At 39.1% G+C, this 68,680-nt stretch overlaps 1 protein-coding gene across 2 annotated transcripts; it reads right to left on the reverse strand.

Moving 5' to 3' along the window:
* Positions 1-3,127: 3,127 nt before the first annotated feature.
* SS18 (SS18 subunit of BAF chromatin remodeling complex) lies at positions 3,128-45,832 on the reverse strand. 2 transcript variants are annotated; one of them, XM_066562573.1, is made up of 11 exons: positions 45,682-45,832; positions 42,101-42,177; positions 40,768-40,852; positions 28,829-28,982; positions 22,258-22,479; positions 14,074-14,241; positions 13,250-13,354; positions 10,979-11,071; positions 10,144-10,266; positions 7,317-7,450; positions 3,128-5,197 (listed from the first exon to the last, which is right to left on the reverse strand). In XM_066562573.1, exons 1-11 carry the CDS (start codon positions 45,748-45,750, stop codon positions 5,171-5,173), a joined length of 1,257 nt encoding a protein of 418 aa, XP_066418670.1. In that variant the 5' UTR covers positions 45,751-45,832; the 3' UTR covers positions 3,128-5,170. The 2 variants fall into 2 exon arrangements, with proteins under 2 accessions (XP_066418670.1, XP_066418679.1); XM_066562582.1 differs by lacking the exon at positions 10,979-11,071.
* Between the last annotated feature and the right edge of the window lie 22,848 nt (positions 45,833-68,680).

Here is a 68,680-nt window from a genome sequence, read left to right on the forward strand (position 1 = left end):
TCCTGAAAAATTATGTCATGGGAAGCTTAAGAGAGTTCAGTGAAAGTACCCAGCCAGCATCTTGCAAGACTGAAATGTAAGTATTTCACTATTCACATTGTTTAGGAGATATATTTCACCATAGCAAAAAAATAGCTTTCTGAATAGAACATTGCTACTCCAGTTCAGCTCCAGTTTGATACTGCAACATACACCAAGTCTTCTGCTAGTGCTGCCTACTCCCAGGTTTTGCAGAGTGACATTCTAAATGTGACAATTGTAAAAAAAAATCAAAATATACTCCCAACATTTACTGTCAAGGCACCAACAAAGTTCTACACTCTGTAACATTGCTTATTGCGCAAAGCTGTGGAACATGAGGTTTTAACATTCTTTCAAATTAAGCTTTTTATCTGCCCTAATTTAATTGTTCATGTAAAATGAGGTTGCAGCAAAGTGGGGGTCAGGCTGCTCTCCAAATAACAGCTGGTAGGACAGGAGTCCTATTCTCCCCTCACCAACTTACCAAACTGCACATGGGGAAGTTTAGATTTGGTATTTGGAAAAAGCTTCTTTTCCAAAAGGGTTGTCAAGTGTTGGAACAGGCTGCCCAGTGCAGTGGTGGAGTTGGCATCCCTGGAGGTATTTAACAGATGTGGCACTTGGAGACATGGGCGCTGGTAGACTTGGCTCTGCTGGCCTAATGGTTGCACTCACTGGTCTTAAAGATCTTTTCCAACCTAACCAGTTTTACATTACTGTAAATGTAATTAATTTTTTAATCCTACTAAACCCATGGGATTGAGTCTGCAGTTCTGCATGCCATAAGAAGCATTCATCAATTTCAAAGGTGCTGCTTTTAATTTTGGTCATGTTGTCTGTATCCTTACAAAAATTACATCTGTTATTTACTGCTGGTTTACACATACTGACATTTGAAATAATCCCAAACACACTGTGTTTGTCCTTGGCCATTTGTTACCCACTTACCTTCCACCTGAGCTATCTTTTTGATGTGGAAGAGACAAGGTTGAACAATAATTCTGAACTGAAAAGAATTCTTATCAGTATTTAGAGTACTTTGTTAAGCATTCCACAGCACAACTTTTCGAGTATTTTGGTAGCCCTGTGACTCCTGACACCTAAATAGCTGGGTATGAGTAAAAAGGAATTATCTCACCCAGTACTGTATTTATAAACATCAGTGATTTCTTAAGTTCTGCTATATATGTCCCATTGCATTTCTAGTTTAAGTCCTGCATAATCTAAGTAGCACCACTTCCATCTCTTGTTGCTGTTGAAATACATATTCTTTTCTCCAATTTATTTTAAAGTGTTAATCAATGATCCCTAGAGAGCTCCAGAGTAACTTACTATCAACCTCTATTACTTGTGATACTCAGCATTTATTCCTATACCCCTTTTGCTGTCTTATCCCATTCCTAGTGCTTCACAGTCAACCTTACTCCATGCTTCATTTTTATGATAGCAGCTTCTCAGAGAACTTCAGCCATTGTGAACATAAAGATCAATTCCATCAGACTGTGCTATGAGTTGTTACTATAACTCTACCAGACTGAGGGTCAGCTTTTGTTGTTTTGAATATTTTTTTTAAATGAACATATTTAGCTTAGGTTGTTGGGGTTTTCTTACTTACTACTTCATCCAGGTATCTATTCATCTCAGAAGGTTTGTTTGGCTTCATTTCACAGGATTTCACTCTTATGCTTCTGTTTTATGATACAGCAATTGTTGTTCCTGTAGGGAAAGCCTGCTACTTTGTTTTTGAACTTCTTCAGGGCTTCTGGCAGAACTCCACCTAGACTTGCTGAAGTAACAGTTTCTCTTAATTTTGTAAATTTAAGTATTCTTTTTTGAAATTGAAAATCTGATTTTTTTTATCACATTGTAGGCTTTTAGCATCCTCTGTGGTGAAAACTGTAGAAATACAACGGTATTTTTCCACTGAGGTCCTTGCCCCTCTTTAATCAGGTGCATTTTCTCAAAAAATCTATTACTTTACACATTTTAGAGTAATTTAGGTATGAAAATGGAAGTGTCTTTTGTGAAATGATACATTTAGCCTGCCTACAAAGCAGCACATTTGCTTTCTTACGGCCAACATTGTGAAGTCAATTTCAACTGAAACAAGGAGCCAGCTTCTCCCTTCTGCAAGTCATTCACAGAGCAGAAAAGGAAATAAAACAGTCTGAATACTGAAAACATACAATGGCAAAATCATAACCCTATGATAAATAGAAGTCACTGAATGCATTAACCCCTCCTCTTTACTCTTTTACCATTTTTATCATTTCTGCTCATGTGTTTGATTTGCTATGTTAGTTGCCCTTATTTTCTATATTCTGACTGTAAAATGCCAGTTGCAACACCTTTTTTACTAGTTTCCTTTTGGCTGGATTTTATTTAATAAGGAAGACTTACTAAAATGAACTTTGTATCTTGCCATTTTCTCCTGGTCCTGTCATGCACTCCTTCTTTTGTTTAGGGAACACACGTTCCTTTCTAATATATAGTTTTAGAAAAACTTCTGCATGGAGATATCTCCTCTCAAGTTGTTCTTTTGGCATAGTATCAGAGGAATAAGGTAATTTTTGTCACCACCAATTAAAAAGTTTTACGAAACAGGACTGTTATAAAACAATTAAACCTTGCAAATGCAGTAGTCTCTAGGAGGGAAACCCTGGAGGAAATTCTGCTTATTAAAACTGCAATTTTAGTTTCCATTAAAAAGGAGAATAAGACAACAGAAGATGGGCTGGCAAGACAAATTATTTCTTAATGTCAGTTGAGCCTATTTCAAATGAGATAACATATCTACACCAGGTTGGGTTCAACACATTTTTGCCTCGTCAACTCATTTATCTAATTCAGTCATCTTGATTATAGCCTCATGGACCTTCATTTTCAGAGAAAGAATTTCTTAACAAACAACCTACACAACATGCTGATTACTGAACAGTTAATTCTAATTAACTTGGCTATGGCAAGAGAATTTTGATAAAGTCCTAGACTGCAAATAAGGTCTGGTTATTCTGGCCAAACATCTTTAAAATCAAAACCCACAGCAGAGTCTCCAGATGAGACATCAGAGTGATAGGGATCTAATTTAAAGAAACAAATGAGAAAATTAAAATCACAAATAATTTATTCTTCCGTTAGAATTGATGGAGTACAGTTTTAAATAGCAACGAAGTACACAGTGGTGGAAAATTGGCACAGAACCTGCAAGATTTTAATTCATAATAATGTTCCTCATGCCATATCTGTTCAAACCGTGATGTGTATTTTTTATTGACTTTAAGAAAACTGCTTTCCTTTTAAAAAGGATGCACAAATTGAAAATCTTGTCTTCCATATATAATGTCACACATACTATGAACACGAGTTGTTTTTTATCCCCCTGAACATTGATTGCAAACTGAAAAAACACAAAATATTTTACTCCTGGGTTAATTTTAGGTTTTATCATTTATAAAAGTTGCAAGGGATTCTTGAATGCATATATTTCTGCAGAATAGAATATCCATTTATTTATCTGATACACAGTTGTAGGGCAGTTTCAAAACCAATTTTTTGTGTGCTGTTGTTATTGATCAAGGTGCTGCCTCTCTCACATGCAACACTATAAACATTAATGCAGTTCCAAACAAAATTTGGCATTTCCCTCATCAACAGGTTTTGTACCTAATGTTATAAAACATCCCCTTGGTCTCATGTTAACCAATAAGAAAAATGGGCACAAACAAAAATGTCCCTTTTCTAAAGTTATTAACTCCCAGTTAGGAAAGCTCTCCTGGTTCCGGCCAGGACGGGGTTAATTTTTGCAGTAGCCAGGAGGGCACACCTCATTTTCAGGGGACCCTTCCAGGCAGTGTAGCATGGGGTGGAACCGGGCTCTGCATGGTGAGCAATCAACCACGTGTGAAGCCTTCACCTCCTTCTTGCACCCTCTGGCACTGGCATTGCTGCCATTACCTTCCTTTTGCTGTTTCCAGTAAATTGTTCTCTCAAACCCTGATCTTTCCCTTTTGTGCCTCTGATTCTCCTCTCCAGCCTGCCACAAAGGAAGGGGAGAGTGGGGAGCAAGCGAGCAGCGTGTGGCTTGGAGTGTGTCAGTGGGAAGACTAAAATTGGGGGACACCATTCCTAAACCATGACAAAAGTTTAGATAGGTTTTACAAAGTCCTCTAGGCTATTTTGATACATACAAATTATTCAACTAAAGGTTAAAATACACTTATACAATACAGTCCTGTTCTCCATATTCTTTTTCAAGTTCTTTGCATATTCAAGCCAAGTAAAATTAACACTTGTCATTTTCTTTGTTATTGCAATTATTAAGAAGGATTACAGCTTGCTTATGCAAAGCTCTGACAAAACACTCGAGAAATAAAACCCAAACATTTATCTTGTTACCCAAAAAATGTTGCAGAAAATTGTCAAACTATGTTAGAAACAATTTTTACAAAACCGCTTCACTCAGAAAAATTGGAAAGCTTAAAAATTTTATCTTTGCACAAGACTATATTACACTGTCCTTAATTATGTTCCCATTTAGATAACTGGGATTCTCAATCTTTGTACGTGAACCCATCAGTGACATAGAATGCTCTCCATCTTTTCACTGTTATCTTTATTGTACACCATTTCGAGACTAATACAATCAAGCATTTACCATGCCCTACCCATTTTAACAGTAGATTTGTTATCCTGCCCAGCGAGTAGTGTACTGTCTTGCATATTCATCACATGTAAAACATAATATACAAAATATTGCTGCTGTAAAAAGTGTGCATTTCCCCTTTCCCCCTACAAAAAAAATCTGTGGAAAAAATATTAAATTCCCATAACCTTCATAAACATACAAAGCTGTTTGCACCTCTCAGTCTGTAACAGTATATTTGACATACAGTTCTCAACTCACTGCAAATTGTTATGTCACAGATTTTCTGTCCAATATTGCCATCTAGAGTAGAGATGTGAAACTAGTTTCTGAGAATCTACAGTCTTTAACAATTAACCCATAAAGACTGTATAACCATAAAACAGCCACAAGATTTTTCCAAAATCTAGATGGAATGGGAGGTTCTCATCTTGGGAAGATGTCCACAGTGCTGAGGAGACAATATGGCTGCTAATAGATTTTGCCTACCGGAATGTGAGTACTTTTTCACTGTTGGTAATTTCCATATTGACCCTAAAAAAAATTCAAAATACATAATTAGACTACAAGACATATTTTCCTGCATTTAAAGCTGTAATTGGAAGACCATCCAAATAAACTGTGATATTAAAAGATGGAAACTAATACAAGTAAATGATATACTGATATGAGTAATAAGTTTCATCTCACTAAAAATACTTTGTGCTTTAATGTAGAAGTAAGACCAAAGACATGAATATAAGGCCAGGAGCCTAATTTGATCAAAAGAGTATACCTTTATATTCAATAGGCTGCTGTGAAATTAGCAGAACATCATTAAAAAAAAGAAAGATGGGGATTACTTCCCACCTAAACCTTGAAAATTATTTCAAAAAGTCAAGGTCACCGAAATTCAAAGTAATTTAGGAAAGTAACCATGACACAAAGGTACCTAAAATTATTAATCTATCAAGCATTACATGTATTTCAAAACCAAGGCACATCCTAAAGAACATGAACAACCAGTCTACATATCCTACAGAGGCAATTATTCCACAGATCTGATACACAGAATTACCACCCTTATTGATATTCTCTATTTCTTTTGACAGAATGTCATGTACTGCAGAGGTGGACAGAGGTGAAAGCATCAATGCTATAAGCTTACCATGATCCTTCACCACCACAGGGCTCAAGGCTTGCAGATAAAGTACTGTGCTAGGAAGTGAACATGCTCCAAACTGATCCTGCCACCGTTCCACGTAAAGTACTACCACAACAAGGTAGTGTTTTACATTTTAGTTTTATGTTGCAATGCCAGTTATGTTCCATTATAATATAACAATCAGTCACGAAGAAGAGGTTCACAACAGCTGCCAGATGAGAATTTAAGCAGCACAATTCCTATGGGAATGGCCAGTATGAAAGAGAGGTCTTCTATAACTGAGTTTCCCAGGGGAACTTACAAGTGCACAAACTGGAGGAGCACAGCCTATCAACAGAGAGGGTTATCCACCTCTACTGCAAGGAAAGCTGGAAAAAACTCGGCAAATTGTGATTAAGTTTCCTTGACCCTATACTGGCCACAAGTAAAGAATTCTCCTGTAGCTTATTGTTTTCAGAGGAAGCTACTGGTTCAGTGCATAAACATTTTATCTGTTAAATAATTAAAAGTAACTGCATCTCTAAACTACCACACAGAGAGTTTGGTCCTTCTACCTTGTCTTTTCTAATTTCTCTATAAAGAAAGCCAACTGTTCATCAAAACTGTGGGCAATTCTCACTTCCTCAGGGAAGTTTTTCTTGAAAATTCAATTGATCTTCTACTGACATAACAGGACTTTATTTAAACATTAGAACCTCAACTTTATCATTTAGTTAATATTATTTATACCAAGGAAAGTAATAAAGCATTTTAATGATGCTTCTGAATGATTAATAGTGAAAAGTTTGGATTTTTACAAGTTAGTACTTTTCACAGGAACTAAACCTGTTTCATCCTTTAATTTTAAGACAGCTTTTTTACATGAGCCCTTCACTACAACTCCAGCCTAAAGTTTTGGTGGTAATTGTTTGTTTGTTTTAATCTTGTCTTAGCAGTAATAGGAATGAAGCAGTTGATTTTCAGGTCACTTCTTTCCCATGTTCACTGCTCCCTTATACTGCTCAGAGAAAATCTGTGCAAAAACAAGTTCATGTCTCCCCATAAGCTCTGCAGCTGAAAGACCTCAGCTGCACGCCTCAGGTGCTTTTGCAACTGAAGAGGAAGATTATGATTAGGATTTGTGTTTGCGGAAAATAAATTCAACCATTTCTATTGCAAAGAAGTAATGAAAAATGATCCACCATGAGATTTAGAAACCTCATCTTTCATATTAGTCATTCACCATAAGGCTATGAAACACATCACCTTAACTTCTAACATCCAAAAACACTGCTGGGAAGGCCCCACTTTGCCAAATTGCATTAAAATTTAGCAAACTCAGGAGAGAATGACTAATCACAATTCCATACAAATGATTCTTGGTAACTCACCAAGAAATAAACTCCATGAGAATTGTATGTACATACCTGAAAGACCATGTCCTAAAATTCATTAGTTTAAGTGTCCAGAATCTAAGATTATCAAATGAGTGTGTAAGAATCACAACTTTCTCATCAAACAGAAGAATACCTGGTCATATCCGTAAGGCCTCTGCTGTGGTGGTTGTGGTGGCCCAGGCTGCGTGGGTCTGTATCCCCCATACTGTTGTCCTTGTCCCTGTGGATAATTGGGATACTGAGGCCCTGGACCACTCTGGGAAGGACCTGGAGATCATTAAATTAAAAATAAAAAAATAAAAAAAAAAAGTGCTTAAGATGTTGGAAAGAAGAGAACAGGGAAAACACTGAATTTTACAGCTAAAAAACCACTGAATTTTACAGCTAACCAGGACTAAGAAATACCACTACTATGCAATTAGGTCTTTTGAGTGTCCTACCTCCTTCCCCCTGGAAAGCACCTTGGCTGCCAGGGCCTGTGCTCCAACCACAGAAACATTTACTTTTATTTATATATTCATTATTTAATATCAATGCATGTAGTTCCACGTACAGGACAGAGAAGAACAAGGCAAGAAATGATAAACATGAGCCCTTTCCAGGTTTTAGGAAGGCAGTCTCCTGATGTAGGCTGCTTGAGTTCCAGAATTTTCTAATGCCAAGAGCAGCCAGATAACCAGCTATGTTTAGCATTTGGACTTTCTGAAGAGACCAGCAGTACTGTGCTGCCAGAAAGTGAAGTCCCACACCACAGCAGGCAATCATGGATGGGGTGTCAGGCAAGCAAGCTACACATGTATAAAATGTGAGATGTGACAAGCAGTAAAAGGTATTGTGAGATGGAAAAAAGCACCCTCTACTCCACACTCCTTTGGTAATACTGACTTTCCAGAAAAAGGTTAAGAAAAAACCCAAAACTTGGGTCTCCAGTCTTTTTTGTCTGTAAAAGAAGTAGTTCTTTTGCAAGTATAACTCTCTGTTACTATTCACAGGGATTTGGCCTGTCTACCACTGGAAGCTGCACGATACCACCATCAGGCATTGCAGCCATATTCCAAACAAAATTATCCCCATCCCCCCCAGCACTGGGAGAGATGTACTCTGTATTTCAGTGGCAACCCCTATGAATCCTCAGCAGTGGATCTGTTAGCTTTTTCAACAACACTCCTCAAAAACTGGGTCTCTATTTTTTAGAGCTGAAGATCTGCAGCTTTTCAGAAGGGCTTTTCTTTTAAACAAACCAACACTTTTGTTTCCTTCCCTTCAGAAGAAACAGGTATGTTTTTACCAACAGTGATTCAGTGCTAGAGAGGGCTAGTCTGAGCTACAGGCACTGGACATTAAGATGACATCAGCTGATAACTCCTTCAGTAATTCTGGATCTGTAAGACAGTGAAAAGATGACCGGGAGAAGAAAAGCTCCATAAGCTATTACCATTCTCCTCAGGCCTCAAATCCCCTTGAACTATGCAGTTTCACCTTTCCACAGTGAAACAAAACCTTAAAGATTGATAATAATGTCTTGAGATATTGATTTATTTCTGAAAATTAGAAAGCAATTAAATATTAAATTGAGCGAGAATACAACATCCTAAAAGTGCTGTGTTCATCTGATAAATGAACATGGGTTTATTTATTCATGGTAATTCTTTATAGCTGAATTCTAAATATTCATTGACAAATTTCACAGAAAAGAAATGGAACTTTGGTAACAATTCTGGCTAAAAACAAGAAACTGAAAAATATATTATTCTGTTTTACAAATTATATTGGGTAAGTGGCTCCAAAAGACTTCCTAATCCCTTTTTCTTCTAGTATTTCTGAATCTAAACTTTCTGAATAAATCAGATTTTATTTCTTTCCTTACAAAGTTCAGAGCAGTGATCAACATGACCTCTACTCTGACCTTTAGTCTATTCCTATATTATGTTTAGCAGAATGTAGGTACAAGTATTACTCCAGAACTATTAATTCATCCATAAACTCCAGGAGTAGAACTTGGTAAATCTCAGTGGATCCTCTTAAAGCTTAACTCTGTCTCAACATAACTGGATTTCACGTGAATCTGGCATTTATCTACATGGCAAACATATTACCCGTGCATTTCCTCACATACACACAATGTTGAAAGCTTTAGCATTTAAGCCTGCAAATGAGCTGAAAGCTAATATACATGGAATTTATGAAATTTCAGAGATTCCTTCTTCTGTCATAAATTTATGTATATTGCTTTACAGTATGAAAGCAAATAAAACTTTTTTGAGTTTCAGTATGCTCTTCTGACACGAAGTTTTTTAGAATCAATTCAACAAAATTACATTCTACTGCTTTAAGTTTCCTTTTTAGGTGGTTTTCCTTGAATCCAGGGACTTGTGGCAGAGGACTTCTCATTCCTGCCATGCACCAAAAGGTTTTGACTACTAGTGTGAATTTATAAGGCACAGTTGCTTTAAAGGTGTGCTGTCAATGCTTACAGTCATTTCTCTACTGATCAATACAAGAATTTGAAAATGATGGTTCATGTATGTGAACCATAAATATGTTCATGTATGTGTTGAATGAAGTTTTAAACCAGTTTTTAAAAGACTGTTTTAACTGGCAAATCCACAGATGAAAGTGGTTCTTTGTCCTCTTAGTAAGTATGTTCACCTAGAGAAGAGAGAAAAGAGCAGAATCTTTCTGGGTCCTTCTAAATTACAGACACCCATTGCAATGCTGTTTAGTCACTCTCACTTTTCTGTGCCACCACACTCTCCTAGACTGCCTAATCCTAAACAGATCTAAGTCCCAAAAGACACTGCCTTCTATGTTTTCTTGTCTCAGCCCAGTGAAATCGCAGGCACAGAGCTGTTCTGTCCAAGCCTGGCCTCTGGACACAGTCAAACAGGGATGGAGTAAGACACAACAAAGGTCTCTCTTAGTCCTTTCTGTGACAGCTGTCTGTGTCCTCAGGTTCTTACCATAACCCTGCTGTTGTCCTGGATAGCCTTGTTGGCCGGGATATTGCTGCTGCTGTGGTGGATAACCCTGCTGTTGGGGTGGTCCTTGATATGCATCTTGCTGCTGACCATATTGCGAGTTTCCTGTAAGATCATTGCAAGAAAGCAAAAACTCATAAAGATACCTATTTTTTTTTCCTTCTAAGATGCACAGCCAACAACACAAGAACAAAATGAAAATGCAATATTGATTTCAAAAACTGAACAAAACAAAGAAAACTCAAACCAAACAGAAGGAACTCGGCCAAACAAACTGCAGTTAAAGCCAATTTTGCAAAGTTGAACTGCAGCATTTTCAGCGTCTCTGCCAAACGAGCATTACATTTACTGGAACATCACAGTCATAAGATCATGACTATGCTAAATAAAATAAAAAAAAAAGACAAAATTAAGGACAGCTACAAGAGCACAGACTAGCTACACAAGATCAGCAAGCTGTTTCCTAACAGCACTATAATTATACAAAATGTACACACACAAAAAGATATATAACTGAACCAACAAATTTATGTTAAAATAAAAATTTCCATTGAGGTAAAAAAAAAAAAAATCTCTAGAGTGTTTTAGTCATTTTACTGTTGTTAGAATGGCAAATTGTGGTTATATATTTAAGGTGTTTGCAAGAAATTATTCTGAAGGCTCCAAGTTCCCTGCCATTTCCAAGACAGCCAGCAACTAGTATTCTACAAGAGCTTTGCATGGGTATAAGTTGTGTTGTGCAAGAATGTCTGTTCCCGTTGAGGGTGGGGGAGGAGAGGGAATGTCTGTGCGTATGTGTGTGAAGGTATATAGATACCTCCTTCGTAGTAATGTTGTGAGGAATCCTCATAAGGCCTATCGTAGCCTTGTTCAGGATACGACGGTTGCTGATAACCGTAATCATTATGACCTACATCAATTCGACAAGAGACAGGAAGAAACGTTAATGGCCTCTGAGTGAAAACCCTAAAAATATTTCATTTCTCAGAAAAATGAAAAAAAAAATTTCAACTGGATATACATGAAAAAGAATTTTCAATTGTATTAGCCAAAGACTTATTAATATGATTTCCTTTCATATTGAATTAACATGTGACAGGGGAAAAAAAAAGGCTTAATGCAGTAGTTCTAGAAACATCACAGTAAGGGATGGTCTTAACCTTCCAATAATCCTTGTTGGGGGAGTCGGAGGGGGGGCGAGTACTTCATCTTTCACTCAAAAAAAAAATGAAAGCATTTAGGCCTTTCACATGTAAATAACCTGAATTAAATTAGAATGAACAAAGAAAGCAATTATCATACTTTGTCTAACACCTGTTCTGCTGATCTCCAATTCAAAAGCATATGCTAAAAGCAGTGTGAAATATAACAAATAAAGCTCAATGAAGTTATGAACCATCATCTACATTAAATTCTGGTTTTGAATGACAGAAATACAACACTCTCAAGGTTTTCCCTACAAACAGAATTCCTACTTAAAATCTTAAGAAAACTTTTCCTCTTACATTTCAGTCCTGAGCAGATTCATTACAAACAAACCTTTCTACTCAGAGACTACAGGCATCTCTGATTAAGGAAGCAATACATGCAGTAAGCACCCCACCTGTTGTTTTTAGCACACATATATTTTCTTACAGATGATCAAAATATATCTTATTGCTAACTTGGTCAAGAATACATGCCAAAATTTTGTTTACATTTGAAATTAAATATTATAAATTTGGAATAAATTTTTTAGATACAAGTAAGGAAAGGAGGAAACAATTCTGAAACTCAGTGGTTTTGTCATCACGTCTGCAATACAGCACTGACTGAATCTTACATGCATACATAACCATTAAAACAAGTCTTAAAATATTCTACTTTTATTCTACATAAGAGTAATAATGAGGTAATGATAAAGATGACTCTTTAGAAGGAATAGATCCTAGAAGTCATCTGTGCTGTCACAAAGCTGTTGATGCTAACATCATACCGCCTTTACTAGAGTAAATTGCCTGTAACAATTTAGCGTTCACGTGTATACATAAATCTTCTAAAATGAAATCTGAATAATTACCAGTTAATGCAACTTGTAAAATAACACAAGTCTGCACACACACCTCCAGAAATTAACACATGTAAGCTTATACAGATAAGGCTTGATGTACCTTAAAATCAATTTGACGGAAATTGAATTCAAACAACTGACTTGCATCCCTTTATTTGCTATGAGCAGTTGCTTTGGCAATTACACAGCTTTGCTTTGCATATATTTTTTAAACATTAACATGTACCACATTTCTTGAGCTTCATAAGATACCATTAAGTTGCACACATGGTTATCACAGTAGTCAGGAGTTAGCATCTTTGTTCTCCCAGTCTCTGCTCAGCCTGAAAACAAGTTAATTTCAACTTTTCTAACTTATAACACAATCCAATAGTCTTCAGCACTCCATATTCCAAGAGGTAGGAGGACAGATTTATGAAATTCAAAGTTTCAGTCTTGTCTTGAAAGCACTGAGGGGACATCTAAAGAGGATTCACATTTTCAATATCCTCAGGGCAGGGACCACTTTATTCCTATATAAATGTTAAACTGAAGGCCCATACCATGTCAGCAATAACACATTTGTGCGACTTACATGAAAATGAAACACTAAGTTAAAAAAAGTAGAGTACTTACAGAAAAAACCCACATCTTTTTAGCAAGTTTTTTCAGTTCGGTAAAATTTTTAATAAAAGGATATCGCCCCCTCTCTTATTGATAATAAGGTTATGACTGTTTAAATTCATGTCAATCATATTAGATATGCTAAGGAACTCTCCATTCTTTGAGAGAAACAAATTATTTCCATTCTTTTGAAATAATAAAACTGTTTTTAAGAGTTTCAAATGGGAGTAATACAAATTACATGCTTTAAGTTGCAAATTTAACTAGTCACAGTAACTTAAACTGTAGTAACAATTCTGAATTTGGAAGGGTTTTTAAATGTGAGGTATGATATCCAATTACTATTCTTTCCTCATCCCCTAATTTTGGGCATAGGACTACATTAGTATTGGGCAGGTATAGAAAATGGGAAAGTTAACATTTATGAGAGATTACCATCAGGGTAATATTGCTGGTTCATGCCTTCTGGAGGACCTTGTCCACCATGACTGTATTGGTCCCCATAATAGTCTTCCTGGCCTGAGTACTGCTGTGGTGGGCCTGAAAAACCACAACCAGTCAATACGTAAATCACTTGTTTTGTCTGTTATAAAGCCTGCTAATTTCTGATTTTAGTATGAGAAATATTTCTCAAATGTATTCCCCACCCATATTGCTGCATTACAGACAACATATGTAATCTGGTTTAGTTAAAAAAATAAGTAAATGTATCTATATACATATACAAACACACAGTTGTTTGGCTGCACTAGACTGAGACTATATATATCAAACTTCAGTTTTGAGCTCATTTTAGGAATATGTGTATAACAGACTAGGGTGTTAAAAATAAAATTATTCCTTGTTGAAAAGGACTAAAAAGAAAAAAGATAACCAAAATCGTGGAACATTGTTCCTTTTTCGTAACTGAATGAATCCAGAACCAAGTAGGTATTCTGTTCCTTTTCTGTCCTATCATTTAAATATCAGAATATCAAATTCTGCATCAGCATATATCTGAGATGTCCAATTTCAGAATGTATAATCTCAGAAAGAACCAAAACAAAAAGAAAACAAACTTTTCTTCACATTTCATGGTGACAGCAGTAATCTCTTGCTGCAAGAACCACCCTTAAAATGGGTAACAAAAAGAGTGTGCAAACAAAGTCTGCCACACCAAATGACTTGACAGAAATTTGGATTAAGCAAGAAAGAGATGAAAAATGGTTTTAAACATGGTTATTTAAAATCAATGCAAAAATACTGAAGTGAATTCCTACCTTGCTGTGGTGGCCTGTATGGAGGAATCTGTCTCTGCCCCATCATGTGATTTCCTTGGTTAACTTGGCCCATCATTCCCATCGGTGGCTGCTGCCCCTGGTAATGCTGGCCACCTGCCTGTGGCATGTTGTATTGCTGGGAGGGAGGCTGCTGGTGCATCATTGGACCTGCAAAAGGAGAAGCAGCAAAAATGTCAAATAAACAAAAATTATTTGTGATTAAACCTTTCCAAAAGAACATGGAAAACCCAACCTTTAAAAATGGACTAAAAAAAGCTCTGTATATCCACTGCTCTGGTAAGGGTTTGTTGTTTCTGGACCTATGCAAATGTAGGTGAACAATTCAGCAGCCAAACTACAAAACAGAAATCAGCCTAAATAAGGTTGCTTTTTAGATTTTTCTTCAAAACCACAGATATTAGTTTACACCTACAAAAACATAACTGAAACACTTTCACGACTTTTTGTTATAAAAAAATCTTCAAAAATAGTGTAGGTGAAAACCTGATGGTGTAACCTTGGTAAGTCATAGAAAACTTATTTAACATTTGTGATCTCCTTGGAGCATAGTTTCAATACACATACATAGTTGCTGTTATATTCCACCAACAAACCACTAAGCTGTTATCACAAAATCAACACTTTTATTTAGCCTGAAAAGACAAACCAAATGAACCAGACAGGCAATTACACAACAGGCATATGCAGAAAGCCCACAGAACACAGGCTCTGCCTGACACTGAACAGTCCTAAACAATCTCTAACAAAAAATATCTTTCATATTTAGTTGCACCAAGTTCTATAAACCACAGGAAGAGACCAGGAGAGATAAGTACTGTCCATGTTTTATCAACTGACAAAATTTGATTAAGGCTGTACTTGGAGAAATGCAAATTTCAGTAATGAAAACAGACAGTTAAAGAGCACCCTACTGACACCACACAGCAATGAAAATGATGATTACACAATTTCATTATATGAGATTGCAGGTTAGACTGATACAACATTTAACAAAGAACAGCCTCTGTGCCTCCTCTGTAGTACCACTTCAGAAAAGAGTTATTCCGGTATCAAAAACATGAGGAGGAAAAAGTTGTGACAAGGAGCTAAACTTTTTTAAGCAACAGATTTTTGTAATATATTAATTTGAACCACTTCACACATACTGCCCAGTCTATAATGGTGAAACCCTAAGCTTTTCTGGCTTTTAAAAAAATAATTTATTTTATAAACTACAAAGATAACAAGAAACTAGCAGCCTTACTAAAAATTAAAACAAACCATGACATTAAACATCAAACTAGCAGAGCCACTCCTAAGTGCCATCCAGTGAGAAAATGGAAGATATTACCTTTTTTCTGTATGCTTAGATTTTTCCATTCCACTTAGTATTTTTGAAAAACTAGGTTCTGAAGCACAAGCAGAAAGTCCTGTGTGAAACTAGAGTACTGGAAAAATACCTAGATACACAGCCAAGCGACAATGGATTTTTACAGGCAAAGGAATATGTAGTCACTTATACACTGTCTATACAGATTTACAAGGGAAAGTTATGACAAATTAATTAATAGTATGAATTCCAAGTGCATAAGTTAAATCCCATAAAATCCCAGTGTGGGATCTCTCACTGAGAAGTAAAGTGGCCTAAGCTTCATTTTCCTCTAAAGATAAATATTGGCCACTCTTAAGAAGATCCAGTTATGCTTCTGTCCTTCAGTATGGCAAGTTTCTCTGTCCTGACTTTAAAGTAAGGGTTAAATTCAGATGTACTTATTTTAATTATTGGCAAAATACTCTTCCTTTTTTTGATCTTCTAAATGAGTAAGTAATTTAGATTATTCCATTTCACTGCTCCTCTGTTTGGAGGTACTGAGAAACATCAGGCAGTCTTGATAAAAAATAGAAACTTGTTGCCATAATATTCCTAGATCTCAAGAAAGCTTGTTAATTAACAATATTAATATTAGTCACAATACAATGTGATAAAATGTGTTGGGTCCCTATGGTGCAATGTAGAGATTTTCTGTTTGCTTTTTAAATTAGAACTTCATTAACGCTTTGTAGAGCCACAATGAGAATTCACTACCCCGTATTAGGCTGTGTGTTGTGTTCATAACAGACGGCCTGGCTTCCTTCCAGTTTGGTTCTTCTTATTAAAAAGATACCTAAAAGAACCACCATGGTCTCTACTGCCTCATGGAACATAACTATTTTATGCAGTGGTTTTGAGGGATGAGGGAACTTGGACTTTATTCTTCCATTTGAAAAATCTAGCCTAGGAGAAAGCTATGTTTATTCATTGTGTAACACTTAATATGACATAAAATCCCAAAACTTAATAAAACACTTAAGACTCTTAATTCATTATCTACTTGGATATGGACAAACTTGAGAAGTGGGCCCAAGAGAACCCCATGAAATTCAACAAGTCCAAGTGCAAGGTGCAGCACCTGAGTAGGGGCAAACCTAGATACGAGTACAGAGTAGGAAACTCACTGAGAGCAGCCCTGAGAAGAACGTGAGGATTTGTATTGATGAAAAGCTGGGTCTGATCTGGCAATCTGGGCCTGCAGCCCAAAGAAACACCTGTATCCTGGGTTGCATGAAAAAACATGGTCAGGTGGTCAAGCAAGGTGAACCTGCCCCTCTACTCTGCTCTGGTGAGATCCCACCCAGAGTGCTGTATCCAGCTTTAGGGGGTCCAGCACAGAAAGACCCAGAAAGACGTGTTGGACCGGGTCAAGAGGAAGGCCACAAGGATTATCAGAGGGATAGAGAAGGAAACGCTAAGGGAGCATGGAGCAGAGAAAGCTGCAGGGAGACCTCACTTTGGCCTTCCAGTATTTTAAGGGGGCTTTATCAAAGGGAAGGAGATGGACTTTTTATACAGGCAGACAGTGAAGGACAAGGGGCAATAGTTTTAAATTGAAAGAGGGTAGGTATAGCTGAGATATTAGGAGGAAATTCTTCAGTGTGAAGAGGCACTGGGACAGGTTGCCCAAAGAAGTTGTGAATGCCCATCCCTAGATGTATTCAAGTCACCAGGCTGGATGGGGCTCTGAGAAACCTAGGCTAGTTGTAGCACAGGCAGGGAGGCTGGAACTATGTGATCTTTCAGGTCCCTTACAACCCAAACCATTCAATGACTTTACGTTTTCCACTATTTGTGGCACAAATTTTTACAAGCACCCTAAAACAGAGCTTTTGAATTCCTGATCAGGCAACACCAAAAACAAAATGCAGCAGCCCTCACCAAAATTTTTTTTGGTGTTTTTCCACATGTTTAAAAAAAAAGCTTCTTTTTCAAATGACGGTTTTAAGCCTTGTGTGAGCTATCTTAGAAACTATAATGAGGGTCAATTTAACTTGACAAACATTACAATTCAGATGTGCTTAGTCAAATGAACCACCATCCTAAATTTAACACCAGGAGCAGTTTAAACATTATCTCAAAAGATTTTGAGGATACAAAACTTTTTGCTACTCCTAATGTATGATTCAGGCTGCAAATTAAAGACAGTAGACACTTCTCCACACTTTATTACTCCATGAATTTCTCATCCCAAACTGAACCACAATTTCAGGTATCATTTTAAAAAAACTGGAACACAAAATGTCAGAGAAAAAAATTCCTTAGTTACCAACACTGCCTTTCATGTTTTACTCCAGGGAAAGCAGATGAAAGCACAAGCTCTGTGGCAGCTGTTTATATCTTTTGTTTTTTCATGACAAAACCACAGTGTCTTCTACAGCTAGACATCCTACACAATGCAGCTATAGCATGATGGCATTTCAGAATGTGGAGGCAATTTTATTTCCCTCTAATACACTAGATTTCAAAAAAAAAAAGAGACTGCCCTGCTTTTTCCATAACATCTTGACTACTGTAAACAGTCAAGGTACTGAAACCTAACAGTCTCAGCTTACATGGGAGTGAACAGATGGGAAGACATTTACAGAAGGTAGTCAAACTCAGAAATCACTTTATCCTGATCTGCCATACCCTAAATATGTTTATATTTTAGCTAACATTGGATGTTCCTATCTTTATGTTCCTTTCTTTATGTGCACAACAAAACAACCAGAATCTGCATCTGTCTCATCTCTACTCTTTCCATAACTTCATATTTGCTTGTAAGTCAAAGAGCTCTGAAATTTTAATGGAATTTTTCCAAGGTTATAGAAATTTAACAATCATTAAAAAATTTCAGCACCAGATTTGACAACTCGTCTGCAAGTGACTGAGTCAACATGATCTTGTCCTGTAGAAGTCACCTGTAAACTTGTTCTCCTCCCTTACCACAGGAAATATATAATGCTCATTCAATAGAGACTGGGAATTTGACAACCTTGTGTCAAACTCTTCTAGCACAGGAATGGAATCCCAGCAAAGGGATCTGACAAATGAGAAACAGTCTCTGGACTGGCCATGCATAACAAACAGAGTTTCTGAGATGACCAAGCTACAATTCCTTGGTTCTTACTTATAAAGTATATTAATTCCACTACTAAATATTATTCCCTGAGTGTGAAAGATTTATTCAATATAAAAACAAGAATTTCCATGCAAGTTTCAGGTTTCAGAAAAATTATGCCTATATCTTCCCCCCTGAAAAGTCAAAAACTGGCAACACTTGACCTTTTTTTTCAAGCTAAGTAGTTTACCATACACAAGAAGAAATGCACCCATAAGAACATAGTTTCTTCAATATTCATTCAGTTCCTTCTGTTTCCTATCTTTTCCAAAAAGGTACCCAATATTCCTTGCAGATGTCCTGGGCTGCTATATTCACTTTTCAATGAAGAGTCACCTACAGAATCTTCCACTTAAAATATTTTGCTTTTTAAGTCCAAAATTACTAGAATTCCTCTTTTAAACTGGACTGACTATATAAAATCAATACCATGAAAACTTTGCTTCTCATTTAAGGTATTCCTGTGGATAGCATTTTATAACTAGTACAAAGCAGTAATGAGTACAGAGAGGTATACAGGAAGTGAATGCAGCAAACAGTTCTGTTACTATGCATTTTATTTCTTAATTAGCACTTTTTTCATTTTTTCTTGCTAACACCATCTGCCTCACAAGGTGTATATACAGCAAGATGTTCTGGTAGCAATTGCACATAAAGAGGTTATGCTCAAGCATAACCCAAGTGTTAGAGCAAGCCTTTCTGAGTGTTATGGTGGTTTTATCTATTATATAACAGTATGCTTCTTTTCCACTGGAAGCACTGGCTTCATTCAGTACACAGTAGGTATTACTCACTGAAAAACTATTTCAGTATTTTGTTTCTGTTCATGCGAGATGTGATGCCTAGTCAAAGACTGAAGACAGAATTATTAATTTATTCATAGGTTTTCTTATGGTACCCATAAGTAATTTGTCCAAATCTTCATAATGAATATACTTTGACAACTCTCCTGTGAAATCAGATGGTATTGGAATCTTACCATCAAATTCATTCCTCTATAGATGAGGAACCCACATAGGGAAAGATTAAAGCCAAAAACATCTACTAATTTTTAACAGCCAACTTGAGATGCTAAGATCTCATCTTGTGGAATATTTAGCATTATATTTAGCTAGTGCTGTTATTAACTGACAGATGTAGTAGGATCTCTCATTTTCAGTATGGATCAATCCTGTAAGACAAAGAAACAAAGCATACTTAGGGGCTCACAAATGTCTCCTGACCAACAACACTGATGTTCAGAAATTTTGGTTCACGCGTGTTTCTGAATTGTTGGACATATGACCAGTTAAGAAATCTCTGAGTCCCAATCTGTTTATTCCCCTTTTGTTAAACTGCACTGGGTGCATTTCCTAACAGCTCATTCTTGTTTCTTCACTTCGGAGAGAAGCCTGAAGTGGCCATGCTTGGCTGAGACATCTGTCAAGCCATAATGGGGCTTGGCTACCTACCTCTAAATTTCTCATGGTCTCACAGATTGCTGTCATTCTCTGCCCAGCTGCCTTGGAGTCACAAGACAGTGAAGATACAAAAATACTTCCTCTAATTTGTCATCAAACATCAATACACATGGAACAACTAAGAGTAGAAAATGGAGGAAATGTACTAAGCAGACCTGATTGGCAATCATCTTAGATCAAAATAACAAACATCCCCATCTTCAAACTTAAGACTTCCTCTCTCACAGGTAATTGGAACAATATTTTCATTTAACAGCAAATAACACTTTGTTTGCATAACAGACAAATTTCAAACCCTTGCTTTAAGGAAAGGGGCACGTGCACTCTATATATGAAGCGCTCTGTTTACTAATGTTTTTGTGAAACATTGAAACATTTTAAAGAATATTATTTTTTACCCCACTGGCCTCTCCTTCTGTGAAACCTCTGCAAAAAATAGAACCAGCCATGAAGCAAGACACTTGAAATGGAAAAGTCTCAGCCTAAAGGGTCAAAACTTGGAAGAATTAGAGTTACACAATGCAAAAGCTTGCTGTGGCCTTAATGGCATTGGTGCCATTGTTCTAAGTAAAGATTTTGCTCTTTGAACCTGTAATTTTGTTAATATTGTTTTTGTTAATTTTTGTTTTGTTCTTGAACCTATAATTTGGTTAATACTGTTTTATTCTCTATTCCCCAAAGTCACTTCAGTTCCACTATTTGTTCAGCACAGAAATCTTTTAAGTTTATTTCTGCTTAGTTTCTAATGACCAATTTTCAAAAACACAACAGGAGAATAAAGAGTAAAGAATCCTACTTTGAGACGGAATCATCTCCTAAATTTTACGCCAGTCACACAACAATGTTTCCTGCAGAGTGACTTACTAGATGGCTCCCTCACATACACTGCTACATAATTATTGCTAACTCTGCAACTAAAAAATCTGAATTGAAACAGACTTTTCCAAAGCATCTTACAACAAAATTACTACACTATGTATTGCCCAGAATACAGAGATAACTTCCCAGTTCAGAGAGACAGTCAAAAGTATTCCCACTTATGATTTCCCCGACTATGTACCTATCTTTTGTTTCTTCTATTATACACTTATTAAAATGCAAGTAACTATGTGGATGCTAAAGGCCTCAGATCTGGTAAGAAAAGGGCAGAAACAGCTTCTCTCATCATGACTTATTTTTAGTCTCTCATTAAGTTAGTCTTTTGTCTGTTTTGCAACTTTCTGTAACCAAATAATCAAACTGATCAGTATGACCTGGTCTGTCTGTACACCTCAGAACAGATGACATCTACACATAAAAAAGTGGAGCTTTGGTTTGTCATATGTCTTCTAGCAGGCGCTAGATCCAATGTACAGATGTACTTCTAGCATGTACAGATCCAATGCAGTAACAGACTTAACAGGTAAGCTGAAAATACTGATTGCTGACTTGTAAAGCACCTCTATAAGAATATGCAGTACATATGCAGCTTAGTAATTTGTTGTGCTGTGACTTTAATGCAATTTTTTAATTCCACAACATCCTTGCACTTCAACAAGGACATCAAAACACCATCAGTTTATACAATGGAAATACCTTAGATACAAAATTAGCTTTGATTTTTACTATATACACAAGGACATCTCATCAAAACAGTAGGGAGTACCAGGTTTGTTCCTGGAACTGAATTTTGCTTCTCTAAGACTAAACACACATTCCATGCTAAAAATGCTGAAAACAAAGACTAACTAGGTTAACAATCTGAGGGCTATCTGACTTTGATTTTTCCATTTAACCAAGAAACTTAAAAGTAGAAATGTATTTTATCAACCTGAATGACAATAACACTTTGCTAGAAGTGTAAAGTCTAAAAAAGAGAAACAGTAGCTCCAGCTTATAACTGCTGAAAGGAGATCCATTTCCAGATTCTCACATTATACCTGAAAACAGTTAAATGTCTGCAAATAAACAAAAAGTCACAGATATATGGGAGAAAAGAGGTGTAGAATCCACCAAACATGAGTACAGAATATTCACAGAGTATTCTGAGATGATCCTTCCACAAGGATCCTTGAGTCCACGTCTTAGGTAAATGGCCCATAGGGTGACTGAAGTCACAATTTTTGTTCTTTAGCACCATGCTCTAGGCAACTGAGCCAATCTCAGGGTACAAACACATTTAGAGAAGGAAATCTACAAGATAAGACCTTTAAAAAAATCTGCACCCAAGATATTTTCCTTTTACAGAAGCCAATAGATACCTCACTTACCTTGGTTTGGTTGCATATTCATGTTTGGTCTGGGCCCATAGTTGCCCATCGGCTGTCCCTGGCTCATTGTCATCTGATTCTGCACTGGCATGCTCTGTGACGATGGCACTGAGTGATTATAGCCACCCATGGACCCGTGGCTACTTGAAGGCATATTCATGGAACTGTTTGTCATATTGAGCTGGTTAGGTCCAGGCCCTTGCATAGGCATATGGTTGGGTCCTTCAGAAAGAAAAACAGGGAGAGAAGTTGTGCATTAAGCATCTTCAAAGCAGGTGCAAACAGTCATACTGAATTACAAAACTAAACAGAAGTAATTAAATACAATTACATGAAAATAATTTTAAAATACAGTTTGCATGTGATTTCCTCACTTTTAAAATAACAAAGTGAGCAACAAAGTTCATCTTTACTATGAAATACATTTTCTTTTGTTGAGTAACTGAAGCTACTGAAACAAAGGTGAATTACCATATAGCTTATCTTCTATCCGTATCATACACAAAACTAGTCTTTTTAGTACTTGCATAATACAGCCTGAATTTCATTCTGAATGGCAGAAGATCAGTGTAACAGAGAGGTTGAAACTTTATCAAACCTGTAATTGTTACAATGGATGTAACATTTCTGTGTATTCAAACAACTCATGCTAGACAATTTTTGAAACTATTATTATTATTATTTTTAAATGCAGGCAGGCAGTATTAACATTGACATGGTATAATTACATAGAACCATAGAAACATTTTGATTGGAAAAGACCACTAAGATCATCAAGTCCAACAACAAATTTAATACTGCCAAGTCCACCACAAAATGCTAACTTAGGCTAATTTTCATTCTAATGATTATACAGTCACCCATAGAAGAAAGAGAAGGTGACAAACACTCCATAGATCACTGATACAACAGCAAAGGCTTTTATGGAAAACCAGTGAGCCAAACTCATTCTACACAGGTGTTTTAATGCCCTTGTAGATAAAAATGTAACCAAAAGTTGCTCATGACAAGGAGACAACTCCTGAGTTTATCTCCCGAGATGGGAATGAGAACAAATCTTTTTGGTAAGACATCAAGACTTTTTTTTGGATACTTCAATCATGACTTTTATAAGAATGACATGTAAATGGAAAGCATTTAGTGACCTGCACTGGTAAACACATCACCTTTGCCGTGAATACGTAAAAGAACAACCTTGGAAATCAGAGAAAGGTGTGAAAAAAGGAACAAAGGAAAAATGTTACAGGCAATGTGCTGCATTCTTCTCTACTTGTAAATAAAGTGGAAAATTTCAACACAACAGAAAATTGATGCTTTTGATTTCTAACGGACCTAGCTAGCATTGCAGTGATTCAGACAGTATGAAACAATGTAGAATAAAAATGGCTGAAGAACTATTTAACATTTTTGATCATATACTATATAGTCAATATTCTGCAACTGTATTTGCAGATTACTAGGGTGGGCGATGATGACTGGAAGGACAGTCTCCAAATTATCAGTTCAACTTGTGAAGATGCAAAGGAAGAGCAAGTTGCTCCAACACCCATGAGCCAACAACATCTTTTCACCTTTTATTTCCCTTCCTCCTGACAATAGAGGATGAATTCAGATTATTCTCTGAATTCAATCTACTCTCAATAGGTACTTTAACAAGTACAACATTATAATACCATCTGGTCAGTTTATTCATTACTTTAGTGGAATAGGTGAACAGCTACTAGAACTAAAATTAGTAAGAAGTGGGACTGGATATAACTATGACAAGTAAAAAAGTAGATTAAATGCATGGATTATGCCCATGACAAGCACCACATGAAGACCTCATGAAAATATGTGGAACCAGAGGACATGACAGACCAGGTCAGCTGTAAACAAGGCAAATGCTGACACGTACAGATTTCAGCAAGAAGATGCTCCTGTTGCTTAACATGACACAGGTTTTTAGTTAAGCTAGAATAGTCTAAGAAGAGGAATCTAAAAGAAATTACACTATTAGAGTTGTAGGAAGGTACTGATTTGGTTACGTATTTCCCAGTGAAAATTAAAAAAACAAAAAAGAACCACACACACACCCCCTCTGCCTAAGCAGCTCCTAAGTCCTTGGCTAATGAAAAAAAATGCACTAATCTAGAGTAGAATGAAGGCAGAAATAAGGACACAGATAGCTGCACATAAGGTCACAGATACAATACTAACTGACTGAAACAAAAAGATGCGGAGGAAAAAGATAACAATAATAAGTGAACATGGTTACTAAAGCCAAAGTGAAGAAACAGAGAATAAGTTTTAAAATGTGTTTATCCTCTTGCCCTTAAGACACCTTACTGGAATAAACACAAACCTATTTTGTCAAGGGAAGTGTAAGAGCTGAAAAAGGCATCAAACATGCAGTTCACTGTTCCTGCAAAACAAGGTGAGCAGAGATTGCTGATATGTACAAAGGCAGGTCCACCCCAAATACAGAAAAAGTAATTCAGTGAAAAGGATTATGCCCACAAGAGTACTACAGATGCCTATGCTGCCCCTCTTCAATTCAACATTGCTTAATTCTGTAATAATGAGAACATGGAGACAGTTTAATTATGAAAAAGTGAGCTTGTCTCTAACCACGAGCTCAATCATGAATGTGCTCTGAGGTAAAGCTACAGTGAAGAAAAGCTTCCTACTGTAGTGCCAAGCAACTGTTGCAGAGCTGCTAGAAGACTATTTTCCTAAGTAAAGGATGGAATACACAGGGTTAGTGCCAGAAAGTTAGGGCCTGGGAGTGGCTTTGTTTCTTTCTGATTAAAGGAAGACATTGATAAACTTCAGAGAGTTAGGCAAGCACACAGGGGAGCAAGTTTTTAAAAACTGGTAATGTAAGCAGCAAAATGAGGAAGGCAAAAATCATCACAAGAGATAGCTTGAAAAAATAACACACCTTCTCTAAAAGGTTGGTAATATTCACGTATCAGCACTAAAACAGAAGAGAGCACTCATAAGAAAAAGCTGTCATATGAAATGCAAGGTACATGTATTTTCTGTGGTCAAAATCTAGGGGGTTTGTTAGTGAGAAGCTAGAAAACAAGAACAGAGATAAAGCTAAGACCATAGGATCAAAAACCTTGCAAATGAAAAACAATAAAAACACACTTTACATATAAGTTATTTTATAGTTTGTCAAAACACTTCATTGAGTTCTCTTGCATATAAGGACAAAACAATTGATTTTCTTTTTTACACGCATAAATGAAATAGGAAGAAGAGAATATGAATGAACTGAGAGTGAAATAATGAGGCATGAAGTATGTATCTCCACTTTAAAGTAATTGCTTTAAATGTTATACTTAGATATATACACTTATAATTAGATTTGTGTTACAATGAAGTTAGTAGAGTAACTATCTATCCTGAGTATAAACAGAAGTGCTTTTTCCTCTTAACCACCTATGCACACATCTTACCTCCAAGAAGCTGTAATCCAAACTAAATACATTGGAGACTACATTTGCAGGAAGGAAAGATTTTGAGAGAACTTGCTGGGAACACACAAACACCTGTGTTGTGGTTTAGAAATGCTATTCCCCAGTTTATGGTTTCCACTACAACACTCCAAACCACACACCACTTTGCTTGCTCCCCTGTATCCCCTTTCCTGTGCTGGGCTGGAGAGGTGAACAGGAGGCAAAAAAAGTAAAGATTACAAGTTGAGATAAGAAAAATTTACTGGAAACAGCAATGAAATCAGAAAAAGGACAGTAACAGCAACAGTATTAATAACAGTGTACAAGATGCAAAGGATTCACAGGCAATTGCTCACCACACGGAACCCTCAAAATATCCTGCAGGTCCTGACTATGCCTCCCCCTGGCTACTGCAAAATTTAACCCTCTTCTGGCTGGAACCAGGACCTGTTGTTCAGGAAGGTCACCTACCAGTGCCATGACAAAGGACAGAGACCCCCATAGCTAGTCTTACCTTTCAACTTTGTATATGTGAGAAAACAACCTCAAGAAATCAGGAAGACAACTTGCCCCCAACACATCCTATTTCATCATCTCCTTCCAAATTCAGACCACCCTTACTTTGCATCACATAAACTCAGCCAAATTAACTCTTCAAACAAAGATTTTTTCAGCTAAAACCCACAATCTGTCACAGGTACAAATAACACTCAAGTGTATCACCAGTTGAAAAAGGTTTGTCATGACTGTCTTCCCTGGCAAGAGGATACAGACACACATTTGTCAGGGGATGCAATTAAAGGCCCCAACAGCACTTCAGGTTCTGTATTAACCAGGACACAAGTACAAGAAAAATCATCCTTTGCCCTTCAGGCAATGGGACAGGTCAGTAGCAGAACTTTAAAATTACTCATGCCCTGATGATCACTAGGCAGTTCTTCTAATCCTCTCATCAACCATTCTCTTCTGGCCATACACAGATCTGTGGAAGCCCCTACTCAGGTAATACCTGAAATCCTTAGCTGGCATTTTTAAGAGCCTGCATTTTATTTTTTCCATGCTGGTCAACTGATGTCAGTCCTGGATTGTATTAGTTTAAGATTAGTGACTTTATTTCTTTTATACAGATAATCTCTACAGATATTTAAGATTCTGTATCTGGTTTTTAGTACAAATGTTTATGTAAGCTCAGAGTAAGTGCCCTAAAACCAGAAAGCAAATGTATACAACGTAGAAATTATTAGAAATACAAAGAGAAATACAGAGAAATTTCTCTGTGAAATACAGGAAGGCTCACAAGCAGGTAAACTAACACACACTTAAAAAGATATGTGTAATTCAGCTACACACTTACCAAGATGATTGTTTCCCTTTTTCCAACCTATGAAATTATTTTAGCAAGCCTTTCTGATATTAGAGATGCCCTCATCCTAAGCTGTTTATCTTCACATCCTCAGAGAAAACTTCAAACTGAGATGGAAAGAACAGACATTCAAGAAAGGGAATTTGTTGGAGGAAAGGCTAAATTAAAGCTTAGTTGGAAACTGTATTTAAGTATCTGTCTAGGTGAATACCAAAACAAAGCTATTTACCTTTCACATATTTTCCTAACAGCTCTTTTCTTATTCTATCTAATTACAAAATATGTATGTTTAAGGAGTGACTTTTCTCCCCCGTGGCTCTGCAGTGAAGTCATTATGCTCACGTTGTGACTTAGTAATCCTTCTCCTTGGAAAAGATCACTATAACAACAATAATATGATTACACTTGAGGGTCAAAGAGACTGATTTTTGAGAGGCAATGCTATTCTCCATGGGAACTGATGGATCTTACTTGGATAAAGGACACCATAATCAGAATATCTCTGCCCTACTTAGGGAGAAGCATATATTGCTCTTTACACTTCCAAATGCAGACCACGACTACTGGTGTATGATGAAACCAACTTCTCTAGATCTTTTATTGCACTTCTTACACACAGCCTCTGGAGGCTATTCAAGCTACTCTTTCAGAAAAGCCACCATTATATCACGTCCATTTTATCAAGATTTGCACAGAAATTAGAGACTACGGCAATTGTTGTATTTTTTACTTTGTATTAAGTTTGCATAGTTATTACTGTGTTTGCTGTCAGGACGGTTATCCTTGACACCAGTGAGAGATTAATTTTCAAAGATCCTTTGACAGTAGTTTCCTTTCTTGAAAGTATCAATACCTTGAGGAGCTTTTGTATGAAAAGTTCCTCCATAACAAAAAAAAGAAAAAAAAATGGAAGGGATCCTGAACAAAAGCAATCCTGGGAATGCAATTTTAAGCTGAAAGCCATTTCACATGAAATAGGCAGTATGATTTTACAAGTGGAAATTCAGGAAAATAGCCTCTATATAAAAAAGCATGCTCTTCCATTGCCTACTCCACTCTGATCTGACTGCTAAAGGGAATAGTTACCCTGAAGCCGGTATTGGTAGGTACAATGTGGAATTTTATCATCCTCCTTCTCTGCTTTGTTTCTGTCTTCCCAAGTACATTTCTTTTTATTACAAAACAGGAGGGCATAGAAACTGACTTAAAATTTACACCTAGAACAATAATCTGGAGGGCATTTCTTTACAAATCCCTTACGATTCAACACATCTTCAATAATAAAGAACACAGGAGATTAGTGGAAGCTGTATAAAAGCAACCTTTTTTTTTTTAAACATTTACCGAAATCAGAAACAGCTGCTTTCAGAAGTATCTATTTTATTATTATCTAATTATTTAGCTACAATGATTTCACATTATCTTTTTATGGAAGGATTTGTGTTCGCTCAGCCACAGGCCAATACCTTTCCCCAGTAAGCCCTCTAAAGCCAGCTGTACTGCATGGTTTCAAACAGACTAAATTTAGCCAGTTCTGTTCATCAGAGGAATGCTGTGTGTCAGCTACATCAAAGCCCAAGGGCAGCCTGATAAACACTGAATACAGGTCACGTAGCTCTGTAGCTAACAAACTCTAAGAGAGCTTGTACTCGGGGGCATTCAAAGCAGTTTTGTCATCAACAATCTAGTATCCCTTGAGCCCCCATGTCGTTTCAGTTGCCAGGCAACGCTGGTGTTAATGTCTTAGAGGAGAAAAACTTACCAGGCATCTGGCCGTTCATCTGGTTCTGCATGTGTGGTGCAGGAGGGCCCCCACCTACCATACCATCTGAAGGCATGTTGTGCGAGCGCGGGGGTGGGGGAGGGCCGCTCTGACTCATCCCGCCCGGACCCATAGGCATATTCTGTGTGGGTGGCTGAAAGGAGACAGTTTAGTCAAACACGGGGAGCACTTAGTCTGACAAATATATTATATGTACATATGGTACAGCACTTGCCTGTATTGTTCAACGGTGTATGAAAGAAAGCGCTGAAATGCATTTCTTTCTCTATCTGATATGTTTAACTCCTCCCAACATTAATTCTGGCAAAGCGTTTAACATTTTAATCAATTTTACATGAAGTATTACATGCAGACAACACCACAGCACCTTTGAGCGCCACTTCAAGATATAAAAAAAACCAAATCAATGCCTCATTAAAAAATTACATCTGAACAGTTTAAGACTGCTGGAGTCACTCCCTTACACTCACACACAAAAGCTTTAATTCAACAGAGAAATAAGTGTTCACTGTAATTCTCTCACATCAACTATTTGTTGCTGTTAACAGACCTTGCACTGGGACAAAACAGGTACAACATGAGATGAAAGCCTCTGAATGCTCACAGACCAGCAAAAAATTTGCACCTGGGTGTGGTAAAACACTAGCGATCTCTTCCCTGCTCTCCCCCAAAGTAATGAAGGCCTAGTTCATAATTCCATGCCAAACACCCCCTACAGACTGGAAGCACATTAGTGCTGGCCTCCAAAGGTCCAGAGACAGCTGCCTAGAAAGGATGTTTTTGGCAAATTTCCTAATGAAATTGTGAGGAAAATAACTGAATAACCTTGAGAGTTCAAAGAGGGAGAGCAAGAAAAACAATAAATACAAGAGGGAATTTACTGGTAGGTTCTACTCATAGCAATGTAAGGAGACAGAGAAACTGCTAGTAGCCAGCTTTGTTTTCCTACTAAAAACACCTGTGAGACTCTAAGATCCTTCTCACATACCTTAGCCAAGCACTTACAGGGGAGTAAAAATCATCTCAGTGAGAGCAAATTCCTGGCTCTCTGGCTTTTGAGGACTCTGTCTACAGGTTATAACTATTCATGAAAAACTGCCCCCATGAGACAACCACGTGTGCGTTTTTCAACATTTCTCTTCACAGACAGAACCAAGCAGGTGAACCCTAAGTTCCTCTCTAGCCCAGTCCCTGCCTATGCCTACACTATTCACCAGGTTCATAAAGACAAAACACAATACAATAGTAAAGAGCAAGGCTTTCCCAGTGAATGTATGCTGGAGATGGTAACAGCAGGGTAACACAGACACACACATATATTCACTTGCCAGGGGAGGGGACTGAATGGTAGTAATTTGTTGTCTCAACATTTCTTCAAATACCTCAAGCAGGTATTATTTTCCCTGCAGTACTTTAAAAAATTCTTCAGGAAATTAGTGAAAGCTTTTTTTTTCAGCAGGAAGAAGGAAGGAGATGAAGAAAAATATAAGCAAGTAGGCAACTTCTCTTACTAAATTCCTTTCATTCCTCCATGATGAAAAGAGTAACATTTTATAAGCAAAGTTCCTTCTTCAGCCTATAGCAGAAGCGACAGGAGGTGAAGAAGGTAAGAGTGAAAGGCAGCTCTACCCTCTGAACAATGTGACTGAAATGCTGCTCCACTCTGCTTGTTCTTCCTCCACTAGTGAGCAACCAAGGCAAGGCTGCTTCCCCTCAGTTAGAGTCTTCTGTCCCTTTACCTTCAAAACTCACTATTATCCTAATTTTGCATTTAAGAGAATCTTAACAGAAATTATCTAAAACTGATATACAAAGAAACAAACAAAAAAGAAAACATTTTTATTTAGAAAGTATGTTCAGGAATACTATCAAAACCAACACACTTGGTAACCTCCACATGAACAGTCAGTGCTCAGAGCCTGTCCCATGTCAGCCTCAGAGAAGGCCCATGCCAGCAAACTGAGAGCAAAGTCAAAAATCATCCAAGCTGAAATGTTTTTAGAATTAAAATTAACTTCTTCAATTCCAAGTATGAAACAAACATTAGAAACTCCAATGAAGTACTAAAGATCAGCTCATACCTAGGTTTTAGCTATCCTGCAGATCATATTGCACAAACACCGCATGTCCTTATATGTGGGAAGAGGGATGAAGAAAGCTCCAAGGATTGTTTTAACAAAACTATATATATTCCAACGCTGTTTAGACTGAAGTTTTCAAAACAACTATCCTTCAAGAAAAACACTGCAGTTATCAAAAAGACAGCATGAGAGAGTGTAGACATGCAAGGACAGGGAACAAAAAATTGTTAAGGACTTTAGATACAAAAACCTGCAAGAGACTTCACAAACCACGGGGAATTAAGTCAATTGAGGGAGCGACTAAAAACACTCAAAGAGGTACTACCAGAAAGTAATTCATCAAGAGGAGCTTCTGGATATGGAAACAGCCCAAAGACCTGTGTGAATCCATACAAGATTCTTGAAAATAATGCAAAAGAAAGGTCCATGATGCTAAGAAAAAAATTCAATCCTCCATTAAAAGAAACTACCCTATCAGATAAATAGAAGGTAGACAAACACTATACCTCTACTTATAAAAAAGTAGTAGGACCAATATAGTAAAGTCAAACCTTTCTAATTTACTAGAAATTTTTAAAGTATAAATTAAACCACCTAGCTGCATAATTAAAAGAAGTCTCTTAACACAAGTTTTTTGACAAAGCCTTTTGGAGCAATACATTGTCCAATGGCACTGATCAGAAACTGCCCAAAGGGAAGTTCAAAGAGTAAAGGAACACACAGAGCTCTCCTGAAAATATTTTAGTAAATGTCAACATATGAAGCTACTGTAACATTACTGAAAATGTGAAAGAAAGAATAAGCAGAAGGTGCCAAGTGATGTGGATAAATATATGACAACTACATGGAACTATAAACCACATTCTTCAGAAAGAGGAAGCTCCTATTGCCTTTGATCCAGAAAAAAAGAAACAAACAAAAAAGAATTTACCACAATCCAGAGTGTTCGGTGGGGAAAAAACATCCCAAACTGAAACAAAAAACCCAACAAAACAAACAAAAAAACTCAAAACCCCATAAAATCTATACATAATACCTGTGGTCACTTTCTGATTATCTTCAGTAATATCCAAAGTCAGGTAGAATACTAAAGAAAAAATGCTGATATTTTTGATACCATAATGCACATTCAATTTGGGCAAAATAATCTCAAAAAGATACTGTAAAGTAGCACGATTCTAAAGAGAGGCAATCAGTGGTTAAAAACTTTGACTGTTTACACCTGAAACAGGCAAAAAGAACAGATTTTATTTTTTTTTTGCATATAAAGGAATATAACTTAAGAGGATATGACAGAAAGACAATTTAATGTATGATACATACAAAAAGTAGATCATCCAATTTATAGTTTAACAAGAAAGAAAACCTCAGGAGATTAGTCAGTAAATTGACGAATAACATTAAACATACAAGACACGCCATAAATCACATAAATCTGAGGTATTCATCAACACAGTACACTAGAAGTATGTTTAAATAAGATTAAGAGATAATTACACATACATATATGCAATAGAAACAGTTATATAGGATATTTTAAAAGAGCATTACAAGCCTTTTTGTCAGATCATAAACCAATCACTACCTGATAGTAATTAAAATGAAATGTCTCCTGCAGATATAATTATTCCCCAGTGAAATTCCTCCAGAGTATTTTTCTAGTGGATCCAGACAGAAGAAAACAAGAAAAAATTGTTTTTAAATGGTAACTTCCCAATTTCTATTGGACTTGATCCAGACTTTTGGAGATAATAAACTTCTTTAAATTAACTTCAATTTAAAAATTCCACAAGAAAAAAGCCCCACTCAGCTACATAAACTAGATTATTTAACCTTTTTTGTTCCTTACAGAAGTTAAGAAAAGTGACTATCCCCAGGAACATGCACTAAATAAATTTTGCAATGAAAAATGATCACACAGTATTCAAAAGAAACAACCCACCCTGTGTGAAAGAAAAGCTATCCAAAATGAACCCTAGCCATTAAGCCTAGATACGAAGGGTTAAATGACATTGAAACACAGCTAGGTTAACAGAACCAAAGGAAAGGCTACTTCCCTCCTTTTGCTGGAAGTGTGACAAAAAGGAATGAAAATTAAAATCACTGCTGATTTTATTCTGATTATGTAGTAGAAAATGTTAAAATATTTTACTTCAGTAAAAAGTAAATTAAAGATTTAGAAAATGTTAGCTTCACTTGCTAAACACTAACTTTTGGCTTATTTCCCCAAACACACAGATTACACTTACAGCAGCTATGAGCATTTAAAATTTATCAGAGCATGAAAAAAAAAATAATTATAAGCTATTTAGTGAAACTCCAGAAATTTGAACTGGAAAAAGACTGAAACTGACCCAATAGTTGCAATTAAAAAAAGAGACATGAAAAAAAAAATAGATTTTAACTGACAAGGTCCAGCAAACAAAATCCTACTAAATCCAGAAGTTATTTAAAAGCATGCATTAAAGATGACAGCTACACTGCATTTTTAGAGGATTTTCTTGTAAATAATAAAATAGATCAAATATAAGATGCAACAATAAAATCACCTAGGGTGAAAATGTGTACCAGAAGATGGTAAGATTTTTCTTACCACCACCAGCAGGTTCAAAGCAGGTTCAAAGATTTGTTTAGGGAACATGTATTGTTATGAAAACTGAGGTGGAATATCAACTCAGTCAGCAAAAAAAAACCACAAAAAAAACCCACAAACAAACAAACAAACAAAAAACCACAAACAAACAAACAAACAAAAACCCCTCAGGAAATACTGTAAAGCACATTAAAACACAATATTGCTAATCAATACAACTAGCAATAGATACTTAAAGTACACTATCAAAAATACAATTTTCTTGAAATTCTCTCAGAATAACAATTAAAAGCTCCAGGAAATGCAAACATAAATAGCCTTCTTTTCTTTCCAAGAGAAGCCTTAACTCAGGATTTAATCAATCATCTTTGTTTTCAATTCTCAGACACCATTTTCTGCAAAGCAACACACCCTTTCCCAGGGGGTACTCTGCCCTGCTCATATCACATTGCTAATATCGCAGGACCTGTCCCAGTCTCAGAGAGCAGTACTCTGTTGATAGGTGGTGATGGCACCTGTGGAGTACTTACTGAGGTGTCAGACTGGGAAATAAGATTGTAAAGGAATATGCTTTTGAGATTTGAAAGAGCAGAGGTTTAATTGGGCTACAATTCTTCCTCTACAAGGTACAGGGTATTCTGGTACTGAGTGTCTTCAATGAAAAAATAAAGACCCCATATCAATTCTCAGCTAGTGAAATATTTGAGGATAGGGAGGATTTCGACAGGAAAAACATTTACAATCATGTCTAAATAGTGAAGTTAATTATAAATGTAATTTGTGCTCTCACTGTTGGATTATCAGGTGTGACTCAGAGTAAGGAATTTTAAATTTACAATGACAACCAGTTAATACATCTTGATCTACATCAGGATCTTCAAAAGTCAGAGAAATTCTGACTTAAACATTCTGTTTAAAGAGGAAATTGAAATCTTTAATTGTTTCAAATTGCATATGTCACTGCATAAAAATATTTCACTGTCCCAATATTCATTAACAACATTTTAACAAACAAAATTTAACCCTGAAATATCTGATGTCCTCTTAGCAATAGCTACTCTGACACTTATAAAAATAATCCTCCAAAAATTCTTTTGGAGGTTTTAGTAGAACTAAAAATTACTTAAATCAGAAATTTTAAAAACTGTATTAATTCATAAGGGTTTATTAAGAGTGACCATGCATCACTTAACTGTGGATGTTAACTCAGGGATCACTGAATTATAGAAACTAGACAGCTTCTGAGGTGCTCTATAACTCCCCCATAAAATGCAGTTCCTATCTGTCCTTAGCTTTGTGTTCCACAGCCCTGGTCTCTTTTGCTTTTAAGATGGTTTAATGTTTGGTCTGATACTTACAGGTTTTTGCTTGCATTTAGTAGTCTAAGAGAAAAAAATACGTAAAGCCTTTTAGCTAGAACAGACGTGGAAACTCACCTAAAGCAGAAAGAATCCAGCAGAACCCCAAATCACAGCAAGGCATTTGGGAAAGAGCAAAACCATACAGACTCTGCACCTATGTTACCAGACTACCTGGTACAGCTCTCAGGAAACAGCCTACAACTGAAAATGTATTTATTGTGCAGATAGTGCACTACAGAGAGGCAAATGACATTTGTGAGTATGAAAGAATTACACTTTAGAGCATACTCCTCATTCAAACTGCCAGTGATTTTTACTGATTTCTAAATCAGCCACAGAAGTTCAGAGGCAATAGAAATAGTTTTTTGTGTACAGTGCACTAGCTCCCCGTGTGGACACACCTGATTAACAATACATGCAAAGTAGCTTACAGAACTCAGAGCAATCCTGTTTAAAATGGCAGCTATTGGGCTCTGAATTCACTCCTAACAACAGAAATTCCAGTATTTATTTTTTTCTTAGTGTAGCTGCTGGGTTAAGAAGCTCCCACCAGTGACTCTTCATTTCCAACAGTACCCTTTCAGTTGTGCCAACACATCCGCCTTCTTCTCTTTTGTAACATCTTAAGAAATTATGGTTTTTTTCAAAACTATTTAACATTTAATCAGAGCAATTATTCTTCAAAATTCAAGCTCCAGGAATCACTAATAGCTCCCTTGCCTCTTGACAGGAAACATTCAACCTTGCTTTGGCTCTGTTCTCTATTAATTCAGTTTACAAATAGTTGAACTTCAACCGGGCATGGACTTGTGTTCTGAAAGGTTAATGCAAAATTATGCAGCATACTCCACATACTACAAACAGATTTTCTGCTATGCTACCTGTCCTGATTTCTGCTGGGATAGAGTTGATTTTCTTCCCAGTATCTGGTGCAGTGCTGGGTTTTGGATTCAGTAGAATAATATTGATAACACTGATGTTTTAGTTGCTAAGCAGTGCTTACTCTTAAATCAAAGATTTTTTGGTTTCCCAGGCTCTGCCTGGGAAAGGTGTGCAAGAAGCCAAGAGGGAGCATGGCCAGGACAGCAGACTCAAACTGGCCAAAGGGATAATCCACACCACAGAGCATCAGACTCAGACTGAGCACTGGTCTGTGGTTTTTACTGTCTCATTTTTAATTACAATTATAATATTATTGTAGTATTTTATTTCAATTATTAAACTGTTCTTATCTCAACAGAGAGGTTTCATCTTTTTTTCCTGATTCTCCTGCCCAGCCCACTGCAAGGGGAAGGAAGGTGTGTGGGATAACCAAGCAGCTGCATGGTACTTAGTTGCCAGCTGGGGTTAAACCACACCACCACCATAGCTATCAAACTTTACAGGCATTTGGTGCATAACTGGATAAGAATCTCATTAATTTAGGATTCCTCTCATCATCAGTAGTAAGAGTTTTACTTCACAGTTTTATTTTAAAGTGTGAAAAAAACTGAGCCATATTTTTATTCTCAGGATGCCACCTTGCTTTTTTCAAGAAGAGCCAAATCAAGGTAATTCAATTACCATATATTTTAGACAACTTTTGTGTTCAAAATAATGGCTACTAAAAAAAACAGAGTGCACAGCTCATTTCTTAAGACTCACATTTTTTTCTACAACACATTGCAAGTACATTAAAACCATAGATAGAACATCACCCCTTTGAAAAATAAAGTGTGTAAAATTATATGAGAGTTTTCATTGTTTGAGTGAAACCATACTTATATTAAAGATTCCTACTTAGCCTGCAGAGCTCCACAACTTAGAACCATTAAACATCATTACTAACACTTCATGAAAGCTTGTCTTCAAGTTAATTTTTGGAAGTATTTTATTATTTAGTGTATGGGCAGTGGTTGTCTTTGGTTTTTGATTTGGGAGATTTGTTTGTATGAGTTTGCTTTGCTGTGGTTTGGGTTTTTTCCTATCTCTTGAAGCAGTTGCTTTGGGAAGAGCCAGGATTTCAGTGCTTGTTGAGATTAGGTGTTTATAAAAAGCTATCATTATCTTCTAGAGAAGTATTTTATAACTAAAGTGACAAGGACTCCTCCCTAATCTGTGTGACAAGTTTGGGAACAGCACAAAGTAAGGGATTTCGCGAGTGCTACAAAAAGCTTAATTTTTGAAAGAAATAGCTCAAGAAAAAAAAGGTATTTCGGGTTTGTAATTAGAAAGTTTATTAATAACCTTTACAATATTATCCAATTTAGAAAAACTATTTAATGCAATATCCAGATTCTTCTGGGACTTGGACACAGTAAGTTTTCTTGGAAGTCATTACACATACAGACTGTAACTTAGTACTGGAAGAAACTGGCACTTCCAACATAAAACAAAGCTCTATGTTACACAAGTGAGTAATAATCAGGAGCACTTATTTTCAACACCCTGAAATATACACTGAAATCTCATATTCTGAATGCTGACAGAATGTAAGAAAAACTGAAAAAAATCACTGCCTATACTACAAAAAAAAAAAAAAAAACAAAAAACCACCCCCCACAAAACAAAACCCAAAAAACCAATAAAAACCCACACACCAGTGTTCCCAAATAATTCCTGTAGATCTCAATATGTGTCCATTATAAAATGGAGAGTTTCCCACTACATACCAAATAAAGTGATGGGCATGGGTTGTTTCCTTAAAAATATCTGGCAAAATGAAGACATATAAGAGAGGGAAGATGTCCAAATAGAAAAGCTGGGGTTTTTTTATTCAGTAGTCTTCAATGAGTTTTTAAGGGCACTAAAAACACTTCAGAAAACAAAAAAAATATAAGTCAAAGAGGATGCTTGTTCTGCAGTTTGAAATTTTATGTGTTTAGAAACAAACACACAATATCTCACCACCACTTCAATTGCATCTTTGCTCTCTACAGTTCAAGGACATCAATATCTTGCTGTAGGCCTCCCTCAAAAGCAGCACCAGTGAAAAATCACAAGAAAGCAAGTGTTATGTTCCTCATGGTGCAAAAGCCCTGTTTGGGAAGCTAGCTTATCTCATAAGGTGATGGTAAAGAGACTCTTGACTGTGATGCAAAAATACCTGCCACAACTTGGAAAGAGACAGCAAAATGTTGCATCAACTTAACACGTGAACTTAGTCACTGCTCTAATCCAGCTGGGAAGACACCACATAAGAGCCCTGCCCTTAATAACACTGCTGTTCACACAGCTGAGAAAAGACTGGTTCACTCAAGAACCTCACACTTTGTCTTTTAATGTGAAAGAAGGTGTCTTACCCAAAAGTAATAATTTAGTACTCTAGTAGGCATACAAGACCACAAGAGCTTTGTTATGACACCAGATTATCAAAGTTTTCCTGGCTCCCTTCACCCAGACTCTGCAGTGTTTGCTTCACCTGCTTCACCTTTCCACACTTCCAGGTCCCAGTTATATAAACATTTCTCTGCACAGCACTACTGGATCACTACACGTTTTGTTCTCTAAGGCAATACCAGAGTTTCAGAAACTACATCAGTCATTTCATTGGAACACTGAACTCTGAAAGGCAAGGGAAAAGGCACAAGAGCTGACTACAAGCATTTCTCCTAACAATATAAAGCATGAGTAATTTTTGCTCATATTAAAAATTTCAATGAAGGTGGTAACTTATGTCTTTTTTTCAGTGTGAATGATATCTGAAGAGAAGCATTCTCTTTCCAACCTTCCTTTAACATGTAACTATTACTTTTTATGAAATGCTTTAAAAGTTGTGAAATTTCTTGAGAGCTTATTTACCTGATTAGAACAATAACAGGATAAAACTTAAACAAAAAAGAAAATTTAGTCTGTCGGGGGGAACAATCTTCCAGAAATGAATAGATGAGACACAACCCAACTTCAGAAGGTATCCAAACTCAAGGTCTCCTAACTTCTGTGGAAAGAAACCGCAATAGCAGTAGCATAAAATTGATATATTTTAGTATTAAAAATAGTAGATGTCTACACACACACACTGTATCCTGCTCTGTATTTACTGTTGCCATCCACACCTCGAAGACTGATCAACTGCTGATACATAAGGCATGGTGAAGAGAATCATACTACCTCCAAGTCAGCATGAGCCTCATCAGCTCCTACATGGAAAGCCAGTGGAGGAAAAGACCCTGAAGTAGTTCATCTTGCATTGAAAAAAGGAAGAAAACATGGTATCTCACATGTGCCCAAATTCTGTTCGCTAAAATTTACTAGATATATACTAGCAAGACACAAAGAATTTAAAGAATATTTTCCCATAAATCCCAGCAAAAATAATCTTGTCTGATTATGCTACATTTTGGGACAATCTTCAAAGATCGTAGGTCAGAGCATCTACATTTAGGTAAGACTGATGATCGAAATTTCATTTAGTATTTTTGAAAGAAAACCCACAGAAACACAAGAACCTTTATTCCCTTCCTCACCTGTCCAAAAGAGACTTTCTCTACCCACTCAAACACACACACTATGCCATTTTTCTCAGTATCATGGAATATTCCTGTCATTGAAGATCAGAAACACACTTCTGTCCAGATCTGCAAAAGCCTTTCCCAGCCCTATCTTCATTTTCTTTTAGGAAGAGAATGTCATCACATTCAACTTTAACAACAGGGCTGTCCACCAGGGACTAGGATAAGGTCAAATTCATTTCCAGTTGTCATCAGAGGCAGGATATGAATTAAGCCTCCAAAAACATATTAGTTGAGGAACATACACAACCCTCTTAAAGGGTTCTTTCCCTCCCCTTCAGCTACAAGCATGGATTTATAAAAGAGAAACCTCTACAGGCACAACAGGTTGGACATAATAAAGCAGTGTTTCTATAGTCCTCTAGGTACCAACTTGAAAGGATGCTTCGCCACTAGCAATGATTGGAGAACACTTCTCCAGAGACCAAAGAAAAAGTAATTCAATTTCAGTTGGTGAAAACTAGTATCTAGGAATGGCTGTTTTATAGACATTCTTTTTAGCTTCATTTTGCAGAAATGAATCAAAACTATATTAATTCAAGAAAAGTCTTATTACTAAAAAACAAAGAACTTCCTTGTGTTACTCACAAATGAACTCCCCAAGCTTTCTGATTAGCACAAAAAGCAAACAGACAGCAAGCTATCTTTATGCTGCTGTTTCTTTTCTTACTGCTGTATAAACAATGAAAAAGGGGAAAAAATTAAGGCATCATGTAAAATACAGAGTTCAGGAATACAGATTCAGAAAAAATTCAGACTAAAAAAGATAGCAAGTAATATCCAAGACATGTAAAGTGATGCAGCGTTTCAAAGGCCTCTGCACCTTTACTTCTTTTGTATTATCATAATCCACCTTAAAACAAGGATGTTTTCCAATAAAGGAGAAAGGCAAAGAATTTGAGACTCATCTAGAAGGTAGAAAAGCAGAAAAAAATTTACCCAGCCTCATTCCACTGGGGCAAGAGAATGGATTATATTCCAGTGAAAAATAAAAAGACAAAAAATTCCATTCCCTCACCTTTCCCTAATCTAAGGGGAAAAAGAGTACTGCTGTAGGAGTTGACTAGGAACCATACCACTACAGGTCTCAGCTGAGGGGGAAAAACAAAAGAGGAAAAAAAAAACTCTGTCTTTGAAGTAGACCAGATATCTAATTCACAGTAAGAGTCTACATTTAAACAAGTCATATTTTAAGCAAACCTAAGCAGTGAGATTACTCCAAATACAGCATAAAGAGCATCATGTATTTACGGCACAGTAAATCAGAGGCCAAGTGTTTGGTCATTATCTCAAACATTTGTTTGGTTGGTTTTTGGTTTGGGTGGGTTTTTGTTTTTACCTTCAGGAATCCAAATGAAATATATTCCCTACTTTTACACTATTTAGTACTTACTGCTGGTAGCAGAGACTGCATGTTCTGGTTGGAGTCAGCTATAGTGGCTAGGTAAACCAAGTTTGTATGCAGCATCTGCTGGTATCTATCAAAATAAACAAAGCAAAACAAATCTTAATTCATAAATACAGTTAACATGAGAATTTAGAAAAGAAAAAAGAAAGCTACTTATGCAAAACAAGACTCAAGAGACTTACAAGAGTACCATTACTAGGGATCTTAAGCCTTTTCCCTCACACTTCTCTATTATCCGATCTTTCCCAATGTCTCCATCATATCTGTGTCTAACTGTACTACTGTCTTGCTATGAAAAAAATCTAAAGCTGGGCGACACTGTTCTCACTTACTTCACTTCCTGCCTTAAACTAAATCACCAGAATACATACAGGGAGTGTGTTTGTGTCTGGTGTAATTTCCATCACAAACGCTAGAGAAAGAGAGCTGTTTATTATGTCCCCATCTTCAAGATATCAGAGGTTTACATGACTACATTTCATCAGGACCATGAGATTTGGAAGTTTGCTATGGAATAATTTTTCCGCTAGAGAACCACAGTCCTGATTCTCAGTATTTAGCCCACAGTCACAAAAACAACCTTGAAAGCTGGAGCAGATGACAAGTACATAACTACAGGCTTGCAAACAAAAGTAGTCCCTTAAACCAAAAGCACCCATTGTTTATGATCCCACTCCTATTCCCGTATTACCAGTTCTCTTGGCAAGGGAGTAGGACATCCTATCTGTCCATATTTGTAGGATTACATGGGTGCCATCATCACCTCATGCCAGAAAAGAGTAATAGGAAAATAAATTTCCTTAACAATTCACTCCTTCTATAGTTCTCTCAGATTACTCTCCAAAGACCCCACTAGAGAGCAAATCTATGACAGATATTTTAGCAAGCCAAACTTCTCCAACAAGCCTGTTTGTTCTTGGGCATGTGAAAAGCAGGTAGTTTTCAAACATGCCATCAGGAAGCAGAAAGGTCCATTCTCCTACATGACTTTGAGAATTTTTCAAACAAAACTACCTCTTTCCAACAATGTAATTACAATACAGAAGAAAAAGATCTATGTTAGACAGTCCTTATTTTTATGAGCATCATCATCATGACATCAACTTGCAGTAGGCAAGTTGCAACATTTCAGTGACAGAAGTTATACTCATAGAGCAAATAAAACCCACCCACCCCCCACAAGAATTTCAAGTGTAGTATCTATAGCAATGCTTTTCTTCACAGCACAGCTGTCCTGTAAGGTAAGCTAAACAAATCAAGAATGATGGTCTAGATGGAAATTCACCCAGTCCACAGTAGGTATAGATTAAGGTCTTACTGAGAGCATTCAGAAGTCTTTCCCTTGTTCTGATAGTCCATTATACACTGGATCAGATGGTTGTTTTCATCCAACATCTGAAATAATAAAGAAAAAGTTTGAAGTAAATTCCATGTTCTTTTTTGGAAAGAAACTGAAGATAAGTTTAAGTCTTGAGTAATGCTCCTCTTCTTAGTTTTAAAAAACAACAAAAAATGTTGTTATCCATAAAGTTCTACTTCACCACTTATTTGCAGAACACTGGTTTGCTCCCATTTCCCCCCTCTGATCAGTTTTACAGGTTTTGGTTTAAGGATTTCACAGTACTACCATCAGAAGCCACATTTGTGAAGCATCCTGTTCAAAGACCTATGCTGATTCTGCACCAAGTTCTTAGAAAGTTTTAAGTTTTCTGCATTCCTTCGTTTGATTGTTAACAAGAAATTCACTTAAAAGTCTATGCCCCAAGCTCCTCTTCTCCTTCTAAAGCCTGCAACTGCTTATAAATTTAATTTTAAAAGACACTGAAATTGTTATTGGTGAAAACTGGGCTGACCAGATTTGTTCAAAGTAAATGCACTGGAAAGCCAGGCAATATTCACATGAAGCATCTCTAACTAAGCTGCATTTTATAAATATTTGGTATAATGGCACATTATGGTTTAGGAATGGTATTGCCCAATTTAGTATTCCCATTGAACACTCCAAACCACGCATCCTTCTCCCCTCTGGTAGGGTGGAGGGGAGAACTGGAGGTACAAAAGAATCACCAACTGAGATGGCAAAAATTTACTGGAAATACCACTGAGATAAGAAGCAAACAATAACAGCAAAACTACTACTAATAGAGGGTACAAGAAGGCAAATGATTCACATGCAAGTGCTCATCACACAGAGCCCCCAACAGTACCTGACAACACCACAATACGTGACCCCTTCCCCAAGCCTGGAAAATGGAGTGAGGTGCTACAGAATAACTTCCAGATCCATGCCATGAGCCTTCCTGGCTAGTGCAAGAATTAATCCTGTGGTGGCCAGAATCAGAACAAATGCACACAATAAATCTATCATACTTTAGCAGTGTCCATGAAAATGAACACCTGCTAATTAATTTTCTCACCAAAAAAGGATAGTTCTAAAAATCACGGGAAATGGCCAATTTCACAACTTTCTACAAAAAGTTCATGAAGTCAGAGTGTTCCAAGCTCTGTGAACAGGGAAAAAAAACACACAACCTGGTATCCTGGAGTGCATGTGGCCCACACTCATCTTTCTAGCTCATGCTCCGCACTCTGATCAGGCAAGATTCAGCAGAACCATGGCTAATGTGCGCCACCAGCCAAGTTATCCAAGTGAACTTACAGAAATGGAACATTTACTGCCAAATGCAAAATTTTGCATCAATTTACTCCTTTGCTTTCTCTCGCTGGAAAGCTGGTTTACATCCCTTTACCCAGCTGCTGAATTTCACAAAACAAGCAGAATCTTAAGACATCCCACAGATTTTCTCCTTCTTCCAAACGTGGTTGAAACTAGCCGTGACTAGAGTCATCCTTCCACAAGGAAGGGCCAACATCATTCCACAACCTTTATTTCCCTAACAAATTCTACAGGGAGGGAAAAAAAAAAAAAAAAAAAAAAGTAGTGACACTTTTTTCTGTACCTAATCCATCTCTACTATGAAAAAGAGTATGGAGTCAGAAACCTTATGCAGTTCATTCAGGACTTCTATCCAGTAAGAACAAGCCAGTCAGCCAAGTTTTCTCAATCTTTAAACAGTAATTCACCAGAATGGACTAGAAAAATCCCAGTGCAAGTATTTTGCCTGAAACTGCTGGATCTGGAAACACATGCATTAAGCACTAAACACAGACATAACTGCAGTATTTTCAGCTACTATGTGAACCTCGGAAAACAGGCAAAGTGACAACTGCACTCTCTGAAAAGGATCACAAACCCACTGCTACACTGACACATAGCACATGTACTTACTTCAAGTTTTACAAGAAACACAGTGGCCATTTTCATCAGAAAAAGGGGAAAAGGAGGTAATACCTTTGATACCAAAGTCTAATAGAGCACTTGCAAAGGAAGCTGTGAATCAAGGCTCTCCTCAGACTACCTCCCACAGTCCTGAGGGAAGCAGCAGATTCTTCAGGCTTAGCAGACAAGCAGACCTTCAAACTGCCCATTAGATGGTTGTACTCTTCACTATAGCCATGTAAGCTAGACCTCTTGGGGAGGAGAGGACCAGAGGGGGCAGGAATGCTAGGGCTAAGAGGAAAGGGAACAAGAAAGAATATAACTGTATCCTAGGAGGGGCTGCAGACAACTGTTTTTTACAAGTTTAACTGAGTGTTTGCTGATAGAAAATTGGATTAGTTATAAACACCTACCATTGAAAGAGAATTTAGTTTCCAGCTGGATGAAAATACCTTCAGGACTTCTGACAACTCAGGTACATTACAAAAATTCTTCAACTTTAACACTGGGGTTTTGCCAGCACACCACCATCGAACTAATGGTTTGACTACAGACCCAGGAGAACTTTATCTTCTGTATTCTCCATGGGCACCTCGGCATCCTGAAGTCTCTACTGACTACCCCTGTGCAGCTTCCCACCCAGTGGATATGTATTTTTCATCTACAGTTCCCAAGCACAGACTTCTCCTACAGTACCCTGGAGGTTCCCATTACAACTCTAGGTTCTTCTTTGAGGTCCGTATTGGGGCAACACCTGCATTGTAGAGGTTCTAATTCTTTACTAAATCAGAGGCTCTATTTACCTAAAGGACTCCTCCACATGAGGAGCTGGTAATAATCTGAAATCTGTTTGATCCACGGCCACCCACACCAATGATGGTACGAGTCTCAAGTTTCTAAATACCACACAGTTACCAATGAACTTGAACATGCTCCTCTGTTGCTGCTGTGCATTATTATTAATCCTGTATGTGCTTTTCTTTGATCGCTTTAGCGAGTTAACTTGCTCCCTCCCACACAAGCTTAGGTGGAGTCGTCCGGAGGCGCTGTCATTGGCTCCGAACGCGATAGCCTTCTTCAATCACACCTAAGGCTTACTGGGAGGCAGCCTTAACTACCAGGTCGACCAAGTTTGGGAACTGGAGCCGCCTCCTACCCCGCAGCGCCCCGGAGTCAGGCAGAGGGTCTGGAACACCCGGGCTGCGGTCCCGCTGTCAGAGCAGCCCCCCGCAGGAAGGACTTACTCCACTCCTCCACTTTCAGGCCGAGTCCTCCCGGCTTAATTCAGGCCCGCGGGGGCGATCGGGGCAGCCCGAGTGGAGGAAAAAAAAATGAGGGCTGGAGGCTCCCGGGGACATTGCCCGCCTCCGCCCGGCGCCTCCCGCCGGCCCCGGGACCCTCCAACAAGTGTCCAAGCGCAGGGAGAGGGGCAGCGCCCCGCCGGGGCCGAGCCCCGGGCACAGCGAGTGCGGCCCAGCCGCCTCCCTTCCCCGCCGGGGCCTTGGCGCTCCGGGCCTGAGCCGCTGCCGCCGCCGCCCCCGTTCCCCGCGCGGCAGGAAGCGGCAGCTGCAGCCCCCGGGGCCGCCCGGGCCGGGCCCTCCTCTTCGCGCCCTCCTCACCTTCTGGATGGCAGCCGGCGTGATCTCGCCCTTGCCCCGCTGCCTCGGGGCCGCGAACGCCACCGACATGTCTGGCGGGTGCCGGGAGCCTCCGCGTCCGCTCCCGCCCGTTCGCGCGCGCGCCCCGCGGACCCAGCAGCGGCGGCGATCCGGGAAGAACGCGGCGCGCTGGGGGGCGGGGGCGCGCGCCCGGTGGGACGGCCCATCCCCATCCCGCCGGGGGAAGGGGTTAAGGAGGACCGGCGGCTCCTCCCTGCTTTTCCCCCTGGCGAGGGGGCGCCTCGATGAGACCGTGGCCGCTCTGTACGGCCCGGCCAGAACACCTGGATCGAGAGGCGACCCTAAGCTGCTTCGAAAGTGATTCCCCCCACACAGCCTTGTCACGCGCCTTTCTTGTCTATCCCTTTCCCTCCGCCGCCTTGGTACGTTCCTGCCCGACGAGCCTCATAACAGGGAAGTGGTACGGTCGACTGGGAGGGGGGTGACGGTGCTGCGGCGCGCACGTTGCAGGGGACACGCTCGGGCTGTGCTGGGCGGCAGTCTCCACTCCCCCCTCTGCCCGGCGCCGCAGTTGGTTGCACCCGGGGAGCCCGCTCTGGCGGCAGCGCGGGGCGGGGCGGGACGGGACGTGCTGAAGGGAGAAACTTGGAGGTGGAGGGTACGTGGTCTGGATCGTCTCTCATGAGGAGAGACTGCGGAAACTGACCCTTTTAGTCTAAAGAATAGACGATTTTACATCTACACATCTCAGAGGAGGGGCCCAAGAGAGTGGTGCCCAGCGGCAGGACAAGGTGCAGTGGCCATAAACTAGAACACAAGAAGTTTCCACTTCGACATGAGGGAGGACTTTTTTACATGGAGGGTAGCAGAGCAGTGGAACAGGCTGCTCAGGGGCTTGGGACGGCTTTCCCCGGTGAGTTGGGCAGCTGCAGGTTCACTGCCCTTAGAGTGATACAGAGCAAGAAGATCGGCTGCAGCATTAAACAAAATTACAAACGCTGGAAGCCCTGAAACCAGCCTTGATTTGTTTCAGTGCAGCCACTGGAGGGAATCTCGGTGTCGCTGAAGTTTAAGACAGTCTAAGATAGTTTTTGGAAGAAATAAGAGTTGCAACAGGCAATCGGTACAGGGACATTGAAAGTCCCCAGCCAAAGCATTTTAAACCTTTTTCCTGGGCACATCCATTGCTCAGCCTGCGTGCATTCCCGTGCGACACTACAGGCTGTAGGTAGAGAATTTCTTGCATTTGGCTGCTCTTGCAGCTGGCCGAGGTGTGTGTGCTTCCGTGGCTGGCAGGACACTGACGGGATACCACAGCCACAAGACGTGAATCTTGATCCTTGTTTGCTCAGTTTCTCAGCAGTGCTGGTGGAAGGCCCTGGCTCTTCCCTCCACCCCTAGCCGGCCCTTTTGGTCACAGCACGCGTTTGTCAGTGGCACCCACGGCCATCCCATGGCTGTGCAGCTGCTTCCCAACTGGCATGCTCTCTCCTCACACTGGGTCTCGGCTGGCTCCTGTCCCCAGCCCCATGACGATTACTCGTGCTGCCTCTGCTGTCTGAGGATGTGCTGCGCCTGCCCCTTGCTTTTTCCCCTTGGCAGCCACTTCCCGGGCTCGAAACTGTTGTTGCGTTCCTACACCATCCCACTCCCCAAGGGCTCGCCACCTGGGCCTGATGCTCTGTGTTACCAGAATGACACTTCTTCTTCCCTGTCTCTTCAGATTATACAGGATCCAGAGTTGATGTGATGCTAATCTGGATTCCTTTTCTCCAGGAAAGCACTCTTCTCAGTGCTCGCTCTGTAGGTTGCGCTAAGATGGAGCAATGCCAGTGTGTCCATTACTTTGTGTTTCTAACCATTTCACTCATCACTGTGGTCCAGTTTTTGGATTATTTTGGTCCATTTTTTCTGTCTGCTACACACTTCACCATCATCATCATTGTCACTACTATAATACTTGTAGGAAACCAAAAATAAAAAAAGAAAATTTGAAGAAACCATATTTTTCTAAAGTTGATATGCTTCATGGTGATCTATGGTTATTATTACATGGTCTTGGAGTGAGCTCAGAGAGTAACTGTTCTAGTACCTGTGTGTTCAAATTGGTACTTTTTCAGTTACTACAAACAGCAGCAAAGAGCCCTATGAGTGAAGAATGCCATGGCTAAATCAGTGTAATCAGAACCAACCATCTCCCACCTAGTTAGTAATAGAATTATGAAGACTCTTTTTTAAGCATATACTTGTCCCTGGAGAACTGGTGAGGTGTCTGAAAGTGTCCCAAGGCTGCAGGCATAGCAAACATGTTCCCATGAAATACACTGAATGCTGGGAATGCCACAAAATGCTTTTATTTTTCCACAAGTGTGACGTCCAGATGCCATGCTCTGGTTACCCAACCCCTGTGTATAAAGTATTTTGCACTGGGGTGTCTTGGTGATTGCAGTGTTTGAGACAATATGGGTTAGATGCCAGCCACATAAACACTGCTCTTAGGATCTGAATGTTCCATTTTGTTCTGCCACACTTTCAGGGTGGATTTTGAGTCGAGGAAGACAAAAAAATAAAAGCTTGTGGGAGGCCATAGGTGAGGAACCTTAAAATGAAAGGAGTAATTTTCCATTTTATTTCCACAAATGGTCCAAACTAAATATGTGAATTCTTTTAGTACATTCCTATTTCCATGCAAAATACAGGAGAGCGGTGTTTGAAATGCAACTCTGTCAGTTTCTAGAGGGAAGATATAAGATCATTCATTCATAGCCATTAAAACTATCTCCTTTGCCTCATTTTGTCTGAGGATTGAATTAATTATTTTTTTGCCATTTGTGATGTTTTTTTCATTCATGTGTTTAACATTTTGGACTTCCACATTCATAAATAGCAACAAATCTAAACAAACATTGAAAAAAGCCAGTCTGAAGCTTGGTTTTTTTTACCATGCGAAGGGAAATTCACATTCAAAATCAACATTTAAATAATGGCACAGATGCATACAAGCAGGGAAATAGATAGCTACAATGGAAATGTGCCACATGTCTCAGAACACATAACCACAACAGGGTGTCTCTTTTATGACTTCCTTAATGCACTGCAATATGCCTGGATATCAAAGGACATATGGTATATTTTCCCTTTAATTGCACATTTCTTTGCTCTTGTGAGTTACTCACAACCTTAACATTATTTAATTGTAATTTAGATGTGTAAATCTCAGTCATCATCAAGAGTTTCAAATGCAAATATGTTTCAATGAGATCTTATTTCCACCTCTATTCCAACTTTTGTCAGTGTAGCCTTTCTTTTTTGTTGATCTGCATTTGAGTATGTCATATTTTTTGGAGAGAAAAGAATTCAGACAGAGGAGGATCAGTCCTTTTCTGAAAGACTTTTTCCTAAGTTTCCAACTCATATTTCTCAGTAACAAGTTGTTTTCTGCCACTTGTATTATCTCAATTTCCACAGAGTCACGGACATTTCCATCCACAAGAAGGAAAATACAGAATGCTGATTCATTAACATTTTCAAATGTACATTTAAAATTAAAAAAAAAAAAATTAAAAAATTAAAATTAAAAAAATACTACATATGTAGTATTTATGAAGGTATATATACAAGAAAGATGTTGCAGTGTGATGTCATAGCCAGTCATCCCTGTTATGACATCACACTGCAACAGAAAGGGACAGCAGAGAATTTTATGGTGGTACCACTTGCTTAAAAACCTTCTTTACTACAGGTCTTGGTATGAAAGTTAGATTCTTCCTATGAGCCAGGTATTTCTTAGACAAAGCTTTTAACATACATATTTTTGGTGAGAGCACCTAATTTTGTGACCTCACTCCAACTGACAGCAACCCACCCACTTTATAATAAGGATGATAACTCAGGATCTACTGCTATTAGATAGGATAGTGGTGAATCTGAGCCTCTTTTCCAGGGTAGACTCCTTTTTCATCTTGAAATTAAAAAAAAAAAAAAGAGAGAGATAGGGTGTTTATGCTGGTGTTTTGTAACATCAACAATACTATCAGGTAACAGAGTAGATCCCAAGGAAGAAGGGTCTTCCTGTAGATGAAAAAGAAGATGGAAAAAATGCCATTTTTGGTTGAGTATTTCTTTACCAACTGAACTTGGTGATCTCATAACTTTTTTTGGGATTTTCTATATGCCCAGGCTCTGTGTTAACTCATCTTGTGGCAAAATGAAGCTTGCACCTCAAGGTCTGCCTGTGTAAATGGTCGATGTTCAAATTCTGTTTATTTAAAACCCAGCCACTTGTTATCAAAATACACAACAATATCAGAGTGGTTTTCAGGGTAAATGGTGCTTTTTGTTTCCTAAAAGGGACGATGCTAACAGAATAAATTTGTCTTCAATTTATTCTGGCAGCTTCTTGCCTGATTGTTGGAGTTTTTTTTTCACAGAATTTTGTAATTTCCATTCTGCGTTGGCTATTGTATGGAATAGTAATAAAAAGTAGCATGTGAAATGCAAGTCTGTATGTTCCAGTATAAAATGAAGTACTCAAACAACACTGTACACTTCAAGGATATTGGCAGCTCTGCCACATTCCAGAGGGGCAAAACAAACCCAGAAAAAATAATTGGGATGCTAAACTTTTATTTTACTACCTGTCATTTTAGTCTACAAATATAAATATTTAGAATAAAGAAGCTCACAGCAGGTTCAGCAGTTTGCACTAATGGGAGTAAGTGCAGTATCTGCAGTGAGAAAATCTTTCCATGTCCTAATTTTATTCTTCAAAAGGGAATCTCCTGCTACTAGGAACATATTCTATAAATAAAAAATAGCAGAGCATCTAATCTAAACCTCCTTAGAGCTGCAAATTCCTCAAGTATTCTTAGAGGTTAATATTTTATTTTATGGCACAGCAGCAAAGTGCTACAGTTCACTAACTTCAGTTTTTGAATGTTGAAAGCAAAGCAGGAAAGACAAACATGAGAAGGCACTGCCAAGCCATACTGAAGAAAAGGTAGCAATGATCTTGAAGATCACTGAACTTTCATATCTGGTACAACGCAACACATTTGCAGTGGAGAGTCATACCAGTCTTCTGGGGACTCTCACTTCTGCATCATCTGCATCATCTCCAGCATCTGTCATCTGAAGAGTCATGACCATGAAGGACAGAGGAGATGACTGAACAACTAGAGGGCAGTACTTCCACCTTGTCACAATTCCAATCAACTTCCTGAGGGAAAATAGAAAGTGTAAATTATGCCGAGTGTGATTTCCTTTCAGAGACTCTGATCCCATAAGGTAAGGAAGAACCCCCTAATTCTGCTGGCAGTGCTCTTTCCAGTGCTGTCCAAGATTCTCTTGCCCTTTGTGGTGAGAGCATGTTGCTGGCTTGCAACCACCTTGTCCACCAGGACTCTCAGGTGCTTTTAGCAGTCATCCCTCTGTAGGAGAGACATTCTGTGCTGTTCTTGTGAGCCAGCAAAGGCCTCCTGAAGATAAAGGAAAGCCCCATATCTCTCCTGAGGAAGACTCCAAGGTTGTCACCATGGAGATGTGATGAAGGAGAGAAAGTTAAGAGATACAGACTCTAGCTGGCTCACAGAATAACGTGGCTCCTTGGTCACCCACTGAGAACTTTGTTTCTTTCCTTTAACCAATGGGCAGTGAATGTGTATGTTAAGTGAATGTAAATATCTTGAAAAAGTATAAAAGCAACATGTTGCTGTGATAAATCTCTCTTGCGCCCTTCTGATGGAGTCGTGGTACTTTGTACTGTGTCGTGCTCTCTAATGACATCCCTCAGCATGAACTGGTGCATGGGGTTGGTTCTCCCCAGGTACAGGACTCTTTGCTCTCCCCTTTGTTGAACTTCATATGGTTTATGTCTGGCTATTTTTTCAATCTGCTGAGCTCATCCAGGAGCAATGGTCTATCAACAACTCTCACTCTTGGAATATCTGTGAACTTGCCGAGGGTCCAGTTCCCTGCTGTCAGCCAGGTCAGTAATGAAGAAGTTGAGCAGCATTGGCCCCAGCAGTGACTCCTGAGATGTATCACTGCTGGCTGGCCCCAGCTGGACTCCGTGCTGCTGATCCCAACTGAGACTGACAGTTCAGCCAATGTTCATTACACCTCGCTGTACACTTCTTCAGTCCCTACTCCATCAGCTTGCCTACGAGACTGTTGTGGGAGATAATGTCTAAAGACTTAACTAAAGCAGAGACTATTAAAATAGCTCTTTCTGCTCAGGCAGTATTTCTGTATTATTCCTCCAGACTGCCTGTCCTTGCTTCTACCACTGGTAGGCTGCATTAAGTCAGTCTGAAAATCAAGTTGAGTTTGCTCTTGGTATCAGTAAGAAAAATTCTAAGTTAAAAGACTAATTAGAAACCTTGCTGAGGGGAATGTGGGCCATAAAAATACTTATGCCTCTTTTATGTTGATTCTATCGGAATAAGAAAGTTTTTTTCCTAGACTGTAACCTTCATTATTAAATACTACTAGTCTTCGAGTAATGGCAAAATGCAGTTTTGTGTAATTTTCTAAATACATTCACAGTCTAGCTATTAGTGTGTATATATTTGTGAAGGAATAAGGTACTATTGCTCAAATAAATTCATTACCCCCTTTTGCTCTGCTACTCATAAATACTCTATTCTTCCTCAGTCATTCCAAGTGAGCCTTTGATTCTCCATCCATAATGCATCATTTTACCCTGTTGATTTAGCTAGCGAGAATAATTCAGTTTGGAATAATTATCTTTTGTAGGATTCAATATTTAGATATCTATTGAAAATACTAAACATGGATTTTATTTTTCTTTGTCTTTCTCAGAATTGCTCCCAGTACTTGGTCAGCATCAACTTGGAAAGTTGATTAGATAGAGTCAAGGAAAATAAATTATAACCCATTAATGAAGAATTGAAATAACTTTGCTCTCTGGAGAAAAGAAACAAAAACATTTGAATTCATCAGAAATTATGACAAGGAGAGCCAAGTGGAAAAGAGAGTGGTCAAATCAGGTGAGGAGAAGCAGATTAAACCTTCCATGTTTATTGATATTTATTGGTTTAGACCTAATTTTTCTAAGCAATGTAAAGAATTGTAAGGCTAGAACAAAGGACAAAATTTTAGTTGACTGACACGTAACACGAAACTGTCTATAAAAACTCTTTGCTGGCATATTTTAAGAAATAAGTTTTATGATCTCTAAAACAAGTATAATTGATGGCTAGATTGTATGTACCTATGGTCTGGACTTTTCAAAAGAGCAAACATTTTATATTAGAATTATGAAATCATAGCCTGTTCTTCTTAAATGGCTAAAATATCAGCTTATATCTTTTAAAATAATAAACCATTGTCTACATTTATGCATGTGATATTTTACCTTGTGTATACTTTATATAAAATAGTCACAGAAATTGTAAAGTTTGATGTTGGTTGTGATATACCAAAGCTCAAGTCTTAGGTAAATGAAAAGGAGAATATTTATCATAAGAAAATTGTGTAAAAAAAGAGATGAGTTCTGTATGTAACGTACTAAAAGAGCTTTTCTTTCTTGAGTACTGGATAAGAAGATACATTTCTGCAGGGGAAAGACTATGTGTGTTCTTGTAAACCCTCTTTTACATCAATTCATTAGTGTTAGTAGGAGAGCATCTTTGAGGAAGACTGACTCAGCAGGGGAGGGGTTGCTTATGTTGTATTTCAACCATGCTCAAGATGGTCAGCTCAAAATCCTTGTTTATCACTGTTTATCACCCTATCATTCATTTAATTTATTTAGTCCATTGACAGATCTGACACAGTGCACAGTTTCCTTTTTTATTTATTTGCATCTTCTAAGAAAAAGGTGGAAGTGTTGAGCTTCAAACAACTGAGAAAGCAACAAAGTTCTTCTCTGCTCTTGAGATGTTGACTAACTTTCCCACCATGAGTCCTTCTCAGAAATTTTCAAAGCAGCAGTTGTCACTTTTCTTTCCATATCTCTCCCTTTCCCTCCCTCCCTCCCTCCATCTATAAAAGGAGCTTCTCATAAATCCCTGTAGTGCATCTGCCTTCAAAACTCATCCCCACCAAAATACTTATGAAACCAGTGACAGCATTTAAGTTGCAGCCAGGTTATACCTTACACCTAAGTAAACCTCACAGCAAGGTGTTACCAAAATTCTTGTTTTTCCTTCAGTCCCTTATACCCTCACTTGTGTCCCCACGCCGTCTCTGCGCCATCACATTTACTTGTCTGATCATGTAGTGAGATGTTTAAGGAAGCTGAATTGGCAGAAAACCTATTGCCTTTCTTTAAAAGCACTTTTCTGCCTGATCAGTTTCACAGATTGGGAGCAGATGAGTTTCAATATCAAAGCAAGGGAAGATGATTCCGGGGCAGAAGAGTGGGGCAGCTTTACCCTTCTTTGTCAGCAGTTAGCTTTTAGAAGATTGTAGCCATGACTGCACCCATAAACAGTGAATATACTGAGAATACTGCTCACCACATTGATCTGTGCAGACTTGCTATCTGCCTGGGCTCTCATGTCTGTAACCACCTTATTTCCTTTATTTTCTACTTGGTTATAAGCCTTTTGTCCAGGGGCTACCTATCTGTGCTATATTTGTAAACCACAACTTTTGCAACTTCAAAACTTTTTGGTGTTCTCTACTATACCTTAGAATTTTTTCCTTCATAACAGGTGTCAGACATTATTATTATTATTATTATTATTATTATTATTATTATTATTATTATTATTATTATTATTATTATTATTATTATTATTATTATTTCTAATTTGGGGAGGAAGACACAGCCTCCAGATAACTGCTTACCAATGTCCTTGTGAAAAGACTTATTATTACAACATCTCCTCTGCATAACATAAATAAATATTTGGGATTAGAAAAATTTATCCTTACTTAACAGGATGGAATTTGAGGGCTGGATACAGCTGTGTTGTACATACAAAACCAAAATTGTTGCCAAGCTTCAAGAGAAAAGAGCTGTGAGCAGAGCATGTGCACTGGTTGATCACACCAGTTATTGGTAGGTTATTGATCACACCAGTTATTGCAGGTATTGTTACCAGTTATTGTACCACAATATGTTGCCTTGCAAGTATGCAAGTATATGGTACATAGGAGACCTTTAAACTAAATTTATGAAGATTTAATATAAGAAGATAATTGAATAACAGTGAATTTATGAAGAATATTGTAAAGATGGACACTATGGTTTGGGACATTGGTATTACGACATGAAGGCTTCTACACAACTGTTTTGAACATGGCCAAAGGATTCTTATGGAGCCAGTGGGAATAATTTATAATTTTGATTTTTCAAAATTAATGGTACCTTTTTTTTTTAATAATCTTTTAGGTCTGTTTGCATCTTGTTATTAGGAGCAAGCCACTTGTTTAGCAGAAGTTGCTCTTTACTAATTCCAATGGCAATAGGCAGACTGAAAGGGACAAGAAATACTAACCTACAGATAAAATTCATCAAAACAAATGAGGATGATATTGGAAGTATTTCTGGAGATTTGGAACACAACTTTGGGCTTAAATCTCTGCTGCTCTCCTCCTCCCCTGCCCTAGCTGCTGCCTCTTGACACATCCATCTCTTAAAAGAGACCCCTCTTCCAAACATATATAATCCAGCGCTTTAGAACATTTGCCTCCACAATAAATATTTTTCTTCAGATGAGGACTGAATGAAGGTAAAACTGCATGGAAGCTCAGCAGATGGTTAGCAGAACTGCCTAGAGCGTACATATCATCCCCCTGTACTGTTCCATGGGATGCCTAAACCAACTGGTCATTACTACCCGGCACCTCAAGGCAAAGGTCTTACCCCAGGCTGTGCTCTCCCACTGTCCCTTCTGTGCTGGCCTTGCTGCCTGGCTGGAGTGTGGTAAACCAGGCTGGAAGCCCTGCGGGGCAGAGAGATAAGCCAAGAAAGCCAGAAAAGTTTTCTTGCAGTGGCTCACCCAGGCCAGGTGAGAGCCACAGACTCAGAAGAGGAAGCAATTCAAAGAGCAAAGCCACAGTACTGACTTAGATCAGTTTAATTCTCACATTACTGTGTGCTACTGGGTGGTGGCACTTCTTCCTCCTGCCTCTGCTCTGTCCTGCTCTGTCCTAAGCACTGTCATCTCCCTGGTGCCCTTTCTGATACTGCTTTGGAGCCCTTGTGAGTGGACTCAGCTCACCAACCTCCCAGAAAACAAATCTTTACTTTCTTGTTGCATTGATTCAGTGGGCAGCCATATGTATCCCATACCTGTGAGGGAAAGGTGGAGTGAAGGAAGAAGTTGGGGGAGGAGATGTAAATGTCCTTTTTTGGGGGTCAGACCATTTATGTCACCCACTGAGGGTGGAATTTGATATTACACCTAACCAATTGTGTATGCAGGCTGCTACTGAGGATAATTGTGCTAAACTCACTGATCTGATGCAAAGTGATTTTTTTTGTGAGTTGCCACAAAGCTGTGTGATTGTTAAATCCAGTACAAGGAAAGCTGCAGGAATATCTGTGGAAGTGGTTGGGAAGAAGAGAACTCCTGTATTTTGTGGCAATCTCCATTTAGGTTATGCTATCAGGAGGTGAAACTATCCTCTTTGTGTGCTTTCAAAGGGATGAAAACGAAATTCAGCTTGTCAAAAAAACATTAGTTTTGAGTTTGATCCACACACAGGTGGATCAACAGTAATTTAACATTTGTAGAACTGCTCATCTTAAAATAGGGAGAAAATCAAAATATCCAGTGAGAGGCGGGAGAAAGAACTTCTTTTGTACCAATGGGCTCTTAGATTGGCTGATGCTAAGTGTGGAACTGCTCCCAAAAAGAGGAGTCCAAGTGATCAAAGAAATTTTTAGCTTTTTGTAGTAAACAGTTCATCAGAATGATCCAACTTAAAAAACATAATTATCTTTTACCTTTGGAAACTGCATGTTTTCACTGGCCTCACAAGCAGGTGAATTTGTGGGAGAATTGGAGAATGAAGAACTACACCAGAGAGTGAATAATTTACTAGGAAACTGGGAAGTAAGGAACTTACTCAACTGCTTTACCATCAGGAAACTTATGATGTGGTACTGTGCTTTGGATTTTCTACAGTATCTTGTAATGAAGAAGAAAAAGGATGTACCTCAATATCCCTCTCTTCTTACACACTATTATGCTGCTGGCAACCCCCATTTCCTGGTACTGTGGTTGGTGGGAGTGGTACAATACCAAAACCATGATATGTGGTATCTAGAAAAGAAGGTGCTTTTCATATGTGTTTTTGGAGTGGCTAAATCCATATTTAGTTATGCAAGTTAACTTTCTGTAAACTTAAAACTGTTATGGCCTGAAATTTACTTAAAACTGCTATTTCTTAGAATAAACTGCTATTTCTCAGAATATTTCTCATTACTCTCTTAGCAGTTTTTGACTTAAAAAAAGTTGTGATGGTTTCCTCCTTCTTGAATAACAATTTGTTGTTAGTTAATGAAGGACTCTTTCTGAGGACTTTATCATTGTGATTATGCAGACCTGACTGCTGGTGCCACAATAGTGATTTAAAGCACCATAGACTGACCCTTGAGGGTCCAGCCACAGCAGAATACATCACACACCGGCATTGCAACTTTAGCAGATAAGGTTTGATACTTTTAGGTTTCTGCCTAAAAGTGTCAGATGATGGTGAGTATCATGAAGAGGTATGGGATCTGGTTGAGGAAATCCCCTGGCTGAAGGAACAGTCACACCCGAGAGCAGCTGGTGCTGTCCATACTTTGTGTTCAGTCCATCAAGTGTTTACCACTATAATCCAGTGGAGTAATTTCATTGCTGAGTTTGTGCTTAGTGGATTCTGGAAGCTCTTACAATGCCTGAGCTGATGAGGTGCCTCTTCACTAGTGAACAAAACTGCTGAAGACCAGGTTTTGTCCTCGAGACAGTGTTCAAACCAGAGTCTCCTTGCCTCCAGAATGGACCAGCTGTGCCCTGGCTGCAGGTTTCTGATGTGTGCCAGAGACCACTGAAGAAATAGAGATGAGCCTGCTCCAGTGTCTGATGACCTTTCTGTTCTGGCACAGGTATAACTAAGGCAGCTGGAAGTTGCTGCACTGGATTTGTCTCCCAATGCACAGCAGGAGTGATGTCCACCTTCACTGCTCAGTTTTAATTAGTTCTCTTTGGTAAGGCTTAGTAGGAGAAGAGGAGGGAGGAAAATAGTGCATCAGCACATTTTGTAATCCTTTGGTTATGAGCAAATTGTAATTCCATTCTTTGGTTATGAGTAAATTTGAACAATTTTTCTGTAGAATTAAAACTTCCCCAGACTTGTAAGAGTATGTGCCTTGGTGAAGGCAAAATCAAGTGTCATGATGGCTTTGAGGCAAAGGACTGAAGGACATAAGGATCCTTTAAAGGCTTACACTAATATTATGTATGTGCTGTGTATTTTATGAATTTCTCTGCTTTTGTCCATCAATGAAATGAAAAAATTCAAGGCTGAATTGTGATAATCACTTCTGTATTGACTTATCTTTATTTCTAAGTGGGTAGTTTTATTACATAAGTACTTCTCATTACTGTGTTGATACTGTAAATGCTAGTTTAATCAACTTGATATTTTTGCCAATTTACTTTAACCTTTTAATGTTATTGATGTTTTAAAGTAGTTGCTAGAACTGGTAAGTAAGTACACACTTTGTGTTGTCTCTACTTAAGAACCTTGGTAGGGAAAGTTGCTTTTTGATAATTTGCCAGGTAGTAGCCATTCTTGCTGTTACCATTATCTGTCTCTCAATTCCATTTTGCTCAGAGATTTTGGCTCTTAACTTGGAGGTTATGGGCAAAAGGTAATGACAAGTCCCAATTCCTTCTTTTCTTCTTTCTTAAGTATTGCATGTTTGTTTGTGTGGTTTTATTTTTCCCAAGGTAAGCACAGAGTAGCAGAGTTACTTACCAATGCAAGGGATGGTGTTTAACTTTGCAGTCTTCTACTGTTCTATACTCTGATGTGCCCATCAACCTTCTTGGCTTCCTGTCCTGCTGGGACCTGCCTGTACTTGCCTTTTATTCCCTAGTTTTTGCCTCAAGAGTGTAGTTAATTGGATTACTGTTCACTTTCTCTGATTCCCAAAAGAGAGAAAGCAGGGAAGCCCTTTCCCCCACCTGCTTTTCCTATCCTCTGAATATACTTTTTTTTCCACTGTAAACAGTGCAGAATACCTTTCTTGCCATTCTGATCTTAATTTTAAAAAATGCTGATGGATGATCCTTGTCTTCAAGACTGGTGAACGTGTGTCGGTAGCTGGACCACCAGGGATACCATTTATTGAAAAATCATGGCACAGGTGAAAATGGTCATAATCAGCTCTTCAGTAAACCCAGGTGAAGCTTCTGCCGACCTTCTGCATCTCTTCTAAATGAACAAATGCTACTGGGGGTTTTTTAGTGCTATTATATTAGAATAATTTTTTTATTATTCAGGGTGGGAAAGATAATCACTGAACCACTACAAATATTTATTCTCTGGATAATGTAAGACAAGAAAACATAGCACTAGAAGCTAGTCTTGCACATTAGACCACGTGGACAATCTTCAATTCACTAGGAAGTTGATAGTGATTTAGATGCCAATGAAACTGGAAAAAGTCTGGAATTCCATTTGAGAGAAACCCTGTGCATCTCTTTTTTCTTCTCTGATGTAAAGAAATATGTACCAAACTTTGCAGTTCTTTCAAACTGAGCTTCTTGGCTGTTTTTGCAAAAAAAACCTGCCTAACTCAGCCATGGCATTCCTAAAATGCTGAATATAGATCTACATGGGTTAGTGAAATAGTCTACATCCCAGCTTAATTTTGAAATGCTTCTGCCATGGACAGAATTTGAGTTCCTTCAACTGTTCCTCACAAGAGTGTGTTAAAGGATTGAAGTTTTTGTGCTTTCCATAGCTGTTGATCAGAAGAGGTTTTGGCTAACAAGAGTTGCCAGAGAATAAAGAAAAAGACATGTGGCATAAAAATAGTTGAGAACTGCTGCTCTCATGTATTTATATTCCTAGATATCCTATGATGAAGTACTAGAACACTAGCAGAGTCTAACTGCGAGCTGCAAGGGGGAGTGGTTGACGTGGCAGACAGAAAAGTTGTGCACTGCATGTTGCGTAGTGACTGTGAGGGAGTCCCTTTGCAAAATGTACATGAGCCTTTATAAGATCAATTTAAGCAGGTAAGTTCATATGTGTTGTGATGCAACTTGCTTTCTGTCATCTGCAATTGCTGACAATGCTAAAGCTGGGTAAGAGTTTTTGGAACAGGAATACCCCAAAGCTGCTCCAGGAGCTCAAAGGACACCATCAAATTAGCAAAGAAGTCATCCAGTACTAGGTACATGCTAAAAGCTTCAAGAAAAGCCTGGGCCTCCTTCCTTCATGAAAATGCAAAAATACTTGGTAAATATACTTCTTTTAATGATTTCATTGTATGCTACACTGTGAAATCTGGTGGAAAAACCATTGAACTTGCTATAATAAGGAGAAACCAGCCATCCCAGGTATGTATTAATAACTACATAGGAAACAATTATATAAATGGTATGCAAAATATTCTCACAAAAATTATTCCAGGTGACACCTGTGCATTCAACTTGATGTATGAAATCTCCCCTAACATCTGGTGGTACAATGTTAGGTGACTTTTGTAGTGTCTCTGTAGATTGATAGTGCTGGGAGCTATAATGGTTGCTGCTGATTTATAATAGTGTAAGACACTGTTGGGAACATTTCATGCAGGAAGCAGAGTAGGAAGTTGTATGGCAACATGCTACTTGTGTGGGTTGTATAAGACATTATCATTGTCTTTGAAAATTATGAAAATTATAGCAGTGTTTTATCCAACAGTGATCCTTACCCCACAGTGTTTCTGACATGATGGTTTCCCTTTGTAGCTTAGTAGCTTCAGTTTCCATCACAAGAGGAAGATACAGGCTATATAGTGTATAAAAAATTTGCATTAAAATATTATCAGAATGCAGTATTCTCATTTTTCATAATAGTTACTGTAATACTACCTCTATAAAGTACAGCCAGCAGGTTAAAGGAAGACAAACTTTCCTCTCTGCTCAGCATTGGTGAGGCCACACCTGGAGTGCTGTATTCCCTTCTGGGCTGCCCAGTACAAGAGAGACATGGATGTACTGGAGAGAGTCCAGCAAAGGGCCCCAAGGATGATGAAAGGACTGCAGCATCTCTCCTGTGAGGAAAGGTGGAGAGTGTTGGGACTGCTCAGCCTGCAGAAGAGAAGGCTCAGGGAGATAAAGTCAATGTCTATAAATATGTGATGGGAGAGTATGAAGAGGACAGCACCAGTGGTGTTCAGAGACAAGACTGGAGGTAACAGGCTCAAACTGAAACTTCAGGATTTTTTTTTTTTTTTTTACAATGAGGATGATGGAGCACCAAAGAGTATTGCCTGTCTCCAGGTATTCAGCTTAAATAACAAATTTTAACGAGTGTGTACTTTGAAATTCAGTACGCATTTCCTCTCTCCCAGTATGACAGTACAGTAAGAGACTGTGACTTGAATGTTTTGAAAACACCACAGAAAAAAATAGGGGAGGCAACAATATGTAAATGCATTTTCCCCAATGTTTAAATAGGGCAAACATTTTGCTTTGCATTAATGCTTTAGAAATTAGAATATTTTTTTCAGTTTTAGCATTTGTTCAAAGTTTAAAATACTCCTCTTTCCCACTTCATATATGAGAACAGTGTGAAGGAAGGAAGAGGAAGGGAAAAAAAACCCTCAATATTTTTATTAATTACCAAAAGGAAAAAAAGATAAATCCAGGTATTCTTTGCAGGCACTTTTTGAACAAGTAAACCAGTTTCTTTGATTTATCCATGGAACAAAAACAAGGAAACAAGATTGCAGTTCCAGGTTCAGAAATCATTAGCTTTCTATGCTTTTATGCTCTTTGTGCATTAAGGGTATCAGATTATTAAGGAATCGAATTATGAATTCCCAGTGGGAGACCAGCAGTTCAGCTAAAAAACCTGCTTAATCTAAGATGATATGCAAGCATAGGGAGGTGGAAATTTAACACACCACTCCAGCAATAGTTTTCTACAATGTGATACTTATGAGGATAAAGGAAAAATAGATTGGAGCATCACAATTGGAAATCCATGGCATTAATAATTTTGTTTTACTCAGATTTTTAATGCAAAAGATACTGAAATGCAAGTTACAGAAGCAGAGAAGGGAAAAAAGATCTAAGTCACAGAACAATTATGAAAGCATAGTGTTTTTGGAGCTCTAAGAGGCAGTAATTGTTTACAGTGCACAGAGTTGCTGAATGAACTTGTTTCTATCTAAGCTGTTTTGTGGTTTTCCTGAAACATGATAGAGCTAGAGTTGTGCTATGTCCAATATGCTTGAGCTGTGTAAAAAAGAGGCTTTTTTTCCCCCCTTGCACATATATTTGCCATGAAAAATTACTGACTTGTTTTCCAGAAGCTGATGATTGGCCTGGGTTATTAGTGGTACAGGATATGTAAAATCTGTCAGAACCTCTTTTTTCCTCCTCCTTTTTTATTGTAATTTTTGCAAATAGGCTTATTACTGCTCAGTAGTACTATGAGTCCAGTAAAGATCTTATTTGTGTTCTGTTTCATTTACTAAGTGTTGCAATACAGTACATTATTAATGAGCAATATCAATAAATAAATAAAATAGCAATGTCACCTTACATAATACTTGAATACATAATGCTGTATTATTAGAAACCACTGCAGTGTCAGTGATAAAACTTTTTTCTTTGAGTGACTTTCACTGGATAGCAAGTGATATCCAGTATAATTTCAGTGTATAATTCTGTAATTCTTACCATATTAAGTCCAGATCAATTTGTTTTATTCTGTGGTCTGTTGAGAATATATTTGTGCCCGATGGCTAAGCTTTAATTTGTGGATCTCTTTTGTAGAGGCATTTTTACTGTACCTCTTCCTGTTACTGTATATTTTCAGCTCCTCATCACTATTGCTTGTGCCCATTCCTCCATTCTTTCTTCCTTTGTTCACTTAGTTTTCTGATCTTTCTTACTTAGAGCCAAGCTTGTGAGGTGTGCATGCGTTCCAGACCTTCCCACCCACCAGGTCACTTCCAGCTGAACATGAGCCAGCTGTGCCAAGGTGGCCAAGAAGACCAATGGCACCCTGGCCTGTGTCAGGAATAGTGTGGCCTGCAGGACCAGGGCAGTGATTGTCCCCCTGTACTTGGCCCTGGTGAGGCTGCACCTCAAATCCTGTGTTCAGTTCTGGAACCCTCACAACAAGAAGGACATGGAGGTGTTGGAGCATGTCTAGAGAAGGGCAATGGAGCTGGGCAAGGGTCTGGAGCACAGATTGTTTGGAGAATGGCTACAGGAGTTGCTGGGAGAAGAGGAGGCTGAGGGATGCCTTATTGCCCTCTACAACTACCTGAAAGGAGGCTGTAGCCAGGTGAGAGTTGGTCTCTTCTCCCACGTAACAAGTGATGGGACAAGAGGAAATGGCCTCAGATTGTGCCAGGGGAAGCTGAGATTGGAGATTAGGAAAAATTCCTCCACTGAAAGGGCTGCTGAGCATTGGAACAGGCTGCCCAGGGAAATGGTATAATCCCTGGAGGTATTGAAATGATCTGTATGTGTGGTACTGAGGGACAAGGTTTAGTGATGGACTTGGCAGTGCAGGGTAATGGTTGGACTTGATGGTCTTGGTGGTCTTCTCCAACACATGTTTCTATGACTCTGTGATGTAGCTTGGGGTTCCACAAATTAGCTGGCACTGCAGGTGCACAGCCAGAGAGGAATTCCTCTGCTGGGACTTCACGTGCCTCACTGTTAGCTCTTGCTATTAGTGGCTCAGTATAGTCAACCAAGCTTTATGTTATGTAACAGTATAAAAGTATATGCCCAATTCTTTTATTATACCTTCCTGTTGTATTTTTAAATGTTTTATAAGGTTTTAAAGCTGCAGGGTATTGTACCTCATGGAACAAAGACTTTGACTTACGCAAATCTGTATATACATTGTGACCTGAATATCCAAAAGAAACACCTCCATAAAAAGATCATCAGTCAAGACAAAAAACAGGGCAGACTGTATCTCTGACTATAAACAAACAAACAAATCTAGTGAAATTGCAACCAAAATGCAGGTGTGTTTACTGCTGATATTAAATAGCTATCTGTGATTTCACTTTGTTTTCATTAGTAAATAGAAACATGTTTACAACTTTGATTCCCCTAACTTAGTATTTTTTGCTCATGTATTCTATTCCTGAATTTCTAACTAAGAGAATATAAAATTTTGTAAAAAGAATCATGGACAGATTAAAAACTCTTGAAGCACACTAGATAGATTTTATAGGGTTATAGGAAGCTGAAACCATTGTTGTATGTGAAACTGGCTTAACACCTAAGGACCTAAAAATGTCGGTCTTTGGAAGAGTTAAGGCCGGCTGTGTGGACAGAAATTTTGGAGGGCGAGCAGCTTTATGGAAGGTGTTTTGTGTTTTAAATATGCTATTTGAAAGCCTCCAGAAACGTAGAACAGCACAGACTGATTCAATGTGCACTGTGAAGGTCTCAGCTGTTGGAAACAGGTCATGCAGAGCAAACTACGGGCAGTATCTATCTAACTTAATAGCTCCTGGAAAGGAAATTGGAGCTGCTGTTTGCTGTAATGCTTTCCTGTGCCTGGAAGGTAAAGAAGGGTCTTCTATGAATGTCAGATGTGCCCATTCATGGGTTATTGGAAGTAGCAGAGCAGGTCAGTTTGCCAAGGCTGGGTGTTCATGGAAGGAACAGTTCCATGCTTAGATGCATCTTTAGCTGACTTTGAAAAGCAATTACCATATTTAGCAGTATCCCTCAGACAAGGTCTTGGGGTAAAACAAGAGTGTAGATAAGAATGATGACTTAATTCAAAGTTTTTAACGTATGGGTTTTTGTTTGGTTTTTTTTTGTTTGTTTGTTTTTGTTTTTTTTTTTTGATGGTGGCACTTACCCAAGAGAATAGAGATTTTTAAACCCCAAAACTCCAGGTAATGACAAAAATAACTACCTTACATGTGCTGTAACTTCTTCAGTTATGAAAATAGCTTTCAAGTTCCAGATTCTTTGTTCCCTTTTATTCTGAATAACTTTTGGTATTTGCCTTAACTTTGCTAATAAAGAGTTCATACTGGATCTATATGATAACATGTTTCCAGTGTGGGAAAAGGACTCTTCCTTTTATTTCCTGTGCAGTTTCATACAATGATGGGTGCCTCTGCTTCGTTTGGAGAAGATACTTATGGCACTTTAACTTTTAATTTATTTTAATATATGCATATTTCTACATCTTCTAGATATGGTGGGTTTTTTTCCTCTTTGTTGTAATTGTGGTATGCCTTTTCTTGTAATGCATTTCATATTGCTTCCTTCACTCCTTGATTCATGTATTTCTTTCTCTCACTATGCTGTATTTTCTACTTCTCATTTCCACACACTGCTCTGCTTTGCAGCTTTGGTGCATACACTTCTGTTGTCTTTAGCTGTTTCTTTTTGCCTCTTTCAGATGCACTTTCACTCCTGAGCATCTGCATGGTGGTCTCAGAGATTGCCTCTGAAGTTCAATGGCTGCAAGAAGATAAAAACTTCGCTTTAAGCAAGAAGCCAACTCCATTCTTCCTGAAGTCCAAGAATAATAAACATGATGCCTTGCTTTGCATCCTCTTCCCTTCTGCCATCAGTCATTGCTGGTCTTTGCTGAAACTGAAGCATCCCTCTCTCCTGGTCTCTGTGCATCCTTTGACATGTAGGAGGTACTGTACCCTGGTTGTTACTTTATGTGTGTAACACAGCTTCATATGTGTAAGAAGTGATGTAATTTGGTCAGACTTGGCAGAGCTGTAAAAGGTACAGAGGATACCCTCTCTTGTGTTACCACCTCTTCTTTTTCACCGTCTTCTTAGCTTGCTCTGACACCTGGAAACTCTGACCATTGCTGCTGCCACCTCTTTGAGATTTTGGGCCGATTTGTTCTGGAATAGAGTAGGCATGGCAAGAGGTGAGCAATTTCTCTTCTCCGTTTCTGTTGCTGCTGACAGCAATATAAAGCACCAACGCTGTGGAACCAAGCAAAGTTGTTACTCAAAATGGCCAAAAAGAGGAGTGTTTCCTTTTCTTGTCTATATTTCTATCTGAAAAACATAGTTGCAGGGGAAGTTTAATACGAGAGTAATTATTTTTTTTTCTCCTAATATTTTTTGGACTTTGAGCTTTTTGTACCACTTTAATGAACCATACAATAGGCCCTGTATTTTGTAATTGCTTGTTGCTCTCACTTTAGGTAGTTATAAGCAATACCCCTTAAATTTTATGCATAAAATAAAGCATGGGCATCAACATGCTTCAGAATGAATTGGAATTTAATCTAGACTTAGTTACGATACACAACGACCTCAAAGTAGAATTACTGAAGGTCATGCTGAGTTCCCTATCACACGTGCAAAAAATTTCCATTGTATTTTAAAATTTGTTTTTAGAGCTGTGTTGTGTGTATGCTGTCAGAATCACCCCCCTGCTTTACAAGGGTGACTGAGATCCACGTCCTCCCTCAGTGTTTCTTCAAGTCGAGCCCTGTGCATGAAGGTCAAAGAGGACAGCATTGTCTCCTTCATCCGTACAGGTCCGTGCTCCTTTCGCCGTCTCGGCCTGTCAGCAGGCTCCCATCACGACAGGACGAACTCTCACACTTGCCGGAGCCGCTCTTGTTTTGAATGGAAGCCCAAGGACACCTGCAGCCCAGGTGCAGCCGGGGGAGGTCTGGCGCAGGTAGGCGGGCCAGAGGCTGGCACGGCGGGAGGAGCGGCTCCGCGGCTCTGCCGTGACCACCCACACCTCGCCCCCATCCCGGGGCTCCGGCCGCGTCCCCTCCGGCCGCCCGGACTCTCTCCGCTGCCACCAACTTCAGCGCGGCACAGGCGCTGGAGTCCGCATGGCTCCATAAACACGGGCGGGCTCAAAGGGGCGGGGGGGGCCGGGCCGGGCGCCGCCGCAGTAGGACGCGCTGGCGGCATTGGACCGCCCTTCTTCCCTCCTCCCCTCCCTCCCGCCGCCGGCAGGGGAGGCCGGGCCGGCCGGGCCCACGTGCGCGGCGCCCGGGAGCCGGCGGAGCGGCGCTGCCATGTGTTTCCGCGGGCGAGCCGCCGGCCGGGGCACCGCCTGAGCGCCCCCCGCCCGCGATGCTGCGGGGCGCCGCGGGGCTCTGCGCGACGCGGCCGCCCCCCGTCCCCTCGCCGCCTCCTCCTCCATGAGCGCCTCGGCGGCCCCCGTCAGGCTCATGCCCGGCGGGCACCCGGAGCAGGCGGCCGCCTGCGCCCCAGCCGCGGGCTCGGTGCCCGAGCGAGGCAGCCCCGCCGCCGCTGTGCCCGCCGGCCCCGCCGCCGCCCCGGCCCGTCCCGCGGCCGCCCCCGCGGGCACCCCGGTGGTGCGGGGGGCTGCTCCTGGCGTCCCGCGACCAGTGGCGCCCAAGGGGCCGCCCGCGGCCACCCTCCAGTTGCCGGCCAACTTGCAGCTGCCCCCAGGTGAGTGATCCCTCCCGGGCTGCCCCAGCTGCGGGCACGTCCCGTATCGCGACTTAGCCGGCTTGTCGCGGTCGTCACTGGCGAGGGACCGGTGGGCAGGACGGAGCCCGGCGCGCTGCCCTTGCTGCTGGAGACGAGCCGTGGCGAAGGACGGGCAGGGCGGCGGGGGTGGCGGTGATGTAGTGGCCGTGTGTGTTTCGGGCTGCTTGTCTGCCCCAAACTCCTGGGAACCGGCGTGTGCGTCTACCTTGCGGGGCATGGGCAGTGTGCCTGGGCTCAGTCGGGTAGCAGCGCTGGGGATGCTTACAGCCTGTCTGCAGGATGAATCTGGAAGTCTCTGGATAAATGCAACTTCTTACTTTGCTGGATAGCACGAAGAGCAGGAGAAGTAACCAAAAATTCAGCGGCCAAGTTACTCTTATGTGTGACTTGGAAAAGACTGCTCGAGGCTTTAGTGGAACTTGGATGAAGGAGTATCTCGGGGAGGGGGTGTGAGCGTGGGTTGGAGGCTGCAGAGCGGCTCCGTAAGTTACCGAGCGGGTCCGGCTGCCCGCACTCGCCTCCGACCGGGCGGTCCCGCGGGAATTCTTGTCACCGGCGCAACCAGGCCGATGCGACTGCTCATGGAACAAAATACTGCCGTGCCTAAGGAGGACAGAGTTGAAAGTTCATTACGTGTTGCTCCTTGAAACCCTCTTTTTCTGTAAACCCTCTGTGGGAAATATAAGGGTTTGGAGAGATGTTGCTCTTACAGATGTGTTTCCTATTGCAGCAGTGAAAATATTAGCGTAGGAGTTGCACAGTGCTGATACAGACATCTTAATACCTTGGATAGCAACAGAGGATTGCCAGGGCTTCCACCTGCACTTTCTCTTAAGGGGGAGAACGTGCTGTTGGTTCTGATCTTCTCATTTCTCCCTGTTGGGCTGTATCTAAGTGCTTTAAAAAAATAATAAAAAAAAAAAAAAGTTTCTTTGCTTCCACTGGTTTTGGTCTTGCTCTGCTGAGACCCCAAGATATGTAATGACTTCATTGCTATTTGATGCTATAATTATTTCCTGCCAGGACAGTTCTGTTGTTGGAGCATCTGTTGCAATTACTTTCAGGTTGCATATTGCTGAAAAGGATGACTGGCCTTACAGTAATTCCTGTGCTGGTAGTGCATATTTGCTTTTTCTTTCCTCTCCTCATTTTTTTAAATCCTAATGTCTTTATCAAAGACATGCACTTCCCAAAGAGATATATAATGTTAATTAAAAAAAATTAGTCTTTAGTCAGTCAGTTTCACTGTAGATTTCCCAGCACTCATGATGCTGTAATGTCTGGGTAGTCAGCAGTCAAGGATGAGTTTAAATCCTTGCCAACTTTCCTCTGAAATGAACCATAATGGAAATATATTAACTT

The sequence above is a fragment of the Molothrus aeneus genome, chromosome 1, assembly GCF_037042795.1.
Source record: "Molothrus aeneus isolate 106 chromosome 1, BPBGC_Maene_1.0, whole genome shotgun sequence".
NCBI lineage: Eukaryota > Metazoa > Chordata > Aves > Passeriformes > Icteridae > Molothrus > Molothrus aeneus.

Coding starts and splice junctions, on each gene's coding strand:
- SS18 (XM_066562573.1), bottom strand. CDS start 45,750: ATGTCGGTGGCGTTCGCGGCCCCGAGGCAGCGGGGCAAGGGCGAGATC. Junction 40,853..42,100: donor AAGACTTCTGAATGCTCTCA/GTAAGACCTTAA, acceptor TTATTTTGATAG/ATACCAGCAGATGCTGCATA. Junction 22,480..28,828: donor GATGAACGGCCAGATGCCTG/GTAAGTTTTTCT, acceptor TTCTTTCTGAAG/GACCCAACCATATGCCTATG.